This window comes from Lepidochelys olivacea (assembly GCF_965140295.1).
Source record: "Lepidochelys olivacea isolate rLepOli2 genome assembly, chromosome: 1".
Lineage (NCBI taxonomy): Eukaryota > Metazoa > Chordata > Testudines > Cheloniidae > Lepidochelys > Lepidochelys olivacea.
In genome coordinates this window covers 226,441,275-226,497,988 of record NC_140411.1, presented here as the reverse complement: position 1 = coordinate 226,497,988, position 56,714 = coordinate 226,441,275, and the positions used below count along the sequence as shown (strand labels likewise).

General features: G+C 44.7%; 1 protein-coding gene and 1 pseudogene across 3 annotated transcripts; one reads left to right on the top strand and one right to left on the bottom strand.

Moving 5' to 3' along the window:
* Positions 1-6,891: 6,891 nt before the first annotated feature.
* Positions 6,892-52,544, bottom strand: LOC311515038 (protein mono-ADP-ribosyltransferase PARP12-like). Of its 2 annotated transcripts, none has more exons than XM_084617873.1 (13): positions 52,139-52,544; positions 37,335-37,467; positions 31,383-31,644; positions 31,129-31,260; positions 28,964-29,062; positions 26,843-26,966; positions 24,023-24,194; positions 20,366-20,486; positions 17,980-18,076; positions 17,263-17,341; positions 11,638-11,768; positions 10,231-10,382; positions 6,892-9,476 (listed from the first exon to the last, which is right to left on the bottom strand). In XM_084617873.1, the coding sequence occupies exons 1-13, from the start codon at positions 52,423-52,425 to the stop codon at positions 9,193-9,195; spliced, it is 2,073 nt and encodes a 690-aa protein (XP_084473999.1). In that variant the 5' UTR covers positions 52,426-52,544; the 3' UTR covers positions 6,892-9,192. The 2 variants fall into 2 exon arrangements, with proteins under 2 accessions (XP_084473999.1, XP_084474000.1); XM_084617874.1 differs by having other exon boundaries at positions 6,892-9,074.
* A 553-nt stretch (positions 52,545-53,097) lies between these two features.
* LOC311521538 (large ribosomal subunit protein eL38 pseudogene) lies at positions 53,098-56,391 on the top strand (annotated as a pseudogene). Its single transcript has 3 exons — positions 53,098-53,156; positions 55,214-55,375; positions 56,286-56,391. The product of its transcript is annotated as a large ribosomal subunit protein eL38 pseudogene (transcript).
* Positions 56,392-56,714: the final 323 nt, after the last annotated feature.

Genomic DNA, 56,714 nt, shown 5'->3' with positions numbered 1-56,714 from the left:
TATTTTGGTGCTGAAGTCCACCATTTAAACACTACTGAAATTTCCCAAATGCTGTAGGCACCTAACTCGGTACCAACTGGCATTTTCTAAACCACCCAAGCCCTGACATCATCCCACAGCTAATGTGCAGCTCAGAGGGCCTAGCTCAAGCCCAGGCCTGAAGCAGGATTCTCAAAACTAGACAGGAGAATGCCTGTTCTGCCAGTGTGGCCTTATCCTGGTGGCATATTATGACCACACCTAAGACCTGTCAGTCCCTGCAGCAGGGCTGGATGCAGGCCATAGATTGGCTGGGAGGGACACGGCAGCTGCACAAAAGACAGCCTGGGGCACACAGGGAAAAGGGGCAAGCTTGAGAGAGGTATCTAGCATGAGCAGGAGACAGAAAGAGATTATTTTGGCTAATAGTGTAATGGCTACCTAACTGGCTGACGACTCTTCAGTGCCTAACTGCAGGAAATGGCTCATGGCTGAGGATCCCAAGCATAGAGAGCTGCCTCTCTCTGGCCCATAAGCCAAGTGCATCAAGTCAGCCATTCAGGTGCCTGCACCCCTCTCCCTGGCATTTCACCCCTGGCTCTGCACTCCACTTGCTGGCTTCTGAGGATCTCCTTCCTAGGTTTGTAACTCTCCCCATGCACATATTATGTAGGGAGCCTAGGTACATAGCTCAGAGCTGAGGATTCCCCTAGAGAGCAAGCCAGATGGCTTAGGCATTGCAACACTGAGCAGAGCAATGCCTCAGTACCTTTGAGGCCTGGTCTACACTACAGAGTTAGGTTGATGTAAGGCAGCTTACAGTGACTTAACTCTGTAAGCGTCTAGTCTCTAAGGTGCCATAAGTACTCCTCATTTTTTTACACTACAACATATCCCCCACCAATGTAAGTCGCCCACTTAACTCCGCCTCCACAAGAGGCATAGGGCTTAGATGGAGGTAGTTAGGGCAATGCAGTGAACCTGTAGACACTGCGTTACTTACCTTGCTTGTTGGCTCTCACCCCACGCTTCACAGGTGGAGCCCCTGATGCCCCAGGGTAAGTCCATTGTTTAGAAGCTTTTGAAAATCCCACTCTTAATGTAGTTGATTTTCTTAAGTGAATATTTTGAGCCACATTTTGAATGCCTAGGGTAGGCGGCATTCCTGAAAGCCATGGTTATGCCAAGTCTTAAAAAAATAAAAAAAAATCTAAAGCAGCATATCCACAGGCAGATCTCTTGAAGTGTAAAAGAAGAGGGGAAGGAGCTGACTGTGGAGACCATAGCTGGAACACTATGTTCCCTTCTGAGCACCTCATCAGTTGGATATAAATTGGAGAGTTCAGAGAAAAATCATACAAAGTGATTTAAGGGGCTAGCAGGATAAACATTTAGTTATCCCAATAAATTGCTTGACTGTAGTTACTTTTGTAATGTCTGTTAAAAGATTTAGAAAGGTCTCTTCACTCTAAAGGGAAAAAAACCCATGATTTATTCCTAAACAATTTTCTGTTTAGCTTCCTAGCAACATATTGCTTAATCGTTCCCTTAGTTTGTCCAAGGGAAATTCCAGGCAGAAACATGCGGGACCATGTTTTCACAGAAGCATTTAATACATGGAAGGGAAATGCATGCACAGTTCTTATTTACTCCAACAAGGAGTCACAGAGGATGGACTTGAACTGTATGCTATTCAGCAATAACTCACCCTGAGAAGTAGGTTACTATATACTCCAACGCCTTTGTTCTTTACAGAAGGTGTTCCTTTACAGATAGGTACTGAGCATATAAAATAGTTTGCTACAGTGTTCGATGAAATATTCCATCTGATTTTAGAGTATTGCCAAGAAGCGACTATTCTTACTCTCACTTTAAAGCTGGGAAAACTGAAAAAGAGAGAAGGTAAAGTGACTTGCCAAATATCAGAGTGCATCAATGTCAGAGACAATGACAGAAGCCATTCATGCACTCTAGGGCAGAATCTGGCCCATATATTCTCCAAAAAAATTAAAATGATAATTTCCTGTATTTATGTACTTTAGCTTTCTATGAATAAATGCTTACCCTTCTCTGAGCAGGTAAAATAAACTATTAAGAAGCTTGCTCTTCTAGCCACCATCAGAGGAGAGAAGTTCTGGAACAGCCTTCCAAGGGGAGCAGTGGGGGCAAGAGACATATCTGGCTTCAAGACCAAACTTGATAGGGTTATAGAGGGGATGGTATGATGGGATACCCTAATTTTGGCAATTAATAGATCTTTGACAATTAGCAGTAAATTTCCCCAATGGCCTATGACGGGGTGGGATCTGAGTTACTACAGAGAATTCTTTCCTGGGTGTCTGGCTGGACTTGCCCACATGCTCAGGGTTTAGCTGATTGCCATATTTGGGGTCGGGAAGGAATTTTCTTTCAGGGCAGATTGGAAGAGGCCCTGGGGGGTTTTCGCCTTCCTTTGTAGCCTGGGGCTACACGGGTCACTTGCTGGAGGATTCTCTGCACCTTGACGTCTTTAAACCATCATTTGAGGACTTCTGTAGCTCAGACATAGGGGTTTGTTACAGGAGCGGGTGGGTGAGATTCTGTGGCCTGCATTGTGCAGGAGGTCAGACTAGACAATCGTAATGGTCCCTTCTGAGCTTAAAGTCTAGGAGTCTAATCTAGGACAGAAAGATTTCAGTAATTTTTAATCTTTCTTCTGTAAGATATACAGCTGTAAAAACAGAGGTGCCAGTGTATCCACCATGCTATTGCTAAGCATGGGTAGTGCTGAAGAGGGAAAGTGACACCTGGTGACCAAAGGAGGTAATCACTCATTAATACTTGGTAAAATAGCTCAGCCTAAACGATAAGGGCCTACAAACGGATACCTAAAATGAGGCACCTAAATAAAAGTGCCTGCAATGTCAGGGGTGCTGAGGAAATGTAGTCCCCACTGAAGGCAATGGCAGTCAGTCACTTCTGAAGTATGCCGTATAAACTGCCACTTACAGTACCTTGCAATTTTGAATCCTTGCTTTTCTCTGAGTTCTCACTGGACGGGCGGTACCTGCTGTGTGGGCGCTGCCATAGGTCACATTCACAGAAAGTCACTTTTGGCCAACATGGAATAAAGCGAACCGTATTATCCTTAATAGGACTGCCACTCAGCTTTACTGCAGAGGTTCTGCCTTGACCCATTCCCTCCCACCTTGTTTCCATGAAACCGTATACATAGCCTTACTGTTTGGCGGGTGTTGGATGTCAAGTGCTAGGGAACAAGGGTGGGGGCCAGGAAGGGCGTTAGGATGTGGAGCATCACAGTGCCTAGAAAAGTCACAGGCACAACAGTGGGATCCACCCAGCCTGCGTTGGGTGTCTAGGTTCCCTGTACAATGAAGGGAGAGAAGAGCGAGGTGCCTGAGAATGTGACCCACAAAGCCAGCATGATAGGTGGCACCTTGCCTATGTGAACCAATGGGAAATGCTGAGGATAGGGTTGTGTCCCAGGCCCTGGCTCTCTTAGGTGGCCAGGGCTACATCTACACTGCAAAAGGAAAAGATGACTGAGTCAACTGAGTTGGGATTGCGGGGCTCACACTACGAGGCGAACACAGCAGCGCTCCTGGGGTCCAGGCCCCACCCCGAACAGCAACCACCATCCTATCAGTTTTAGCCCCCTCAGCATGTACCTCGCTAGTCACTTGACCCAGGTTCTGAAACTTGCTTCTGGGAGGCCTTTGCATTGTAGAGCTCCCTAGTCTGGGCTGCTGTGAGGCACTTAGGGCTGCTAGCAAGCCCTGATCTGGGAGACATTAGGTGCTCCTCCACCTAAGTCACGTGCATAGGGCTGAAATAAAACAGCTGTGGGGAGTGGGACTGCTTATAACCTTACCTGAGTAGTGGACAGGGTACGTATCCAAGATGCGGGTGACCCTGTCCCAGTTCCAGCCGCCTCCTGAGCATGCCTAAGGGATCAGCTCCACCCCCACCCCCCACTCAACTTAGGTGGAAGAACACCTCTCTTCCCCAGTTTATGAAATGCTCTGGGGGGCTAGGTGTCTAGATGCCTAATGCAAGGCAGCAGCATGCACACCCAGAGGCAGAAACATTGGTGCTCAAGCAATTTAACTGCAAAACCTTAGGGTGAGTTGAGACACCTACGGGGTAAGGTGGCAGCCAAGCAGTATTGTTATAGCTTGCAGGGGCACCTAAAAAATGGGACTTCATGCTGAAGGACTTGAGTGGGTGGCACCCTAACTTTTTTTTTGGGGGGGGGGGATTACAGTTTTCTATCACTGCATGTTTCCTTTAAGGGAGGAGGGAGGGGCTCTAGTTGCAGCTAATGTTGTAGGATTGAGCCTGGGAATAGTTGGACTAAAAGGCTATATGTATATTCAGTTAAATGAAGAAAGTTAATTCCAGATTCCTTGCCCTATGGCATAAGCCTGTTCTACAACCCAGCCTCTGAAAGCAAGCCAATTAGCCCGAGAACCAATCCAGCTGGGTTTCATAGCATGCCATAAGCCAAATTGAATTACTGAGCTGTAATGATCTCTCTTCTCTTTCTTTCTTCGTGTTCTGGCTTAGCTACAGCCACTCATTTTGGAAGCAGAAGTCCGAGTAGTAGCCCTAACAAACCAACGTTTGGATTTCTGTTGCATGCAGAAGCGATGCTGGGGTTTCTCCTGTGCCTAATGCATGCTAGGTGGCAGTATAATTCCATAGAAGGGGAATGCAGGGCTCTCTCCATGCTGCCAAAGAATTCTTTTCACTCCTCCTCTTTGCCTGTGGCTGGAGTGCAGAGAACACACCTCCAAGACTCCAGCTGCCGGATCTTATCCCCATTTAAGCTGATGTCACAATCAGCAGCTATTGAGTTCTGTGGCTAGATGAACCCTTCAAGAATTTGTCCTTGTCAGCCTTCCCACTTGCTATTTATTATAGACTTTCAAGGGGGAATGGGATAGTATGAGCCTCTGTTGCTCATGGTATTCTTTTCTTGTAAAGAAGCCCACTTATCTTAGCCTTTTGGTTAACACATTGCCAGTAGATGGGAGGTCAGATTTTTCTTCCTCATTCTTTGTAAGACCAAGGCCCCATGCAGCAAGATACTGGTTTACGGTTGATGTGTTCAGGTTATCCAGAGGTACCAGGAGGTTGATGTGATTTCTTTCCTCTTCCTCACACCAGTTGGCTGTGGATGATTTTTGTTTTTTTAATTCCCCAGGATGATTTCTCTAGATTTTGAAATCCCCTGCTAATCTATAGTCAATACTATGTGAATTTAGCAGCAGAAAGCGCCTGAAATATGTGGCAACCCCCTGCTTAAATTATGCATCAGTGTTAATTCTTGGCTGCCTGCTTTTTTATCCCCCCCCCCCCCAGCATCCTACATTGGTCTTTGTTTAGTCTTAACCTCATTCCAGCCCACAGCCAAGCCCATTTAAAGAGAATTTTATTGAATCTCTAAGGTGGGGGGAGAGGAGAGAGGAAGACCTTAATCAACCTTTAGCCTAGCTAGTGGTTAGAGTACTATCTAGGATGTGGGAGAGCCCTGGTTCAATTCCCTCCCTCCCCATCTCTTCCCAAGGGGGAGAAAGGCTTTGAAGAGGGGTCTCAGGTGAGTGCCCTAGCCACTACAGGATATTTCTGATGTGATGTTCCCTAAATCGCTCTTGTTGAAGTTGTTCCACTGTGGCTAAATAATTAGGAGTCACTGGAGTAGGGATCCTGGTTCTCCTACCTCCCAAGTAATCACATTAAGCCCCAGGCTACCATGTCATTCCCATGCATACTGTCTCTCTCTGGCCCAATGATTCTTTCATCATTTAGCCACAATGGAATAGCTGCAACAAGAGAGACTGAGACGGGTCCTCCCTCGCAGCAGAATATCCCATGGTTCAGTGGTTAGAACATTCCCCTGGGGGGGGTGTCAGAGATCCCTATTCAAATCCTTTCTCCCCCTCAGGTGAGACTTGAAACAGAAGGTCTTCTGCAATCCAGGTGAGTCTCTGCCCAGAGGTTAGAGGGGTCTCCCCTCCCCCCGATTTCTTGCTAAAACAGAATAGGGGCCTAACACCAAGAAAGTATTTGCAGCTGAGACTCCCAAGCAGAGGGAGACACCTCCCTCCAGCTCAGACTGAGGTCTAGTCTACACTACAGATCTATATCCGTATAACTACATCACCCAGGCGTATGAAAAATCCACCTTTCAGGGAGCCCGTGGATTAACTATGCCGACGGGAGAGCTCCCTCCCATCGGTTTACAGCATCTTCATTGAAGTGCTACAGTGGTGCAGCTGTGTGAATGCAATATTTTAAGTGTTGGCCTGCCCTTAGGCACCAAACTCTGAAGGGGTGGGGCTTAGAACAAACCCATCACTTTGGCACCTCCCACTAGCTAACTTAGGCAGGGAAATGCCTAGTGTGCTAGCTTTTGTGAATCCAATTCTGAGGCACCTATCTCCCTATCCATTCATTGTGCAGGAAGCTGAAGCACCAAACTCAGGCTTTGTGAACCCCAGTGATTTTTCAAGGTGCCTTAAAGTGAGGCACAGTGATGCTCAGCATCACCACACCTAAGTTCCTTTCTGAATCCAGCGCATATGCAGCTACAACTCATTGATAGTCAATGAGACTCAGGCGCCTAAATAAAATCACTTAGGCACTTTTGCATCTTACAAAATGCACCTAGACTGCACTGTATTGATGACAATAAAAATCAGTATTGTCGGTGTGTGTGTGTGTGTAAAATCCATAGCAAAATAGTTACTTATTGACCAGCCATTGCCAGAACATTTTCCCCCTTCTGAACAATGGTACCACAGTTGCTTCCTCTCAATCTTTTGCTTCTTCCATGACTGTCTAAAGCAATTGCTCATAGAAGACAGTGTCCCCACTGCCACATAATTAAACATAAAAGATACTGGACAATCATAATTTGATATTCAGTTTATTAAGAGACATTTTGTGATTGCAAAGCTCAGTCACACACAGCTTCTGTACACAAGCTGTTCTGTTTGATGCAGCCCTTCATACTTAGCTGTGTATGTAGAATTACCTGAGGTCTCACTACAGTTGCCAAGGTCAAATCGAAGTCCAGAAACACAAAAGTAAAAAGCCTGGAATAGCAGTATTAATTGACCTGTCTGCTTGATTATGGCATAAGCTTACATTACATTACACATTTAAGTCTAGCGACATTAGTTCATTACTAGAGACAAAAGCTGAGTAATAGAACTGACTTTTATACTCTATTAAATAGGAGTCTAAAAATATAAAACTCCAGAGCCTAGTGAACATGTGGGAGAAACAAGTGTTTCAGAATCAACCTACACCTCTTCACCCTTCAGCTGAGGTGTCAAAGCACTCAAACATATTTTGGAATGCCTCCAACAAGTCCTCCACCACCATGGATAACCAGATTCTATATTTCTGATTTTTGTTTTTAAAAGGTGAAAAATATTCTTTGATTGTATAAAGGCTTGACACATTTACTGTATTTACATTTCCTAGTCTCACACCCTTCTTCCTCAGTGAGTTTGTCAGTTCCCAGCATCTCACATGAGCATCTCCAGCCTGGAATGTGTCTAACTCCTATGCCCAGGATGTTGTTACAACTTGGCTAAATTCAAAACCAGATTCTCTCCCCCTCCCCCCCGCCGAAGCCTAGAAAAATGCAATAGTTTTCAAACATGCCACATTATAAAAACTTCAGTAGTTCTTGCTGTAGCAGTGTTCCCCTCCCACCAGCCAAGGGAGTTTGCTCACTCTTGCCAAAATGATTCACCTTTGAGCAGAGGCATTTCAGCCCAAAAGGTGCGCTCGTAGAAAGTTAGTAGGGGGATAATGGAAATGCGATCTTCATTACCCAAAAAACCCCTTGAATGAGAGCTCAACAGACTGCAGATCTGTTAATAAAACATGCTTGGTCACTATTAGTAAAGTTACCCATTGCTGACATGGGGTAATGTTAAACATGGTTTATATGAAAATGTAGACCCAAACCATTTCAGAAACAATAGTTAGAACACTTATGACTATGCTTGGCTCATCATTGTCAGCAGTGGGTAATTTTTCTAGCGTAGAACTGGCCATAGAAAATGAATATGACAGTTAACGAGGAACTAACAAGTTCTTGACAAGTGAGCACGTTCTACTGCACCAGAGTGATGAAGAACATCTTTAAAGATGTTCACCCCACGCAAGTCACGTGATTCCCTGGCACAACGAAAGTTACTGTCCATCCTGCATGACAGAAAAACATCAAAGCACCCCAAGACATTACTTCTGTCCTACAGCATTTGTTGGACAACTATCCACATGTGGAAAACGTAATACACTAAAGGCCAAGTTTTCAAGTGAATCTCAACCAAGCCTTTAAATTTATGCATGTAATCATTAGCAACTGAAACAACTAATTCTGGGGCATGCCTTTTCCCAGACTGTCAATTGTAATAGTCTACCTCCAGATCAAGTTGCACAGTGAGTCTGCTATAGAGTTGGAAACAGACCCATGGCTGACCATATTCTGCTCTAACCACTAGGTTGACATTGCTTGTGCAGTAGGAGGAATTCCTCCTTTTGAGACCTTATTCATTACACCAGTTTACAAAAAAACAGACTTTTTATTTGTCTAGTTACTGATTTTGATCTAAAATATTGACATCAACATATCGTACTTCAAGAACACCACCCTGTCAAATCCACAGTAAACTAATTCACAAGTCCCTTGGAAATGATAGGGCAGGCAAGGGAAAGAGCCACCTCAGAGTTGAATGACTCATCATTTGGAGCATTACAAAATCAACTTGTCAACTATATTAAACTAGAATTGACAATTTTTCTCTCGGTTGAACGTATTTCTGAAGAGAAATGCTTTCTAGACCGTATTTCCAAAGTTTGCTGTTGCTGCACAAAGAAGAATCACAAAATTCCACTCCCACATCCCCAATTCTGACCCCTCCTGTGTGGGGCTACCCTAAGGTTTACATATTATGAACAAGTGAAAGTCAACAGTTAGATGAAAAAGAGTAATTGCCTAGTGTGCAGGATGCTCCTCCTGCCAACCTCCTTCATCCAAAGAATTTGCTCCTTGTAGTATTTGGAAAGGTGCTCTATTAAAAATGAAATATGAGTATTAGACAATCTAATCCAGGATAAGAAACCCTTAAAAACCATGTAAAATTAGGTCTGAATGCTACAGTGAGAGATACAAACTGCTCTCTCCCTTATTTAAGATACAAAACATTTTTTTTCCTCTTCAGTATAGTCTATTATATACTCTGGGTAAATCTGATGCTTCTCAAAGATGACAAAAATGGAGGGAACCAGCACATTGTCCACACAGCTGTCGTAAAAGGTGAGCATATTAGCAGCTCTTTGTGGGGGACGAACGTAGGTTGGGTTTCCTTTAACAAAGTCTCCAATGAGAACTCGAGCCACAAACATGGTGTTCCCTTTTGCAGCAGATTGACTATAAGAGTGGGCATACTTAGCATCTCTGGCAAAGTAACTTCCTAGGAATGACAAAAAAAGGGCACTGTAAGGATACTGGAGGTGTCTGCTGTACTGTATACATCAGGCACAAAAGAGTTAGCATAGCACAATAATTAAGATGTATCTGACTCAAATTTCAATAAATGAACTTTATGCTTATTGGCACCCCAGTATGCTTAGTGGAGATTTCACACCAGACAGCTAAAGGATTTTGCCGTAAAACTCCCATTAATTTAAAGAGGAGGGAAAGAGCAAGCTGGGTTATGAAGGAGTGAGATAGAAAGGGAGAGTAAAGAAAAATAGCATAGGCAGGGTAAGACATTAGATCAACAGGTATAGCACAAGGGGAAAAATAATGTTAAGAGCGGAAGGAAAAAAGACAGCATCATGGGGGCATAAGGGAGAAAGAGACCTCGTCTCCATCCAACAGAGAATTACCATCTTCAACTCCCCTCCTGCTGAGGTGAAGGAGGTAATGGACTGGCAAGTTTCCCTCTACTTCCTAGGAATCAAAACATGCCCCTGCCTCCCAATATAACAATTCTTTTTCAGCCCCCAAATTAAATTCTCTCAACCTCATATCAAATTCTCCACTCACGCAAACCAATTCCTTTTCAACCTGAAAGAATACTGGAGCTTCCCCCACATCGCTTCCCCCCAGGCATGAACAAACAAATCACTGCAACTTATAAAGACCAATTACCACTGTAACATCATCATTGGGTACTTTAAAGAAAGTCTGTGATCTCATATACACAGTCACGTCCTCCTCACCTTTTCCATAGTTTGTTCCATGGACCCCACAGATTCTCCAGTCAAAATTTTGATTGCAGATGGCTTCCAAATAGGAATTGTTGGTTCCATGGAACAGGAGCTTCTCATCTACATCTTTCCCTCCATTTTTCTTCTTCATCTGCTCTTTTTGCCTGATGTGAAAAATATTTTTAAAAGACACACACTATAATATGGATGAGATTTTCCAGCCACCTACTGTATTCCACTGGCAGTCAAATTAGAGCTGCTAGTCTGGGAACGGCAGTAAAAACTACTAGGAAGATGGAAGAGAGACAGTAATTTTTAAAGAGCATGAACATTTATGTTGTCAAAACCTCATCTGGATTTTCAGAAATCATTTTACTGTGCAAGTCAGCAACATTGTCTCCTTCAGAAAGGGCTCAAAGTTAAGGGGAACAGAGAGACCATGTTCTTGTCTCCCTACATTTGATAAAAATCTGAAAGGGAATGTGGAAAAAGATACAAGGCAAATGGATTAAGATTAGTTCTCAGGTTGTGGTAAAAGCTGTCAGTTATTTTCAAGGTCTGTTCTGTTAAAACAAGCCATTTCTAGCAAACTCCTTTTTGCTGCTTAGCAATTGTTATTGCTTGGTTAGACTATTAGCTCCACCATTGCCAAACCCAAACTGTTTGAGGGGAAAATGTTCTGTCTATCTAGGTAGGGTCTTATATGCTCTCCCCACCCCCTAATTGCCACTGCATCAAAGCACTCTTCTTAAATGTTTCTGCTGCTGTTCTTAATTGGCCAACTATGCTGCAGACATTTAAAACACAAAAGGAACTAGAGCACATCAGTAACAAATAACCCAAGCCTTGGGCATTGTACTCAATGTAGTTGGGCTGTTTTACACCAGAAGCCCCGAATATGCCTTCAGGGACCTTGCCCCGAGAGAGGAGTGCGACACATTTGTAAAATACCCATTAAAAGAGAGACTCTAGATCCACTGCAGCAGACTTATTCAGGGATACAGTCTCCTTTTGAACTTGTGCAGACAGTGAAGACACCGATATCGGGGCAATTCAATATTCAGGAAACACAGACGTACTTGCATCCCAATTCTGTGTGCTAGTCCCATCTGTTAAGTTTCGTGGATTAGCTACTCCACGCAGAGTCAGCAGCTTTGCCGTAGAGAGAATGTGACCTTTTCCAAGAGGGGGCGCTAAAGCTCAGCGGCAGCAGCACATCAACAATGAATAGCTAATTATCCCAGAAAGGTCTGAGGGGTATTTCTGAGAGTTCCTTTAAGTAACCACATCACACCGGGCAACCTCCAGAGTTAATGCCAGTCACCAGCATGTATGCCCAGGAGACAGCCTTGGAAGTTATGAGACTCACACCCCTTGTTATTGCCACGACTAGGGTAACGTAATAAAATAGATACAAACCACTGAAAGACTTGCCAAAGGGATGGGTTCTGAATCCTCCTTATTCTCTGGATAACATAATTGTTCATTGTCCTTTTAAATAGGGTCTCAATTTCAGTGAATTCAGAGGATGGATTAGTGATCTCCACTGCCTATAAAAATACCAAGCCACAGCCAAAGATTACAGAAAGTTTCAACTGGGTGTAAGGGGTGACCACACTTTCATAGGTAGAGCCAGTGAGACCAAAGGTGGATCTTTTGAGTGTATGTAGGGCTTGAAATCCTACTCACTAACAGAACAGAACAGCCCAGATAGTTGCTAAGTGAGCTCCCACATTCTGTTCTGTGCAGTGTACCTCTCTTTGAGAAGGACCTCTCAGGTGGAGGAGAGATGAATTCAAGTGTTTGTATAGGTTTCATACTTTGTCTGTTGAGATGGTGACCTGTCAACTATAAACTAGGCTGAGACTACCAACTCCTGTAACACAGGGCTACCAGACAGACCTCAGTTGGTAACAATTTTTCAGTCACTGCTGCCTAGGGCAAATATGAAATCAAAACTTGAAGTGAAAGGCCCCAATTCCAATGTCTCAACGGTGCATCTTAAAACAGGGAGCAGTGGCTGCTCTGGAAGGCATGGTGAAAGCAACAGCTTTGTCAGCTCAGTCATAATCAAAAATGAAAATTCAAGCACATCAGTGATTTTGTAAGTTAAGTAGGATTTAGATGTGGCACAATGAGATCTGTATCCAGTTTACTTTTGTTTACTAGATATTTATATATTAGACAACCTCTGAATGGACAAATCTTAAATCGGTTAATGGGATTTTAGAATGATCCAAGCTGCAGTGGCAAGAATTATTTCTTTAGATTTTATTAAAAAGCCTACCAGTGTGAAAATTGCAACTCGCATTTCTTTTATGCAAAAAAACACTTTACGAAGCCACTTCACAATAAAAATCAAGATCATGCAAAACTCACTTAACAAATTAGAACTTCCCCTCGGCTGAGCCCAGTGTATTTCACATCACAGTAGATCCATATTTTGTGACAGGAGAACTGCTGGACTGTGCAGCAATGTGAATTGTGTCACTGTATTCTGGCACCAGGCAACCGTAATTATTCATTTTGTTCATGTAGGAGAATAAAAGCATTTTTGTGGTCATCCAAACTAACAGCATCTTCCATACTGCTCATTCCATGAAGGAATTCCCACCCCTTCCTTAGCCTCAATATCACCCAGAAAGCCTCTTTCCCCCGCCATCATGCTACCATCCCAAGCTTTCCTGGCATCTCCCCAATCCATGTACCACTTGCTGCTTTGGGTGGTTCACTTGTCCAGTGCTCTCTGCCTTAGAAGTAAGAGAATGAAACTCTCAGCTGGGTCTGGGTAACAGCAGAGACCAGGGATACCCGGGAGAGAAACAGCTAAAGCACATGGAGTGGGGTCTGCACAGCCTGGACCTGAGCAACGGAGCTGCTGAAGCTGCTACAAGTTCCCCACTTCCTGGGCACACGTGGCTGGAGGTGGGGAGGGGTGGTCTGAGCCCAACTGGCCCTGAACAACACTGGCACAGCTTGGCCGAGGAGCTCCTGGCACTGCCTGCAAGCTATGTACCTGCTTCCCCTGCCTCCTTCCCTCTCTCACCCACACACACACCACTTGCCAGAGAGCAGGGTGAGTGCTGTCAGGAAAGGGTTATGATCTTACAGAAAATATCTGAGTGGCAAATCCTAACTCGCCTATATCCAGAAAAAACAATTACATTGATTGCCAAGCAGCAAACACACTGACTCTCATTTCTCCTGGATTTTATAGAATCATTCCCGTTTCACTGGAGTGGTTCAAACAAAAATAAAACCAAATCTCAGGCTGGCAGAATACCACCACATCTAAAATTATAGGCTGACGTGTTCTGTGGTATAACAGTAGCTTTGCACTTGTAAGCATTACTATCCCCATATTAGAGATGGGAGTAACTGAGGCAGAGAGGTTAAGCGACTTGTCCAAAGTCACAAGATCAGTGGCAAAACTAGATCTTCTGACTTCCAGAAACGCTTTCATCTCAGCTCAGTGACTTCTCTCTGGCATGACAAGAGTCCACAGACCTAACAGAGACACAGAATGGAGAGGAGAGAGACCAAAGACCTCTTGATGCCAACTGGCAGAGGTCACAGCAGTACATCAGGTTACAGGGATCCCCTAAGTTCACCAAAAGGTGTCATGTTATGTTATCTTCTTCAGGCTTTGCAGTTAAAGGCCGAGGTAGCGTGCAATGGAGACAGATTTCTCCAAACAGGAAGTGGGAGACATTTATCTCCCTGGTTGACCACTGTGTATTGTGTATCTTACAATGGAAGCCTATTTGCATATGGAGCCAAATGCTAACGAACAGATTGCAAGTGCTGCAGGAAAAAAGCAAAGACAGCAGGGATTATCCTGTTTAAAAGTAAAAAAGACAGTGAACTTTTGGGAATATCACTGCGGGTACGGATGTATACCTGGCATCCTTCAATCTGGAAAGACAAGCTGTCAGTGGGCTTGATCTTATGAAAGGAAGATCTGAACCGTCCTGGTTGAAAATGCTACAAAAAGGATTTGGGGAAGCTATGCTATAGGAAACAGGGGAAAAGTTTAGGCTTTAGCAAGCATGTTATTTTGTTTTATACGTAAACCATTTCTTTCCATTATTCTTTCTTATTATCATTTGAATCTCTGTTATTTGATAATAAACTTATTCTTGTTTTCACTTTCAGTATCTCTGACTGCTGTGTGATAAGCAGAGTGATAATCCTGAGTTAAAGCTTGTCAGATGTGTGTGTTGTTCCTTTAGAATCCGATAGTTCTGCGAGTGTTGAGTGGGTCAGGGCCTGGGCACTCAAGAGAGGGGTGCTTGGAGGACTCGAGAGGTTGGTGTGGGCTCATCGCTAACCTGTGGGGTGCGGGGGAGATGGGGAGACTTGGAAGGCCTCATGTTGCCAGAAGCTGGTGGATTCAAGGAGCTGATTCACAGCAGGCATGGACAAGGCTGCCTTATGCCAAGGGCAGGTGGTATTAAGGTGCCTCACAACCCTGGGAAGCGTCACTAAATGCTCTGACCCTAACATATATTTCCATATGTTAAAAGGATAGCATACTAGAATATAGACTACGAAGTGTTGAGATATGTAAGGGTTAAACAGAGACCTGGGAAACCGCTGGTGTGCAGACATGGTATTAGGGAGTAGAAGCACGGGTCGGCACCGCTTCTGTGCTTGATACATAGAGTGCTACCCCTCTCCCTTCCCGTCTCCTGGTTAAGGATTAATAGGCGTTGCAGCTGCATAAGGAATATGGGGATCTAAAGGATACTCTTTGTGTAAAGCAGTGTTCTCTCCCCTTCCCTTCCTTTCCCAGCTACATAAATGAGCTCAGGGTCATGGCCTCTTCCTCCCTTCCCTGCAAACTGCTAATCAAGGGAATCTGTGGCTGCAATTACTGCAAAGAAATGTATCTTCAAGGTAAAATTATTTGTAAGATATGCTAATGTTGTAAACAGTACAGGGGCGGGGATAATTATATTCAGTATATAGCTATTAATATTCATTGTATGGACATTAATATTACTCAGTAAGGGTTTTGGGGGTATTGTAGTAAATGTAAATATTTACATACTAACAAATAAAAAAAAGAGTGCTGTAACTAATTCAGGGCTTCCTCAACAATTGGGTCGAGGGGAACAAGTACCACAATAAAGAAACCCCTCTACTCAATCCGCTTCTGGGTCAGCCTGCTCATTCTCCAACACAAATATTATATTCATACATTTTACGACAACATCACAACTCATTTTTTGCCATTTCTCTCTCTTCAGCTACCAATTCCATTTTGTCACCATTACACAAAGTTTAAAAAAAAGGAGGGGGATTCACAACACCTGATTTACTAATCCTAACAAGCTATCAATATCTAACAATATAGATTATAGACATATAAACTGCTACTTTGCATAGGATCTTTCATGTCTCAAAATGCTTTACAGAATAAATACTGCAATCTCCAATATTATGTGTAGGGAAGGAGGAAGAAAATAGAAGATTTTACACTAAACAGGGAAGACTTTTTTTTGGGGGGGTGGGGGAGGAGGAGGGGTGAAGAGTCTCTCATAAGTGATCCTTTCCAGTGTAGCAAGATTTTCCAGAACAGTTTGCAAGGCCAATGTCTGAAGTGTAGGAAATTCATCAAGGCTGAGGTGTCAGATGTTGTGAAGGCCACCACAGAGGCATGTAGATTCCCAGCCAGCCATGAAACAGTGAAAGAGGAGGATTACTACTGTGAAAGAAAAACCTTATGGTCAGAGAGGTAATGATCAATCTCAGATCAATTATGCTTCTACCTGGTCTACACTTTAAGATGGAAGATGTTAAATCTTAAAGTGTCAACTGAGACGAGGTACTTGACTGAAACGAAAGCTGGATTCTTTTAATCTCTCACCTCACTAACCACCAATAATAACAGGTTTCCTAGATGTCCAACAGCTCTTCTCTTACTGGTTAGCTTCATTTCTTTCAGAGTAACAGCCGTGTTAGTCTGTATTCGCAAAAAGAAAAGGAGTACTTGTGGCACCTTAGAGACTAACCAATTTATTTGAGCATGAGCTTTCGTGAGCTGCAGCTCACTTCATCGGAGAAGCGAGCTGTAGCTCACGAAAGCTCATGCTCAAATGAATTGGTTAGTCTCTAAGGTGCCACAAGTACTCCTTTTCTTTTTGCTTCATTTCTTTGTGTCTGTATTATATATTTAACACTGTATGTGTTTGATTAGATATGAAAACAGAGGGGCAAAGATTTTACAAGCTCACGTGAGGCGAGCCAGAAGTTTCACTATATGAGAGCTATTTTCAATTACCATTTATAATTAGCAACAACCATTAATCTCTCCCATTCACAGGGGACCTTGACCTATGCTCAGATCTTAAAAAGGAACATTTGGTGGTGTCGGATGTGGTTAATGGTATATGGAGATTTTTCACTTTTAAGTCACTAGTCCAAACTTGACCTAGTAATGACCATATCATGATCATCATCTATGATGGTTCTTTGGTGGCCTATGTGGCAAGAGTTGGTAATCTCAGTCCAGTTCCTATTGAATAGACATGAACTTCAGGATACATCTACACTACAATTAAAAACCCATGTTTAACTGCAATGCCAATGTTCCGGCTCTGGGACCCTTCCACCGCACGGGGTCCTAGAACCTGGGCTCCAGCCCAAGCCCAAACATTTACACTGCAATTAAACAGTCCCTGAGCCTGAGCCCCATGAGCCCAAGTCAGATGGCATGGACCAGCCGTAGGGGTCTAACTGCCATGTAAACATACTTTGGTGGGTTTTCAAGCTCACCTGGCACACATCTTAGTCTCAGGACACTTTGGGCCAGATTTTTAGTACAGTGTCTAGTGGGGTTTTCAGAGGTGCCTGGACACCAATCTGCAACCTAAATACCTTTTAAAATCTGTCCCTTTGTAACTATATTTCCAAATGGCAAATGTTTCACTAGACCTGGACACTTTATCATGTCACTTTGGGCTCAGTGCCTTTCCATCAAAAGAACCTGTATAGGAACAACCCAATCTCACTGGAGCAAAAAGGAGAACACACAAGTACCTTGTACCCCACGTCAGGCAGCGCTGATTTGTCCCAGTTTCTAGGATAGTTTTGATCTGGAGCATCAGTCACTCTTTGGCTGTTTGCAAACAAAAAGAAAACCAGGAATGAGTCTATGGTACTTCCACTCCTGTCCTGAACCTTCTTCCAAACGGACAGGGTCCCCTTGGAATCAGTCTTTTTTGGTCACTTCCCTTGTAAGAATTGACAACACTGTTACATACTGCAGATTGCCAATTAAGTATCGTCATGTAACGAGGGGGTTCCCAACAGGAATTAGTCCCCTGTTTCTGGTGGGCAGCATTTCTTAGGCCTGGTGTATACTAGTGATCTAGTCGATCTAGCGTGTAGTGTAGACGAGGCCTTGGCCCCTTACTATGCTTTTGTAAGAGACAAGTTCCTCCTCCTCAACACCCCCATCTCCTCTTACCCGGTGTACCACAGGAACAGGCAGATTCCTGCTCATGCAGCAGAGAACTGCAACGTTGCACACCGATTGTGGCACTGCTGCAACTTTCTGCAAACCAGCAGTTTGTTATAGGATTCCACCAAAAGCAAGAACAGTTGCACTGCAGTACAACCAACCGCTATGGAAGAATTGTTGAAGAGAATCAAGAAACTTCCCCATATGCAGCCACCATTCCATACAGGGGCATTTCATTTTACAGTGAAAAAACAAACAAACAAACAAACAAAAATGAACGCATTGTTGAGTACCCTTTCTTCATCTTTTTCACATCTTCTGAGGACACAAACTTTGGTCGCCTGCGGACTTCTCTTTGAGTTTGATAGCGGACATTTTTCTGGACCATTTCTTGAAAGAGAAAATTTATTTTGTATGTTTTTACACACACACACAGAGCATGAGAGGAAATAAACATTCATTTGTTGATGGAATGTGGCCAGCTGAACTTTGTGTCTGTTTAGCAACAGCTATCTCTACAGCCCCACTACTTTGTCTCAATCTTCTCTGTCTCTTTCCTATGACTCTCTTACTCGAGCTTTCCTATCTTTCCGGAACTCACTTGCTCCCTCCATCTCACTTATACTCTTTCTTCATAGCATGGAAAACGTTCAAATCTACCAGACAATTCATTTAAATACATAGTAAAGCCATAAGAGCTCACTCCCTCATCTCCTGTCTTCTGCTCCCATTTAAGGCTGCAGTGAAGTTGACAATTCTGGAGTGGAGCGCTGAAGGAGCTTGACAGATTTTGTGCCCCCTGTGAGCCTCAGTAACCCTTCTGCAAAATGGGTATTATAATAATAGGCCAAAGGAAAGTTGTGAGAATTCATAAATAACTTTGTAGACCATGGAGATCCCCAGAAAGAGCTACAGATGTGTGATGGGTTACAGCTGATACACCTCACTCCTTGTCAACTGCTGGAAATGGCCCACCTTGATCATCATTACAAAAGGTCCCCCCCACCGCTGGTAATAGCTCACCTTACCTGATCACTCTTGTTACAGTGTGTATGGTAACCCCCATTGTTTCATGTTCTCTGTGTATATAAAATCTCCCCACTGTATTTTCCACTACATGCATCCGATGAAGTGAGCTATAGCTCACGAAAGCTTATGCTCAAATAAATTTGTTAGTCTCTAAGGTGCCACAAGTCCTCCTTTTCTTTTTGCAGATACAGACTAACACAGCTGCTACTCTGAAAGCTGTGATATTAGAAGTATTCCCATCGTAGACTTGTCAGAAGCTCAGAATTAAGGCTGCAGGATCTGGCAGAAGAAAAAGCTGCACATGATGCTCTCAGGGAAACAGAGCCATCTTAAACAAAATCATAAGTAATAATCATAGCAAAAAAACCAACCAGCGGCTGGTCAAGTATCATTTCGTTTTTGGTTAGATGAAGCCTTCCACAAGTTTACTCTAAAAGGAAAAGCGTTCTTTAAAACCTCTTCCCCCCGCTCCCTCCCCTTACCTCATGCACCTTACCCTGCCCTCTTTGTCCAATTTCTGCCTTGTTTTGTTCGGTCATTCATTTGTCCACATACTTATGTTGGATCATATTAAAGAAGTTTTGTATTAAAATCACAAATGAGTTTGACTCCCCAAAGTTTAAATTCCAGGGTATTACTAATTAAGAGGTCTCTTGTTTTTACGGTTTCTCTCCCTCTGTGTGAAACTTGCAAGCTGCTAATTGTGTTAGTCTGTTCTCAAATCAATACTTTGTAACAACAACAACTACTCACACAGAGACTCCCCGCCCTTTTGTTCTATTTATCTTGCTTTGTTAACTGTGATTAAAATAGAGATAGAGGATGTATGCTTGGTGTGGATAATAAATGAATGATCAGGGAGGTGCCAGCCTAAAAATCCAGTGTCGATCAGCCTAAGAAGGCATCAAGTGGAAACAACCAGAGGACCCCCGGAGGGCAGACTAGAATCCACCCAACAGGCTCAAGGATGGGAGAACTGAAAATCAAGATAACGTCTGGCAGCACGGAGCCGTCAGGAATGTGCCATCTGCTGATTGATTCAGCAATAGCATGATGAATCAATTTCCATAGACTGGCATAGGAATAAATTCCTATAGAAATGAACCTCTAGAAACTGAGAACTTTGGGGTCTGATTCTGCAAACCAAGTTCCAGGAGCATCAGACAAGGCCCTGCTCCCTCCTCGTGTCCAGGCCACCTGGCCAGTGGCTTGGCACGAGCAACTCTAAGGCTGATAACTATGATAACAACCTTGCAGAACCTGTGTGAGTGTGAGAATAAATATGAAATTGAATGGAATGTTATAGCTATAACTAACTGCTTACTATAATTCTTTCTGTATTCACAATAAATGTGGCATTTTGCCTTTTTCCCCCTTTAAGAAGATCCTACTGGTTTTTATTTTATTGGTATAACACTTATTTACACATTCCCCACTTTACAGATTGCAGATTTCTCTCCTCTTACTACATTCCACCCTGCATATGTAGACTATTTCCCCTTCGTATAACTATCCAGCCAGCCCTATTTGCAGCATTCTCCCTCTGTACACTTCTCCCAGAAAAGCACTGCAACGTGGCATATCAAGGCTACCAGACTAACTATAAACTATAATGCATTGTGTTCAATTGGAATTAAAGGGTTACAGTACCTTTAAAATTGATCTCATATTGTTGGGAACCAGCCTGAAATTGTAGGATGTCATTTGGATTCGCCAGAAATAAATTCTCCAAATCATCAGAAGTTAGCGCAGAGGCTCCCTGCAGTCCATCCTATAGAATGGAAACGTAGGGAAAAAGTAATGGTTAAACCCATCTGGAAGGACAAAAGATTGTACAACTGCCTTTTTCATTCACTGATAAACGTGAGCCATGAATTCTGACCTCTGCTAGTAAAAAAAAACTGCATTGCTTATACGTCATTAGTGGGCCTGGGCCTACACAGGTAAATAAAGTGACAGCTCCCTAGCCACATCTATATCAGGTATAACACAGGATTGAGAGTGGAAAAATATAGTGGGAGGAGTGGAGGTCAACTTTGGTCAACTAACTGAGGAAGCAACTTTGAAAGAGGCACACGGGGTCAGGAAGTTTGCTCCAGGCACAGAGGAAGTTACAGAGTTGTTTGTGGGAGAATGAGACTGAGGAAAAATAAATAAATGATAGTAATACTTAGCACTTACAGTGCCTACCATCCATAGAACTCAAAAGTGCTGCATAAGGAAAGGATGTCATCACCCTCCCGTGCCCCTCCAAAAATCTATACAATGAAGAAACCCACCCGGAATAGTTCTGGACATGAGAAATGCCACATTCATCTTCATGGGGCATTATCTTTGAAATGTAATGATGCCAAGCTTGATGTAAAACTGAACCATTTCACCGCTGATCACTAGCACCCCTCCCATGCCATCAGAGGTTCCAAAAGCCCCACCTGTTCTCTAACCTGCAGCTCCCATTGACTTCAATTGGAAATGTGCTCTGGAAATGATACTGGGCCCTTACAAGTTACCCGGTGGAATTCAAGCTGCTACTGGTTGGAACAAGCTATGAGAACATTTCTATTCCTGTGCGAGGCTATAGCTGCTCGTGCAGAGATCTCTTTATTATGGATGGAGTTGGCTGGGACACCATAGTTTAGGTTGCCTGAACACTCCTCCATTATAGACCCTTTTATTTCAGTTGCTTATAACTTTACTAAACTTTAACTGTTCGAGCTGAACTTTCCCATGCTAACGGAGGCTGAACTATTCAAGTTTTAGCGAAAACAGCTCAGCCATTCTGGAAAATTAGATTGGGGGGTGGGGGGGAGACACTTTGCCATTATTAAAAAATTCTTAAAATCATTTTGTTGAGAAGCTCTACAGCCCTCATTCTTTGGGAGCAGAGATTTGAAATTTGGCAAGGTGGGGGACTGCCCTGGGTCAGAGACTTGCCTTTTGTTGTCCTTGTGACAATCCACCTGAATTTGGCCAAGTTTATCAGCTTCCAAATACTGCCATTTTTACAAGCTCATGTGAGCCACAGACGTTTGTAACAAGTTTGGCATCTAATTTCTTCAAACATTCTGTCTGAACAGAGCATGCTCCAATTGAGGACTATAGGGGCTCAGAGGGCTTTTCCTGCCAGCCTTCCTCCTAGACGTCAGGGTCAACTTTGGTGCCAGGCACTTGAACAGAGACCAGAGAGACTTTCTCCTGCACACTCAAGGCTCCACTGCTGGTGCCCAGGTAGCATGGAGGAAGAGGAAGCAGCCTGAATCACATGCAAATGGGAAGCAGGGACAGGCTATGGTGAAGAGGAGCAGAGGGGGTGGGGACAGGTGTGGGAAATATACTAGGGGACGGGCTGAGAGTGACAAGGCAAGAGAGTCTAAAACCACTAGGATACACTTCTGTCCAGAACCTGGAAGAGAACTCAGGACTCCTGAATCACAATGTTCCTCTGCTGTCTAGAAAATGCACGTGTAATCTGCTGGCAAAGTAGATCTTTCATTGCCTTATATAGGATGGTCCATTTATAAGGATAACAGCCTACTACTGCTGCCAATTGCTCCATTAGCTCAAGCGGTAGAGGTCTGTGCTGTTCCAACCCTGTTGATGACCCACAGGCTAATCTGTAATATGGGTGTGTGTCAGCACCCCCTTGTGGCAGGACTGGGAACTATACCCACTTGACTCCCTCCCCGTTACGCTGCCAAACCCAACTCTGCATTTGTCAAGTCCTTATTAAGGCTCAATCCCTCCTGGCCAGGTCCTCAATAGTCTTTGCCCCCATTAGGATAATGGGACGGCAGAAGTTCCATGGCTCCAATAGGGGCTAATCAGTCTAGGTCTCCTGGGATTGGGAACTTCTTCTCTAAAAATCCCTGGCCGAGATAGGTAGTGGAACCTAGACCCGCCTAATCCACTGGGTTCCAGCTCAGGGCCCTTGTTTGGAACAGCGAGAATCCTTCTCAGTCCCATGCTGTTCTCTCAGCCGCTTCCTACCTTTGTAATCTTGCCAGCCTCCAGCCCTGTTTATCCCTCTTTGGAGCACTGGTTTGTCTGGCAGCTTCTCACCAGTCTGCTGGAGGGATCATCTCTCTTGCAGCTGCCCCACCCACTTACCTTGCAGCCCTTTTATCCAGCTGCTGTGGGACTGCCATTAAGCTCTGGCTAAGCAGGCAGGCAGTTGCTTTTTTAATCCTTTAGCTAATGAACCAGCATGAGGTGTATAGACCCTATGACAGGCTCAATATGGTTTCATTTGGTGAATGTTTTCTTTTGTCAATTTGCTTTTATATATACACACACACACACACACTTTTTTTAAAAGGAAATTACATACTGAAGATTACTTAAAGAGAATGTTAAAGTTACAAAGTCATATGTGAAAATAAATTAGGAAATGCCAGTATAAAGATCAGTGGACACTTGACAATTTTAGTTTTAAACTCTGCTCCTCAGCTGCCCACCTGTAAATTGTGGATAACATCCCTTCATCTCACAGGGGTCTTGTGAAGATTAATTCATTAATGCTGTGAAGCATTCACCTACTATAGTCATGATTGCCACAGAAAATTTAGAATTCTTTATTAAGTGCTGGGTTTGGACCACGTAAAGTAAATAAAGCCCAGTCCCACAGACTGAATGAAGAGAATATAAATAAATAAATACTGAACAACTACCCCTTCATTGATCACCATCCATCCTGACTGCTCTGAGGCTGAAGTCCTATGGGAAAAAATAGTACGTGATCATGTTGTTAAAGACTGTATCAGTGCGCACGTACAAGAGAGCCAAATTACGATTGCACAGGCTACTTTCATTCTGGCCTCTCTCAATTTTGGAGTGCTTGACTTTGCAACCTTAATAATGTTCTCTTTACATAGTTTTCTTGAGTAGAATACAAAAAAAAGGGGGAAAAGCCTGCTACTGGAAGGGCATTCTTCATGAATGTTGCATATATCCTGTTTATGATTCCCCATCACTAAGCCTGCTACTGCTTAGATCTCTGCTTCTTGGATATGATGAAAGTCTCAGCTTTTCTCATGATATTTTGGGAAGGGGTAGAGAAATTGGTACAAGATTTTAATCAGATGCCTTTTTGAGGGGGCTTATAAAAGCTTATAGTGCTTGCTTTGCCAGAAATAAATACCCACACAGTGTCAATCATCTGGTTTTATTAATTGCTAACTACGCCATGGGAAGGGGCCCATTGTTTTATAAAATCAAAAAAACAAACAATATCTACAGGTTACAATATAGAGGAGACTATTTGTGACATCCTTCCAGAGGTGGCTAAGAGGGACATTACAAGGTGCTCACCTGTTTCCCATATTCAATCCACTGGCCGAGATCATTTTTCCAATACCAAATCCATTTTGTCGTCATTATGAATTTGGGGGGTTTTGTAACCGATGATGGTGTGGAGAGGCGTCGAAGCAGAGCAGAAGAAGAGGTAATTAACTTGAAATTGATGTTTTGATCTGCTGCTAAGCTAGAGAGAAATTCAGAATTACACTAGTGCTAACTGCATAAATTATCCTCTCTGATCACCAGCTGAAAGGGCTTTCACATTATAGGTAGAACTGGTAGCACTACCTCTAGTTAAGGTTGCTTAAGAAAAGTAGATCAGAAAATTGCCCCACGCAGGCATGCTCTGATTCAGGAGCTTCAGATCCTTGTGACCAGACACCCTCCTGCAAAAAAAGAGCTAACACTGTCTATATCTAACACAGAGCATGCAAACTACATGATGCTAGAGGCATCATTGCTGACTTTCTAGAAAGTCTGGGGCTACACCTAATTTATTGATACATGTTTTTTGTAATGAATGCTGATGATGCTAGTATTTGCTTGTGTTTGTATCCTCCTTGCCAGAAGAGTATAAGTCGTGTAGTGTTGGAGTTCACCAGCAATAAAAACCTGCAGTTGATCAGCATTCTTCTCATGCGGCAGTTATGGAGGGAATGGCCATATTTGAGGACTCTGTAGGCTTCATCTGTCCCTCAAGCTGCACTTGGACATGCCGGATTTTAATCCTTGAGAAGCTTTGGAATTTGACTTAAAATAAGTCTGGCTGGCTCAGGCAAAGTGCCTCGAAGTGAGCCTTGCCTGACAAAGATGGATAAAAGCCTGCTGTTCTGGGCTGCCTGAGAACAGGCTTTGTAAAAACAGAACAGAAATCTTTTGTTCCTGGATAGGCAAGGGCCAGAACTCTCAAGCAATCACATCTGGCCACCCTTGAGCTTCAGAGATCACCAGTGCTCTATGATCAGAGTGACATGTCAGTGGAATGTGGGGCTTTGAGAGAACAAATAGGAAAGTGGGTGAATCTAGAGAACACTCCTATTGCATTCTATATCTATGAATAAGGTCTACCAGGCGGGCCCATCCTTCACAATGGAGAACTTCATAAAAGATTCGTCATGCCAAGTTCCAAATAATGGCTGTATAGAGGACTGACAGCCATAAAAACAGTCTGGGACAGGGGTTCCCAAACTTGGTTTGCGGCTTGTTCAGGGTAAGTCCCTGGCAGGCCGCGAGACACTTTGTTTACTTGAGTGTCCGCAGGTAATGGCCGCGGTTCGCTGTTCCCAGCCAATGGGAGCTGCAGGAAGTGGTGGCCCGGCCTGCGACGCTTCCCACAGCTCCCACTGACCAGGAACGGTGAACTGCGGCCACTGGTAGCTACCAGCAGACACTCAGGTAGACAAAGTGTCTCGCGGCCCACCAAGGGCTTAACCTGAACAAGCCACAAACCAAGTTTGGGAACCCCCGGTCTAGGAGAAGCTTTCATTCAGTTATTGGTAATAACTTCAATATGAACTCTATGTTATTATACACCCAGTCTGTGCATCAAATGCTACATGTTTCATTTGCCTATATAATCTTAATAACAGGGCAGAACTCCTCTACAGGCTATTTCACTTACCACAAGAACAGGTAAACATTTTCATAAAGCTATCTACTGTCTAACTTCTCTCTCTTCTCCTGAAAAGAAAAGGAGTACTTGTGGCACCTTAGAGACTAACCAATTTATTTGAGCATGAGCTTTCGTGAGCCACAGCTCACTTCATCGGATGCATACCGTGGAAACTGCAGCAGACTTTATATACATACAGAGATCATAAAACAATACCTCCTCCCACCCCACTGTCCTGCTGGTAATAGCTTATCTAAAGTGATCATCAAGTTGGGCCATTTCCAGCACAAATCCAGGTTCTCACCCTCCACCCCCCCCCCCCCACACAAACTCACTCTCCTGCTGGTAATAGCCCATCCAAAGTGACAACTCTCTACACAATGTGCATGATAATCAAGGTGGGCCATTTCCTGCACAAATCTAGGTTCTCTCACCCCCTCACCCCCCTCCAAAAACACACACACAAACTCACTCTCCTGCTGGTAATAGCTCATCCAAAGTGACCACTCTCCAAGTTTAAATCCAAGTTTAACCAGAACGTCCAGGGGCGGGGGGGGGGGGAACAAGGGGAAATAGGCTACCTTGCATAATGACTTAGCCACTCCCAGTCTCTATTTAAGCCTAAATTAATAGTATCCAATTTGCAAATGAATTCCAATTCCGCAGTTTCTCGCTGGAGTCTGGATTTGAAGTTTTTTTGTTTTACGATAGCGACCTTCATGTCTGTGATTGCGTGACCAGAGAGATTGAAGTGTTCTCCGACTGGTTTATGAATGTTATAATTCTTGAATTATAATTATAATTGCATCCGATGAAGTGAGCTGTAGCTCACGAAAGCTCATGCTCAAATAAATTGGTTAGTCTCTAAGGTGCCACAAGTCCTCCTTTTCTTTTTGCGAATACAGACTAACACGGCTGTTACTCTGAAACCTCTCTTCTCCTGTGCACCCTCAAACTGTCTCTCTGTATAGTCTCAGAGATCCTGTTCAGCAACGATTTATGTTACTGAGAAGTCTCTAGCAGAAGCTTATGAGGTCAACAGACAGCTTTCAGGTGAAGTCTTGGGCATGAAGCATTCGATGGGCATCAAGCATTCATGCTCTAAATTCTCTTGAGGAAAGGAGTTAACCAGAAACAAGAGCTGGACTATCCTCGTGCTGCCCCAAAGCTATGTAGCTCCTTTACAGAGCTTAGCAAAGAGGTTTTAAGCATTATTATACCTGTCGTTTTGGGGGTCACAATAGGCCTTTTCGACTACCTCCATTCTGGGAACATCAAGCCAATTGACTCCATCAAACCTCTGCCATCGATAAGGCAGATGATAATGAATCATCCTGCAGTCATCTGCAAAGAGAACAAACATGCTAAGGAGCTCATATAACCTTAGAGCAGACTGATGGCAGGACACTGAAATGAACCAAGGGAGGAGGAATAAGCAGCAAACCCTGCAATGCATTATCATCATGATCTCTTTGGCCTTCTCCCCTTCCATTTGATTCTGCTCTCATGTACACTGGGGTAAATCAAAAGTTAGTCCACTGAAGTCAGAGCTAGATTGGAGTAAAACTGAAGGAAGAGTTGAAACATGCCCTTTCTAACTAGCGAAGCAGCGTAAGCTCTTTACATTATTGATTTTAAGTCGGAGTCCACACACCTTTCTTTGCTTAGATATCGCCCTGACAACTGACACTGGCATGTGTGAGAGCAGTGTTGTTTATCACTGTGACACGTAGGTATGACCCAGCATTTATCAGCTCAGCCCCAAACACGCAAGGGGAGTAAGCGCAATTCCTCTCAAGGTTAAGCAAGCAGGTTACACCAGGGAAACCCTGGTGCTATTTTGGTTTGTTTCTCCCTCAGTTTCTTAAAGAGAGTTTCAGGACCAGAAAGGTGAACACACTGAAGGCTTGACTGTGCCTTTTAGGCCCAGCCCAAAGCACAGGGGAGTATGAACCGCAACACTTGAGAGGAAAGCGCCAACAAGAGCGCAGACTACTCATTCACAGGCAGCCAGCTTGCTCGGCAGGCAAAAGTGTTGGGGCTGGATGGAGCCATAGGCCTTGCCTCTTCCCTGCTCTCTTTGGGCCACCATGTGCCCTCAGTGGAGTAAGAAAGAAGTCGTCCCTGAGTGCAGGATGGGCAATACTGCCACGTCCATTATGCAGCCAGAGCAGGACTGAGGAAAGGTTTATTATTATTTGTATCATTGTAGCGCCTAGGAGCCCCAGTCATGGATTAGGCCCCTTCTGTGGTAGGTGCTGTACAAACACAAAAGAAAAAGATGTTCCCTGTCCCAAAGAGCCATTATGCCCATAATCGGAGCCCTAGCAAGGGGCAACTCCCATTCAGCTCTGTCTCCTCTGCATTTACATCAGACTACTACATATATCTCACTCCTCAGTCTCACAGAGAGAGTGAAAGTCAAGTTCCTTCCTTTAGCTAGCACTTGCATTGGCCTGGAGACACTCCAGAGGGAGTCATGGCTAGTCATTCTTGGCCAGAGCTAATTTCTTGCTGTATGTAGGAAAGCTTAGAAGGGGGTCAATTCTTTAAAAGCACAATATTTTAAAAACAAATGCTAGAATCCTATTACCAAGACAGGACGAGGATTGTCTGACTCTTACACTGCATACCAGACAAAGAGCCTTAGTAGAACAATCTTTCCTGGAGTATGAGTCTGGCACAAACAAACAAAAAAAACATACCTCCCAGGCAACTCACTTCAGTATTTTCAAATTTAATCAGCAACATCAGTAATTGAAGCAGCTTGACATAACTCAGCTGGTTCACATAAAAAGAACTAGACGATGTGCTACTGCAGGCCATATAGTAAAGGGCTTAACGGGAAATGAACATGGCTATAATCAGACCCAGGTACTGGTCTGCAAGGACTTCTGCTTCAAGTCTGACAACAGCAGCTTTCTCCGATTTTTAACTTTTAAAAAATTAACCCACCAAAACTATTAGGTTTAACAGCCCTGGAGACTGACTTACTCTAGCCACAGAAACATGCAAGCAATGACACTGCAAGCTTCCCCCATCTAGCCCCACCAGCATGACTCACCCCTGATTGGGAGGGCCCACCTCTCACATCAGTATTTGTCTAGTCAGCCTTTGACTTTTCCTCTGAATCTCTTCACAACTGCGACAGCTTTTAGTCCCTGTTTTAGACCAACTCACCTTGAAGGCATCAGATATGGGATGGAGAATCATTACTACCAACACTGAGCCAGTGATCCAGATATGAAAGTTTCCATATCCCATTACTAGTCAGAGATATGAAGTCTGCACAGGGCAGTTCCTGTTGACATTCGATAGATAACATCATTAGTCAGACTTACCTTTATGCTTGCAGTACCTCCAGATATAGTACAGGCATATCTCATCACATTTAATTTCACTGCTCCCAGAAGCGTTAGAAGGAGGAACAGCTTTGACACCTGTGGGAAAGAACAGTCTAGAGCACATCAAACATATCTCCTCATGCCAAACAACAAAACACCCTGCAACAGAGAAAAAAAATAGATGAGCTGGATTCTCGGTTCTGTCCGAGAGGCAGCAAGGAGCTGGTTGCAGCTGCTGGATTCGGAGCCTGGTGCAAGTGAGGGCTGCCCACACAACACTAACTGACACCACTTACATTAACATCAGGAACCTGGAAGGGAGGTTTAGTAGTGTTACTATCTATAGGAGAAAGAGAGAGAGCACGCATGCGTGTGCCTGGAGCACAGTGCCTGGCGTAAGACCTGAGGCCTGAACCATAGTCAGCAAAGTCAGGCCATGCTGTGAACCAAAGTCAGGCCACACAAAGCAGATGCTTACTGTCTGTTACATGAACTTCGCAGTGGTATGAGTAGTGTTTCTAAACCACAGGCACTCCTAAATAGTATTAAACACTGGGTATTCATGCAAACACATTCCAGAAGGTTAGCACAGGCCTGCCTCAACATAGAGTTACGGCATAAACACACTCCTTGAAGATGGTACAGGAACACATCAAACCCTCCTAAAATAAGGATGACAAGATAATGGATGGAGATGTTTTGTTCGAACCTACAGGTACAAGGTGCAGGCTGGTAACTAACCACGTCAGCAGTTTAACATGTAACTTGTTTGTATCAATGTACAAAAGAGAAACCGCATTGGGGTTGCCAGTGTTGGGGCCCGTGTGTGCACGTGCGTCTTCTCTCCTTATTCTGTCCCGGCCCTGTCTGTAGTCGGTTTAGCAGACCTCAGCAGTACCCCCCCGAAAGACCACAGACTCGGTTCAGTGGCGAAGGCGCTCGGCCACGTTTATTGTCGATGAAGGACAGTCCTAGTCCCCTGTAGGAGCTACAGGTACACTAACACACGTATGCCCATGACAATGGTACCAGGTCAGTCAGCAGCAGGAGTCTCTGCTGTCCCCTAGGTTGGGCAAAGATGCCCCTCCTAGGATTTCTCTTTTATACATCGACACAAACAAGTTGCGGATGAATACCCAGCGCCTAGTACTTCTTAAGAGTGCCTGTGCTCTAGCAACGCTAGCTATACCATTGCCAAGCACTGGTCAGTGACCTTGTAAGCATCTGCTTTGATACATGGCCTGACTTTGCTGCCTGTTCAGGCCGCACGTCTTGCACCAGGTCCCGTGCTCCAGGCTCTCTCTCTACTACATTATTCATATTCCAGAGTGGGCTTCAACACCACCTCTCAGCTAATAAAGATGTATAACTATATTTTATATTCTACTTGTTGGGGACAAGAGATGGGAAGAACCGAGATCCAAGCCACGATGTGGGATGATTTAACGGGCATACTAACAAGCTGCCAAACCACCAACAGATGGGCTATAATGGAAATTAAAAACGAAGAAGTCTTCAGCCTCAAGGGTGAGGGAAAAAAGGTGGGAAGGGAGAGAGCAGGACTCTGCAATAGCCTCTCCTAGCAGTTCACAGGCAAAAAAGATCTGTGCCTTTATCTTTGCTTCAATCACTTCTCAGCTCCGGGGGTTGCTCTAGCACTCTTCCACCTTACGTGACCCACATCATAACCCAACGAAAAGCAGCCACTAGATTAGATCCTCCCTGGTTGACATCAGTGGAATCATACTGGTTTACACGAGCACATGACCTGGCCTTAACGTTCAAGGCAAACAAACTGTATTTTTCCCCACCACCATTCTACTACTTATATAATCTATTATTAGTAATTCTTACAAATGAACGTGGTCATTCCAGCTAGTGAAATTGAAATTCGACTACTAGTCCCCAGTAGCAGCTTCCTGTACAACAATCACTGGCCAGGGATCTATTGTGTATGAAAAGATACAGATACATATTGCCTAGAAGTGCTCTCCAATGCACGGTCTGTGATAGGGTCTAGCACTGTTTGATCCATTCTTGTGAGCACGAAGGCAGAGGAGGAGTGAATGTCAATACGCAGGCCTACACTCAAGAATTAAGGAAATGGGAAAGCAGAAAAGATGGTTCAACATACAAATTAACTGGCACATCTATAGTTTTACCTTGTGAGGTAGACTCATGTGATGTAGAGGCTGGTGTAGTGGAAGTGGGCCTAGGTCCAATTTCTTCTGGATTCCCAGCACTTGCTTTCTTTTTATCTCCAACTGGTGTAGCTCTGTTGTGTGGGGGAGGCACTGAAAGCAGAAAAGGATGGTGAAATCCCACAAAGATGTAGGTAAAAAGACTAGCCTCCAACAGTCCAAGGGAGGGGGAACATCATTCATGCTACAATTTACACCTGTTCGTTAACACTTACTTTTCCACTGGCCCACCTCCTTGCTGAACTCAGTATGCTTGTGATCACAGATGACCTGGATGTTCTTTGCTGTGATAATATTTAATCCTTCTGCTATCAGCAACCTCAGCACATTGCTGTCCAGAATCCTGTGGGATCTGTTGCACTTAGAAAACCTACACTCTCCTCGGAGGAAATGTCGGCAAACATGAAGTTTGTTGCAATTGTCTTGCTGGCTGCAAGTCCCATGTGGTCCTCTACCTTTGTTATAGAATTGGCAGACCTGGAGGGAGGGAGAAATGACTAAAAGAGAGAAACACTCCTCTCCTCCCCTCCCTCCCCCCTTCCAGTCATTACGCTTTTCTTAACCCAACCTGCATATGGATTCTGTAATGGAAAAGTTGGGAATAAAACAAAACCCATAATCACTGGGCATATTTCTGGAGTGGAAGTTCACCAGGAACAGACATTTTAAAGCATTTTCATGGATTTCAAAGTCATGTGAGGTTTCCAGAGGGCATGCCAACCTTTCTAACAAATGGCACTTTTGGCCACACCAAGTTGTTTTTATATGGTATTTATTATTTGTGTTGAAGGAGGGCCTAGAAGCACCAGTCATGGACCAGGCGCCCATTGTGTTAGATGCTGTACAAACACAGAACAAAAGATGGCCCCTGCCTCACTCAGCTTACAATAGGTTGCAAAAGTGTATTATTTCTTGAGGCAGGGTCTGCCTTTTTCTCTGTTTGTGCAGCGCCTAGCAGAATGGGGTCCTTTGATCCATGACTAAGGCTCTTAGCTGTTACAGTAATTAAAAACATGAAATTCTAAACTGCAAAAGCCAGGCTTCCTTTTTGCTTGGATGATTGTATTTTTAACAGGTTTGTTCTACACTTTTTCTAGGTCTTTCTTACGTTGGACTGAGAAGTAAGTGAGCCACACCTTACAATTCATACACAAATGATGTTGTCTCCCGACTTAACACAGACTACTATTCGGTCTCTTACCAAGATTTCGTTATCAAGATCCTTGGATGGGAAAAGTGCTAGAAAATGCCAAGTATGACTAGAGTATGTTACTGTAAAGAGTTAAATAGTACATCAACTTAGAGAGAAAACTAATATTGCCAAAATAAACTATGAGTACATTTTGAGATGCATTATCCTTGTTTTCTGTCTGCTCACTGAACAGAGGGAGCACTCAATGACTTGGGCCCAGGATACCCACAACCGCAGCTGAAAGCTCTGCTCCTCTGGCAGAAGGGAACTTTCCACTCTAAAGGTGAGTCTAGTGGTGGGATCACTTGATGATTACCTGTTCTGTTCATTCCCTCTGAAGCACCTGGCATTGACCGCTATCAGAAGACAGGATTCTGGGCTAGATGGACCATCGGTTTGACCCACTATGGCCATCCTTATGTTCTAGCCTGTGCAGGAGACAACGCTTTCTTGGAGACCACTCCATGACTAAACAATAAAATCCCACAGGATCTTGGAACCATCTTCTGCTCCAAGGGCAAGACATTTCTACAAAACTGCCTTTGTGTACAGACTTCCTAAAAAAATCCCCACACAATTTATCCTAAAAGTGGAAGAGGGGGAAAAAACAAAAATAAACAAAAAACACAACAAGTGACAGAGGCTACTCTTATTTAATGGCAGAAAGGCCTAATGCAGTGGTGTGCAAACTTTTCCAGTCACCCCACCCCCCGTTACCATTCACAGAATTTGTCGCCCCCTTCCCCCTCCATTGCTTGTAATCTGAAGTAATCCCTTATTTCTGCACTGCTGCTAGTGGCGGAGCTGCCTTGAGAGCTGGCAGGAGGGAGAGTAGCAGCTGCTGGCCAGGGCATACGTGGTGTTTGCGGCGCAGGACGACTTTTTTTAATCCTGCTCCCATCCCACCCTGCAATACCTACTCGATTTGTATCCTGCTCCTGCTATTACAGCAGCAGACCCTGCAGGATCCCAGTTTCTTCACACTCCCCAGAGAATCTCTTGTTTCCCTCACCCCAAGGGGGGTGCACTCTCCAATTTGCATACCACTGGCCTAATGGATAGAGCACTGGACTGGGACTCAGGAGACATTCCAGCTCTGCCACTGGCCTGCTGGGTGATACTGGGCAAGTCACTTCCCCACTCGGTACCTCAGTTTTTCCATCTGTAAAGTGCGAGTAATGATACTTGTACTCCTTTGTAAAGTACTCTGAGCTCTAGATGAAGAGCTCTGTAATAAATTGTCTAACTCTTATAATTATTAATACACTTTTAGAAGATGCTCACTGATGTGGGCTGTATACAAACCAGAAAAGCTGGAATGATTCACAGATTTTTGGAAGCCTGACCCAGGCCTGCTCAGTATGGAGAAAGCTGTTAGGCTTGGAGTGGTACATGTCTGATTTGACTGCCTACGTACAGCGCTAGAAGACCCTCAGTATTTTCTGTGTAGAATGCTCGCTGCTACTTGTTTTTCCCCTCTCCAGATAGGGGAATCTCTCTTCCCCACCTTCCCCTGCTAGGCACAAGACATTTTAGTGTTTCTGTCACTTTCCCATCTCAGACTCACTTTCCCCTTCTCACTCCATCACCTTATTTACTCACAAAACTGCTTCTCTTACATGTCAACCAACCTTTCACAGTGCTTTAAAATGACTCCGGCACCAGAACAACAGACATTCATGCCTCGACACACATTTATGGAAGCCTCCCATTTTGAAAGAAGTATCCCTAGCAGAAGTTTCAGGGGAAAAAATCCTAACAGTTTTCAGCTGACAACTAGATTTTGGAATGGATCAACCAGTCAATCACTGCATAGGGATTCTGGGGACTAGTGTCCTCCAGCAGAAACTGACAGACCAGTAGAAGAGTCATGAATTCCAATGCCAACTAGGAATGTCCTTACACAATGTTGGATTTTATTTTTGCTTTGGCAGATGTGTATGCGCCTCTATAGGCCAGGACTGGAATTGTTGGAGAGGCTACAAGTCATGACTATATACTGGAGAAGCTGTGGCTGTATGCAGAGGGGAAACCAGACATCATGCTAGCCTACAGTCTATCCTTCACAAGTTGTGATTACACAAAATTTGTACAAAATAAATTAATGGCACCAGTTACCACACAAGAGGAAAATTGCAGGCAAATCATCTGACTTAGTTGCCACAGCAAATGCAAATACAGCATCAAGGAGATAAAGTAACCAGGAAATACAATGGTACATCTCTCACCCAGATAAGAAACAAAGCACACAAGTCTCTGGGGACAAATTAAGGTAAAAAAAAAGGATAAAGAGCGTTAAATCCATGAGACTCACAATTATTCTAGGATTTCAAGCTCATTAATAGTAAATAGACTAGGTGCTGGTATCTTAGCTCATTCATAAATGTGTTTGTTGAAAGGGGGGTGTGTGGTTTGTCTTCATGTTTCTGTCCCGGTCTTGGTTGCTGCTTGTTTAAGAGATTCCAAGGCCAGTAGGGACCATTAGATAATCTAGTCTGACTTGCTGCATAGCACAAAACAAATTTTGGCTCAGAAACCCCAATGACTAATTAGACCAACGCATTTCAGTCCTCAGGAAACTGAACTCCTGTGGGCCCCATACCCAAGGCCTTCGCAGTGGCAGGGAATTGATTGAAGACACTGCATCAGGCTTGTTCCAGCCTTTATTTCTATGGTCACAGTAAGAATTAAAATGTGGTGGGGAGGATGTGTGAAAGCAGATATTACTCCTGGGGACATTATGCGCCAAAACATTAAAAATCCTGCACACAATATTTTAAAATTCTGCAAATTTTATTTGTCAAAACAACATTATATAATCAAGCCAGTTTCAATTATCTGGGTAATGTATTTCAAAACACCGGTCAGCAAGTATGTCTGTAAGAATACTGACAATGCAAAAATCCCCCCAGAAGTAGAGAATTAAAGAAACTATAACAACCCAGTTCCTGTTTCTCTGTCCCCTTCCCCCTGCCCAGAGCCAGCCAGGGGGCCAGATACCTGCACCCCCTCTTCCCTAGAGTGAAGCTGTGGCTCCCCCAGCACAGACACCCACTCCCTCCTCTGAATCCCTGGGCTCTGGGGGAGGGAATAAACAGCCTGATGCTCAGTCCCAGGAGTTTCCCGTGTGCGGGAGTTTCCCGTGTTGCCGCCCACTGCTTCCCTCAGGGCATGCTGTGAACTGCAGCTGCCAGGAACCCTTTAACTCCCTTTCCCTCCCCACAGCAGTGTCTTCTAAGTGCAAGCTGGGCTCTTCCAAGTTGTGGCCCCTAGTGGCGGCGAGCAGCACTGCAGCCCATTTCTGTGGGGGAAAGGAAATTCTGCGCACACATTAACTTCTGCAAAATTCTGCATTGTGCAAGTGGTGCAGAATTCCCCCAAGAGTAAGATATTTGTATGCAAATATTGATATTCTTTCCAAGGAGCTAAAAAAATTCAAATATGTTTCTAACTCTGGTGAGTGCATATTCACTGTCCATTGCATCTTCAGCACAACCCCTTTTCGTTTTGCAAGATGACTGAATTTATGGAGACGGCTACCCAGGAAAAGTGTTCATGATCTGGTTTGTATGAGTTGAATGCTAACTGTAAAATTTGGACTAAAGAGGTGGAAATGCTTGGGCTTTTGTTGTTGTTGTTAGGGTGTTGGACAGCCCTAAAATGGACCCTTTCTATTCTAGGAGGGGCACAATAATTTTAAAAATAGACACTTTTCTGTCATTTCCTTGCATAACTTCAATACTGAATAAGATGTAAGCAAACTCCCTGCCCCACCACCACCTTTCCCCTCTAATTCAAACCTACTGTAAGCTTTCAGAAAGCAATAATACTTAATATTTTTACAGAACCATCTTTGGATTTCAAAGTATTGTTGGCCTTTTTGTCCCAAACAGTTAGTCAATATTTGGAGCTTGCAGATTGTTTCCATTAGGAGGAGAAATTGATGATGGGAGTCAGATGAGTCTTATAGGGTGCAACCCTGTTTATTTACACAGAATGTGCCCAACATCCTGTTTCTCTGAACACAGCAGGAACAAACAGCAGGCAGTTTCCTTACTCACAATTCCAAGCCGCTTTCTAGCCAGCAGGCTGCCCAAAAGACGCTCTCTTGGCTTCCTCCCAGGGCCACCTACCAGTGCTTCCTTGGCTGTCTCCTACCTTTTTCTTGTCTTGTCTGCTTCAGACATACATAGGCCCTGTGTTTGCAATCAGCTCCTAAGGGAAACCCTACCATCCACAAAGCTCAGCTTCTGATCAGCCTTGCATGTAGCTGAGTCCCTTGAATGGTTGCATCCACTGTCCCCAGCTCTCTTACTCCATAAAAGGAGTTTAATTGCTTCTTCCATTTACCTTGAATGAAGGGTAGCTAATGTGCCCAGCCGCCTCAGTGCTCACCTATAGTTCAAAGACATGCCTGCTCGTAGCCACCAAACACCCTCCAGCAAAACAGTATTTTACAAAACATCAGTAAGCCTGGGTCTATACTACAAAGTTTCGTTGGCACAGCTGTGTTAGTCAGGGGTGTGAAAAGACACGCTCCCCCCCCCCCCCCCGCCAGCCAACATAACTAGGCTGCCAAAACCCCACCACAGGCACAGCTATGCCAACAGAGGAGGGCTTCTGTCAGCCTAGTTAAGGTCATTCAGAGAAGTTGTGTTACTATGCTGACAAACAAACTCCTGTTGGCATACAGCCAGTCTACACGCTGGTACAGCTATCCTGGCAATGCACTAGTAATGTAGACAAGGCCTCCCAACAGCCCTTCACGCTAGGTATTTTATCTCCAATTTACATAGCCATAAAAACTAAGTCAGAGAGTAGATGATTTAGTCATACAGTGAATCAGTTGCAAAGGAAAAAAAAAAAATCTAGGTTCCCTGATATCCAATTCCATGTTTCAGCTTCAACATCATATCTCACCTCTTCCATCCCTATTCAGCAAAGAGCCTTTCCTTAAGAAATCAGTATGACTCACATCAGGCAGGAGGAAAGGGTCATTCTGGAGGAGCAGGACCCGCAGCTCATTCTCGTTGAGGCCACTGACTTCATGGGTCTTCAGCACTTTTCGGTTTTCATCCGTGAAGATATCATGGGAGTATTTACATGCCCTGGAAAGGAACACACAAAATTCAGATCAAATATGTTGATCTTCAACCAGGGTGGCTTATGAAAGCAACCACACCTAAAGAACAGCAAGGAAGGTGAGAGTGGGAGAAGGAAACAGATGAGACTAGAAAGGAAGCTTGGCAGAAGCATAGAGAACAAGGGAAGCCTAGCAAGAAATCTATCTTAGTTATATATATAATGGCCTCCATTAGCATAGACTGTGAGGTGCTCAGGTTCTTTAATAGATTTATCCTCACAACACCCCTGTGTGCTAGGGAAGTGCTATTATCCCTGTTTTGTTTTTAAAACAGATGGGGAATTGTGGCTCAGAGAGGCTAAGTGACTTCTGTGGCAGAAGGAAGTCTGGCAGAATCAGGTTCCCCAAGTCCTAGGCTAATGCCTTAAGCAGGGTGGATAAAAACAAAAACAATGAATTTTCAAAAATTGATTTTTTTATTTAAATATCTGATTTAAATTAAATTAGTTTTATTTTAAAAAATAAACCTATTTAAAACTTAATTTTAAATTATGACAACCTATGTTAAGACCTAAATTTACTATAATCTATTAAAATCATTTAAATTAAAATTTAAAAATTAAGTAGTAAGTTTCCTATCAAATCACTGAGCTGATTAAAGTCACTCACTAAGCACCTGCAACCAGCATTTGTTGAACTGCTAAACCAGCTTTTGACACCAGTAGCCTCTTGTAGGTGCAGAGAGAATTCTCTTTCTTTCAGTTTATTCAACTAGTTCAGTTCAATAACTACTTCATTCAAAGCTAAGAAACTAATCTGGAATTGAAAATGCAGGGATGCTTGTTTTCTTCTTACAATCTATGCATAAGAACTAGGCCCTGGTCTACACGGGGGGCGGGGCGGTCAACCTAAAATACGCAACTTCGTGTCTAGACGAGACACAATAAATCGATCCCCGATAGAGCGATCACTACTCGCCGATCCAGCAGGTAGTGAAGGCCTGCCCTAGGTGTGAGAGGATAAGATCTACTAAAAACTTGAAGGGCGTGATGACCACAGAAACAATTTGTTCAATTCACTAACAGCAGATACTACTGCTTTTCTTTAATAAATCAGTTAGTTTTAAAAGCAAAACTTGTTTTGATATTTTTTTCTTATGTACCCAGCCCACTGAAAGTAGTTTCTTGGGTGCCTCCATCTGGCTGTGTCACATGTGCCAGCTGGGCACATCTTGGGGGGAAAACTCTGCCCCTTCGGTCTTTTAATTGATTCTTGTTTTTCCACCTTGTTCCCCTAGGATTACCATACAGAGATCCCCAAATAGAGGACACTCCTGGGGGAGGGGAGAGGAGGTACAGTTTGGAGGAGGGGGGCCACTGGATGGGTGTGTTGTACTGGGAGGGGGAGTTAGGGTTAGGCTGCTCCAGCTCTGGCAGCTGCTCTGGCCCTGGTGGCTCACCCAGCCCGCACAGGTGCTGGAACTAGGGGTGCTACTGCACCCCCTGGCTCGAAGTGGTTTCCATCACTTACAGGATTTACAGTTTGGTTCTATGGCTCTCAGCGCCCCCACTATAAAAAACTGTTCCAGCCCCCCTGCCAGCTCCTGTTCCAGCACCAGCCCTGGCCACTGCTTCTGCCCCAGTCTGGCCGCAGCCACTGCTCCAACCCTGATTGCTGCTCCTGCAGCGGGGGCAGACAGCTGCTCCAGTCCCGCCATTGCAGCAGGGCTGAAGCTAAAGAAGTCACGGTGTCCGGTAACCTCTGTGACAATATTGTATCCTTACTAATAAGAAACAAAATGAACTTCTGCATAGCTTAGTCAAGGACAAGGAGCTCGAAAATGACATGGATGGTGAGAGGAAGCTTGTGAAGTGTGTCAGAGTGACGTGGTCAGAAAAGCAGATGGGGAAGATTACTTTATCACAAAAAAATAAAATTGGATAGAGACGGTGGTGGTTACAGATTACAGAGAAGGACATGGCAAAAATGGTTGCAGTGGTTGCACAGAAAGCAGCAACAGTTTGTCAAGCGCTCAAAGGTGCACTCAGAATAGAGAAAGGAGTTGAATAGGACAAGGACGTGGTTCACCTTGTTGACAAGGAAGGTAGAGGAAAGATTTAGAAAAGTTTAAAGAAATATGGAACCCAATCTTATGGGTTGTGTACAAAGAAGGGAGGGGAGAAATCAGGACAATAAAGTATTAAAAGGGATCGGTTTATCTCAGAGCAACAATAAGCCATTTGCAGTGAGAATGAAGGACAACATAAGATAATCAGGAATGCTGAGGGAACTAGGATAGATCCAGAAACAATGCTAACTGTTAGTCTGGCTAGTCTGAAATGTGACTCAGTAAAGCCCTGTAACTATGCGTACTAAAATAAAATATATAAAATAAAACTTCTCCTGTCACTGTTCAATGTAACTACTGTTTAGTGCTTACCCTCTGAAGGTCTCCGACTTTTGAACCTTCTGTTCACATGCTGCTATTGATCTGCCCCTTGTCCTGTACAAGACTTGATTCCTGTAGTTTTTTCCCCTCCCAGTATCATTATATAACACTACAGGTTTGCCTTGTGTTTTATTAACAAATTGACCTTATTTTCCGTCTTAAGGAGTTTATGATCCAAGACCCCTAATTCCGCATTAGGACCTGAAAGTATAGGCTCCTAGGCCTGTATGGAATCCTACTTGTACTGAATAAACTGAAAACAGTAAAGTCAACAGGGCGACGAGGGGGAGGTGGGGAGAAATCAAGAGCAGGATAGGTTCAAAGGGTGATACTCCTGCATATTTAAGTGTAGATTTGATCCCTAGAGTCAAATTCTCTTCTGGGTTATTCCAGCATAAACTCAAAGTAACCTACAACACTACTTGTCCAATAGAATTTGGATAATTTATTGTAGAATAAATCCCTGTTAAAAATTCCTATGTTAAGAAAAAACTTTGCACTGCCTAAGAAAAGGGGAACTATTTACCCAGGAATGCATTTTATCTACATTTTATCAAAATGTTGTCTCCTTCTTTATGAGCCTAAAGGAAATTAATAGATTTGAATATCTCCCTATATATGTAAAACAACAACGTTATAAAATGCAGATTGTGGGGCTGAGGAGTGAAAAGCCTCATTAAAAATAATGCAAAGCACAGCATATTCTCTTTGGAAGGAATCAGAACAATTGTTCTTCCAATTCTGTCTCTTTCTAACTAACTTATTTTAACAGGTTATATCTTGCTTATATGTTGGATTTTCCTACACATGGAATATGCTTGAGAGGGGTCAGCCCAGGGTGGGTTAGGACAAATTACACCACCACCATAATCTTTGGATAACACATCAGTCATTAGTGAGGACACACTGGTCATATCCAGAGCTAAATCCCACCTAGGCCACTTTCAACTGAGCAAGTTTCCTATAGGGCCTTTTATCTGCAAGCGGGAGCGAGGAGTACCACTTTCCAGTCACATAATGCTTCCTGGAGGACAGGAATATTTTTCATGACTCCCCATCCAGCAATTCAAGGCATCAGATCAGCATTTCTGCTCAGTGGTTTGAACATTGAGCTACTAAACCCAGGGTTGTGAGTTCAATCATTGAGGGGCCATTTAGGGATCTGGGGCAAAAATTAGGGATTGGCCCTGCTTTGAGCAAGGGGTTTGGACTAGATGACCTCCTGAGGTCCCTTCCAACCCTGATATTCTATGATTTCTCAAATGTGGTCACATGCGGCTACCTGGGAATTTTTCTGTGGCCACAACAGCCTCCTGTGTGGAGAATGGGGGAAAAGGCAAAGCAGCAGCCCCTCCTTCCAATGTTCAGCTGTTGTCCTGGAGGTGCTGCCTTGGTGTTTGCTGGCACCGCCAGCTGCGGATTGGTGCCCTGCACTGCGCAGCCTCCTTAGGAGTCCAGGCAGTGCCTCTGCAGATGTTTGGGGATGGTGTGCAGGATGCTGGAGGAACCTTGGATTCCACAGGTGGCTGGTGAGTTCCCTGACCCACCTTCCTGGGAGTGGTGGGGGCTCAGGCTTCAGCCCCCATGCTCCAGTGGTGGGATTCACACCTGAGCTCCCATTCCCAGGCTCTGGCTCCCACCCCTAGGGTTCCTGCCTCCAGGGCTCTGGGCTTCCGCCCCCAGCGCTCCCACTCCGGGCTTCTGGCGGCGGGACTCTGGGCTTCAGCCCCCGGGGCTCTGGCAGGGCTTCAGCAGCTGACAGCACAGTGTGCCATGGTCAAGAGGCAAGGACTAGGATGGGCCTGGGGTGTGAGACTGTGGAAGGGAGATGGGGGAAATGGAGGGAGGAAGGCAGCAGGGCCCTAGGGGGGATGGGTTGTGGGAGGTAGTTGGGGCAAATAAAGAATATCATACATATGTTTTTACACATATAGGGTGTTATTTTTGTTATTGAGTCTGCAAAACAAAAACAAACAAACTCTACATAAATTACAATGATTTGGACACATATTTAATTTGTTTTTCCTAAAATTAAGTATCTTAGCACAATTTGTCAGAATGGCCAGCAGCAAGAGTTGGTGGCTACACTGAGGTCACCAAAAAAAGTGGTTGTGAAAACCCCTGCATTAGATCACACTTGTGCCCACATCCTAGTTAACTCCTGTAAGCCCTTGATTAAGCTTTCAATGCTTCCTTCAATGCCTGGAAAAGCACCAGTGTGGGAACATCACATGGTTACCATTTCCAGTACCAAGAAAGAGGGGTATTTCAGTGTTTAACAGACTCAAGTTGTGAGCACAGGTCCCAGCCACTTTAAACGGTATGCTAATCTGTCTTCTCCACCTCCTCCACCCACTACTATGATCCAGAGTGAAAGTTTGTGCCAGCACAATCAGAAAGACTGATTTGAGACTGTCCTTTTACAACTCCCAAACCACTGGCTGTCAGTCCCCTTTATCTCTTAGTTTCTCTTTGCCCATTGGTACCAGTCCCCTTCTTGCATTTAAAACACACACTTTGCTTCTCTACAAAAGAAAAAGGATACTAAACTTTCTAAACTACTACATGCCACAAGGGGCCACAGCAACGGTTCCTTCAACCCACCCAGCAATATTGTTAATCTATCCAACTATACTCTTAACCCAGCAGAAGCAGCTGTCCTATCTCGGGGCCTCTCCTTCTGCCCCTCCACCCCCACGAACATGATACAGTTCTGTGGTGACCTAGAATCCTATTTTTGATGTCTCCGACTCAAGGAATATTTCCAACACACCTCTGAACAACATACTAAACCACAGAGACCTCCCTACCAACACTACAAAAAGAAGGATTCTAGGTGGACTCTTCCTGAAGGTCGAGACAGCAGACTGGACTTCTACATAGAGAGCTTCCGCCGACATGCACGGGCTGAAATTGTGGAAAAGCAGCATCACTTGCCCCACAACCTCAGCCATGCAGAACACAATGCTATCCACAGCATCATAATCAAAAAGGCTGACAAAGGAGGTGCTGTTGTCATCATGAATAGGTCGGAATATGAACAAGAGGCTGCTCGGCAGCTCTCCAACACTACTTTCTACAAGCCATTACCCTCTGATCCCACTGAGAGTTACCAAAAGAAACTACAGCATTTGCTCAAGAAACTCCCTGAAAAGGCACAAGATCAAATTCGCACAGACACACCCCTGGAACCTCGACCTGGGATATTCTATCTACTATCCAAGATCCATAAACCTGGAAATCCTGGGCGCCCCATCATCTCAGGCTTTGGCACCCTGACAGCAGGATTGTCTGGCTATGTAGACTCCCTCCTCAGGCCCTACGCTACCAGCACTCCCAGCTACCTTTGAGACACCACTGACTTCCTGAGGAAACTACAATCCATCGGTGATCTTCCTGATAACACCATCCTGGCCACTATGGATGTAGAAGCCCTCTACACCAACATTCCACACAAAGATGGACTACAAGCCGTCAAGAACACTATCCCCGATAATGTCACGGCTAACCTGGTGGCTGAACTTTGTGACTTTGTCCTTACCCATAACTATTTTACATTTGGGGACAATGTATACCTTCAAATCAGCGGCACTGCTATGGGTACCCGCATGGCCCCACAGTCTCCCAACATTTTTATGGCTGACTTAGAACAACGCTTCTTCAGCTCTCGTCCCCTAACGCCCCTACTCTACTTGCGCTATATTGATGACATCATCATCTGGACCCATGGAAAAGACGCCCTTGAGGAATTCCACCATGATTTCAACAATTTCCATCCCACCATCAACCTCAGCCTGGTCCAGTCCACACAAGAGATCCACTTCCTGGACACCACAGTGCTAATAAACGATAGTCACATAAACACCACCCTATACAGGAAACCTACTGACCACTATTCCTACCTACATGCCTCCAGCTTTCACCCTGACCACACCACACGATCCATTGTCTACAGCCAAGCTCTGCGATACAACCGCATTTGCTCCAACCCCTCAGACAGAGACAAACACCTACAAGATCTCTATCAAGCATTCTTACAACTACAATACCCACCTGCGGAAGTGAAGAAACAGATTGATAGAGCCAGAAGAGTTCCCAGAAGTCACCTATTACAGGACAGGCCTAACAAAAACAACAGAACACCACTAGCCGTCACCTTCAGCCCCCAACTAAAACCCCTCCAACGCATTATTAGGGATCTACAACCTACCCTGAGGAATGACCCAACACTCTCACAAATCTTGGGAGACAGGCCAGTCCTTGCCTACAGACAGCCCCCCAACCTGAAGCAAATACTCACCAGCAACCACATACCACATAACAGAACCACTAACCCAGGAACCTATCCTTGCAACAAAGCCTGTTGCCAACTGTGCCCACGTATCTATTCAGGGGACACCATCATAGGGCCTAATAACATCAGCCACACTATCGGAGGCTCGTTCATCTGCACATCCACCAATGTGATATATGCCATCATGTGCCAGCAATGCCCCTCTGCCATGTACATTGGTCAAACTGGACAGTCTCTACGTAAAAGAATAAATGGACACAAATCAGATGTCAATAATTATAACAGTCATAAACCAGTCGGAGAACACTTCAATCTCTCTGGTCACACGATTACAGACATGACAGTTGCGATATTACAACAGAAAAACTTCAAAACCAGACTCCAGGGAGAAACTGTTGAATTGGAATTCATTTGCAAATTGGATACTATTAACTTAGGCTTGAATAGAGACTGGGAGTGGCTAAGTCATTATGCAAAGTAACTTACTTCCCCTTGTTTTTTCCTACCCCCCTCCCCCCATATGTTCTTGTTAAACTCTGGATTTGTGCTGGAGATGGCCTACCTTGATCATCATACACATTGTAAGGAGATAAGCTATTACCAGCAGGAGAGTGGGGTGGGGGGAGAGAAAACCTTTTGTAGTGGTAAACACCCATTTTTTTCCATGGTTTGTGTGTATAAAAAGATCTTCTGTGCTTTCCACAGTATGCTCACTTCATCGGATGCTGTAGCTCACGAAAGCTTATGCTCAAATAAATTGGTTAGTCTCTAAGGTGCCACAAGTACTCCTTTTCTTTTTGCGAATACAGACTAACACGGCTGTTACTCTGAAACGATTCTTGCATTGCTTTACACTTCATACCACTGGTCTGTCTACAACACTGCACTTGCCCACGCACACTTCTTGTGAAAGCGGAGTAGGGTGACCAGGTGTCCAGTTGCTGACCAGAACACCTGGTCGAAAAGGGACCGTGGTCATCACTGCCGACCGGGCCATTAAAAGTCTGGTCAGTGGTGCTGCAGTGCTAAGGCAGGCTAGTCCCGGCTCCTTGCTGCACCCCAGAAGCAGCCAGCAGGTCCGGCTCCTAGGTGGGGGGCTCCCCCAATGCGGCTCCACGCATTGCCCAGGCACCAGCTCTGTACTCCCATTGGCCAGTTCCTAGCCAATGGGAGCTGGGGGGCGGTGAGGAGTGCCTGCAAGTGAGAGTGGTGGGTGGAGCCTCCGGGCCCCCAGCCTAGGACCCGGACCTGCTGGCTGCTTCCTGGGCATGCGCAGTGCCACTATCAAGACAGGCAGCCAGCCTGCTTTAGCCTCAGACTGTGAACCGCCCGAGGTAAGCCCATGCCCCAACCACGAGCCCCAACCCCCTACCCCAGCCCTGACCGCCCCAAACCCAGAGCTTCTTCCTGCACCCCAAACCCCTCATCCCCAGCACCTGCCCAGAGCCTGCACCCCCAGGCCAGAACCCTCACCCCCCCTGCACTCCAACCCCCTGCCCCAACCCAGAGTCCCCTCCCACACCCTGAATCCCTCACCCCCGGCCCCACCCCACAGCCAGCACCCCCAGCCCAGAGCCCTCACCCCCTCCCACATCCCAACTTCCTGCCTCAACCCACAGCCGGCTCCTGCACCCTGAACCCCTCATTTCTGGCCCCACCCTGGAGCCCACATCCTCAGTTAGAGCTCTCATCTGCTCCTGCACCCCAACCCCCTGCCCCAGCCCAGTGAAAGTGAGGGTGGGGGAAAGCGAGCCACTGGGGGAGGGGGAATGTAGTGAGCGGGGGCGGGGTCTTGGGGAAGGGACTGGGCTAGGGTGTTCAGTTTTGTGTGACTAGAAAGTTGGCAACCCTAAAGCAGAGTCATATCAGGGACACAGCGAGCACATAGCAGGAGCCCCCTTACTTATGCACCTGTGCCTGGGGTGGGAAAACTACAGCAGAGTGGAGCTGTGGTGGGCCGCCTGGAGCAAGGAGGCTGCCCTGAGGGGGCTGCTGTCCCAGAGAGGAGGCAGAGCTGGTCAGAAGTGGGAAGCTGCCAGAGGTCCCTGAGCAGGATGAAACTTGAAAGTGAGGACTGAGTTGAAAGATTATCTGTTTACTTAAGAAACTGAACCTCCCTGAAAGGCACTGCATGGGGCGGTGTATTTTGGAACTGGGGAGAAGCTGTGCTGGTGACACCCTCATCTAGAGTACTGTGTGCAGTAGAGGTCACCACATACGGAGGGTTCAGAGAAGGTCCTTGAGACTAACTCTGGAGTACAGAAAAACTATCATGAGGAAGGACTGAAAGGAATGTGTTTGTATTAGAAAGGAGACATGATAAAGTTATATCACATGATGAATGATCTGAATGCGTGGGTCAGGAAAGTCTGTTGGCCCTGCCTCAGAACACCAGCACAAGGGACATTCAATTAAATTGAAAGATGGTGCTAAGCTAGCCTTATGGGCTACAGTGGCAAATTCAACATTAATAAAAGAAAAAACTTTCACACAATGTGTGATTCATGCCCACAGGATGTAATTTAGGCCAAGAATTTAGCAAAATTCAAGGAGAGATTGGATATTTATATGAACAACAAGAATATCCAGAGTTGTTAGAGCTAATGCTAAAAACAGTATGGGGAGAGAGAGATTCATGCAGCAAGGATGCAACCAAATTTAACTATGGGTACGTCTACACTACCCACTGGATCTGCACGCAGCGATCGATCCATTTATCGTGTCTAGACAAATCGATCCCCGAGCACTCTCCTGTCAACTCATGTACTCCAGTGCCGTGAGAGGCACAGGCAGAGTCAACAGGGGAGTGGCAGCAGTTGACTCACCGCAGTGGAGACACCACGGTAAGTCGATCTAAGTATGTTGACTTCAGCTAAGTTATTCACTTACCTGAAGTTGTGTAACTTAGATGGATCCCCCACCCAGTGTAGATCAGGGCTATGAGAGATAAGAATGAGACCTAATGGGGGGCAGATTGTTCCATCTCTGCCTACTGCAGGCTTCTAACTCTTCTCAAACATCCAGTTCTGGCCACTGTCAGAGACAGGATACTGGACTAGATGGGTCTGTTCTAGTACGGCAATTCCTGACTATGTAAAGCAACCTTTCCATCCTCTAAGTTTTGGGCCCTCCGTGTCTTATTGTAGAAAGTGGAATGATTTTAAATCATTCATTTTGAATCTTGTTTTGCCCCCCCCCTTTTTTTTTAAGTCTCCCCCTCCCCAAAGATAAAAGTGATTCTCATTAGTTGGTGTAATCTGATATTTCTTTTTGCTAAGAAGGAGGGTACACTACACCTATACACATTTAAGACATTATATAGCTTAACATACTTTTTTTCAAATCTATAACATACATTTTGTTGATATAAAATGGTGAATAGTTCATATTTACCAGACTATAATTGTTACTTATGATTTGTATCAAGTTGCAGTTAGATGAAAACTGAAATTCAATTAAATGCACAAAGCCAGCATTTTAAATTTGCTTAAGTAAATATAACTACCTTACATATGCTGGATTCAGAAGAAAAAAGTAAGTTTATCAAAACAGGCTGTGTGTTTAACACTGATTTATTAAACAAAGGAAGGTTTCAGAGTAGCAGCCGTGTTCGTCTGTATTCGCAAAAAGAAAAGGAGTACTTGTGGCACCATAACCACTGAATGCATCCGATGCAGTGAGCTGTAGCTCACGAAAGCTCATGCTCAAATAAATTGGTTAGTCTCTAAGGTGCCACAAGTCCTCCTTTTCTTTTTGTGAACTCTCAATATGTTTCTCAGCTTTGAATTAACTAGCTGGATAAACTGAAATGAAGAAAATACCCTCATCTGCACCTGCAGATGAGGCTACGACTATCAACAGGTCATCAACAGACACTGGCTACAGTTTAGCTAGCAACTCCCACCCATTCAATGGCAAGGGCACCAATTAGCGAGTTTCATATACAGGACTAGAGGTAGGCTCTCAGGCAGAATGCTTAACTGTACAGCATTAGTGTGGAATGTGAGTTCTGCAGAGAGGTGCTTCTCCCAGCTTGTGCCCCTGGGGCAGGGAGTCAGAGTGATTGGTCGTCCAGCTTTCATCCAGATCACACCACGCGATCCATTGTCTACAGCCAAGCTCTAGGATACAACCACATTTGCTCCAACCCCTCAGACAGAGACAAACACCTATCAAGCATTCTTACAACTACAATACCCACCTGCTGAAGTGAAGAAACAGATTGACAGAGCCAAAAGAGTACCCAGAAGTCACCTACTACAGGACAGGCCAACAAAGAAAATAACAGGACGCCACTAGCCATCACCTTCAGCCCTCAACTAAAACCCCTCCAACGCATCATCAAGGATCTACAACCCATCCTGAAGGACGACCCATCACTCTCACGGATCTTGGGAGACAGGCCAGTCCTTGCTTACAGACAGCCCCCCAACCTGAAGCAAAATACTCACCAGCAACCACACACCACAAAACAGAACCACTAATCCAGGAACCGATCATTGCAACAAAGCCCGTTGCCAACTGTGTCCACATATCTATTCAGGGGACACCACCATAGGACCTAATCACATCAGCCACACTATCAGAGGCTCGTTCACCTGCACATCTACCTATGTGATATATGCCATCATGTGCCAACAATGCCCCTCTGCCATACACATTGGTCAAACTGGACAGTCTCTACATAAAAGAATAAATGGACACAAATCAGACGTCAAGAATTATAACATTCAAAAACCAGTTGGAGAACACTTCAGTCTATTTGGTCACTCAATTACAGACCTAAAAGTTGCAATTCTTTAACAAAAAACTTCAAAAACAGACTCCAATGAGAGACTGCTGAACTGGAATTAATTTGCAAACTGGATACAATTAACTTAGGCTTAAATAAAGACTGGGAGTGGATGGGTCATTACACAAAGTAAAACCATTTCCCCATGTCTATTTCCACCCCCCCACCCACTGTTCCTCAGACATTCTTGTCAACTGCTGGTAATGGCCCACCTTGATTATCACTACAAAAGGTCCCCCCACCTCCAACCCCCGCTGGTAATAGCTCACCTTAAGTGATCACTCTGGTTACAGTGTGTATGGTAACACCCATTGTTTCACGTTCTCTATGTATATAAATCTCCCCACTGTAGTTTCCACTGAATGCATCCGATGAAGTGAGCTGTAGCTCACGAAAGCTTATGCTCAAATAAATTGGTTAGTCTCTAAGGTGCCACAAGTACTCCTTTTCTTTTTGTAAAAACCAGGAATCCCTGGGGGAGGAGGGAGGTATTGAAGAGACAACGCAGGGGACTCAGAAGACATACAGCTAAGCCCTCTGAGCCAAGTTTATATTCAGAAAAGAGGGAGATGAGGGAGCAGGAGTGAAAAGAAGGAGCCAAAACCCAGGGGAGGGATAGCAGTAGTAGAGTGGGAACTTCTCTATACCTGTGGTACCCCATCACCGTAGTCTGAGTACCTTAGATCACAGCCCCACGGTGAGGTAGAGCAGTGCTGTTATCCTCATTGTATAGATGGGGCACTGATGGGGACACAGGCTAAAGGACAGATTTTCAGGCACCTAGTGGGATTTTCAGAAGTGCCTAGAAGGTTAGGTGCTTTGTAAACCTCCACTAGATGCCTCTTTGGGTGCCTAAAAACCTTTGAAACTCTGTCTAAGGCATTGACCTGAGGTCATATAGAACGAAGAACAGAAGTTGTATACACAGAGTCCATAAAGTGAACAAATTATTGTTATGATTTGTATTATTCACTGGGCACTATCTGTGTGCTCAGCACTGTTCAGAATATGCCAGTAAATGTAGTTCCGGAGCCAATGCATACAAGATGTGTAACTCTGGATAAGATGGCTCAGATATATAAATATTAAGTGTATAGTTATTGACCACATATTATTACAGTGAACATGTGATAACATATCTATGAGTGAAGGCGCTGATGGCGATAAAAGTTTTACTTGATTAAGGACTAGAAGATTTGACCCTCCAACTTTCTTTCAAGAGGAAAAGCTGCCCAGAGCTCTTGTGCCTGTTTATTTTCCTTTCCTGCCTGCAGTGGCCCTGATATACCTCAGAACTCTCAATTTTTCCCCATTCAACTTTAAAACATGAAATTTTGTAGGTGTTTGGTTTAAAATATTCTCCTGTGAAAACTGCAGCTCAATCACTGTAGTGTTATGTTTAAGGCCCTTCTGGAAAGGGACTAGCCTTTAAACAGAAGTGAAAATAGTGTTACTAACTCTCATGATTTTGTCATGAGTCTCATGATTTTTGTGTTTTGCTTAAAGCCCCAACTCCTGGAGTCAAGTGGCTGTGTGATGATTTCAGCCCTCATTCTTAAAGAAAAATGAAGTTTCTAGTCCTTGTGGCTGTGGAGAAAGCATCAAAATGTGACCCCAGGGCACCCTAAAGGCTTAAAAAGCAGAACGTAAATAAAAACATTATTTTTACATAATCTCATTATTTTAAAGCCAATCTCATGATTTTTGGTGAGCCTGATTCATAGTATTGCCAACCCCAAATATTCAAAAATCATGAAAGACTACGTGTGAGTTTCACTCCTGTTTAAAGTCTGTTTCTAGTCTATTTGTAGTGAGGTAAAACCCCTACAGTCCCAGGCAGGTGCAGTATAAACTCATGGGAACATGCCCTAGCAGGATGTTTCCAGAAGTTAAATGAGCTATTCCAAGCTTGATGAACTGCAAAAAGAGTCATACAAAGTAACCTAGATTTTTCTACAATTGTTACATTCAAGAGTTAGTAACAAAGTAAGAATATACATTACATTTTTAAACCTAACCAGTGTCCCTTAAGTGAATGGACAGAATATTATTAGAGCTGAGTGGATCTAATATTTATTTATTTAATTTTCTATTTCTTTCTTTATATAGGAATTAGAAATTATCTGACAGGAGCACTGTATCTAAGTTATCTGCAAAAAAACGAGTTTTCAGGTGCCCAAGTAGCCTCTGGAATCATAGTTAAAGTTGTGCACTCTCCCCCACCAAAATCTGAAATGGTGCCCCTGTTCAAGGATTTCACAGAATCTCAGAAATGTAGGGCTGGAAGGCTCGTGAGGGCATCAGTCCAGTGTTTCTCAACCAGGGTCTCGGGCCCTGTGGGGAGTAGGTTTCAGGGAGTCCACCAAGCAGGACCAGCGTTAGACTACCTAGGGCCCAGGGCAGAGAGCCTAAGCCCTGCCATGCCCTGGGCCCCTGCCACCTGTGGCTGAAGCAAGAAGCCTGAGCAACTTAGCTTTGTGGGGGCACCCTGTGGTTTGGGGGCCCAGGCAATTGCTCTGGTTGCTACTCCTTAACCCCAGGCCTGGCTTTTATATGCAAAAAACAGTTGTTGTGGCACAGGTGGGTGGTGGAGTTTTTAATAGCATGGGGGAAGGGGGGAGGGAGCACCTCAGAAAGAAAGGCTGAGAACCCCTGGTCTAGTCCATCTGACTTTCTTTAAAACTTCGGCGGCAAACATGCACTGCTTACCATTATTTGTTACTTAACTTTAAATCAACAGATTATACTTGGGCCTTAATATAGGATCATAATTTCAAATATTTGTATTTTAAAAAAGAAATATATTTGAACAAAAAAAAAAGACCTGATTTTTATGTATATAAATAATCGATTTTTATCCACCCTTGTTCAGTGCAACCACAGGGGTTCATTAGTTACATGCCCCACCAGCCTAGAGTACAGTATCAGGAGTGCAAGGCACAAACCACCAGGCCCTCTGCCTGTGTTGCCAGAGATCCTCTGCCCCCCGGTCACTTTGCACCCTGGTGCCTAACCGACCCCGTCCCTCCACTATTGCTCCTGGTACCAGCCCCCTGCTTCTTTCCCCTCCCCCTCCTTGCACCTTAGTGCCTGTCCCCCTACTCCCTCCCCCAGTGTTGCCCCCGGTGCCAGCCTCCTCCCTTCCCCTCCTTTTCACTCACCGGACTCCAAAGTTGCACTTGCCCATGAGGTTGAGCTTGCAGAAGTGGAGGCGCTCGCAGCCCTCACACTCCTTGCGGACGCAGAGCCGCAGCGGGGACACAGCCAGCACCCAGCGGCAGCCCCCCTCCTCGTGCACCAGAAACCTCTCGTGCCCCACATCCTGCAGGATCTCCTCCAGCTGCTGCTCGGAGAGCTCAACGTGCTGGGGGATCTTGCTGCGCTCCAGCCGCCCCCCGTTAGAACACAGGACCTTGGTAATGAAGCTGCAGACCGCGGGGTCAGACATGTTGGCTCTCGAGCCCAGGGGGTTACTGGCTAGGCAGCCTAACACGGCTGCCACTCTAAAACCGGACTAGGCAGCCTCTCCGTCCGCTCGCTCGGTTTCGTGGGCGGATCAGGCTCCTCCTCCCCTCCAGCTGGAAAGAAGAATCGAAACTGAAGGCAGAAAAAGCATGCCTTTGGGTGACGGGCGGCAGGGCAGTGGTTTAAGGCAGCAAATTAAAAAGTGATAGCATGCAAAATATGTAGGAAGAGTGAAGGGCATTTTTATACCCAGTCTATTTCCTTTTGAAATGTGGGTGCCTTTGCCCTTTTCTGTGACGTGCGTTTATTCATTCCCACTTGTAGAATTGCAGTCGAGAAGGGGAAAAGACAGCTTCTCCTTTACAGAATAAAGTTATCCTGGATCTAAAGCTAAGGGATACAAGTTGCAAACTAGAAAGATGTTATTATCTTGACCATACAGTGTAGGAGGAGCAGCAGGAGGCCATTTAAACTGGGAGGGTCAGTTTTGCCCTTTCTGCCTGACCCTCCTCTTCCCCTCTCTGGCACCAACCACCACCAGCAGCAGCCTGACCCTCCTGGCCCATGCACCCTTACACCCATCCCTTCTGAATGTTAATGAGTGGCATTGCAACCGTGGGGGCATGGCCAGAAAATAATCATCGCCACGCCCGGGATGGACCCTGGCCGTACAGCCTCTGCAGTGAAGATTAGGATAAACATGTTTATATGCAGGTAATGGGTGTGGTAAGAGGAGGCCCTGAAACATAAGCCCTTGTATCAGAGGTCTGGTATGAGACCCAAGCCCTGAACTAAAGTAATGGTCAAGACTTTGCTAGCATAAATCAAAGTTAAGCTGTGCGCCAGAGGGAGGCCCTGCTCACAGAAGCTGGCAAGGCGACTGACATTGCAGTTATACACATACCCAAAAACAGGTACTACGCACTAGTAATATAAACATGTGCCAGGAATGGTACCGGAACATTATGTTACAAGCACATTCCACATAGATAACAAGGAACAGACTGACCCATCCTAAAGTTTGCAGCAGGAGGGTAATATGAGAGAGTTGTTTTGTTTGAACCAACATGTACAAGGTGAGAGGTGGTACCCTAACATGTAGAGGGGTTGCATCTCTATAGGTCAGGAGCAACGTGTAACTTGGTTGTACAGGTGTATAAAAGCGTACCCTTGAAGAGTGGTCTTTGACTGGCCTAGGGGGCAGTGGTAAGTCCTGCCAATGACTGAGCTGGTCCATTGTCAGGGAGCACATATGTACTAGCAGAACTGTAGTTATCTGATCTGGGGAGCTAGAGACTGTTTTGCTTGGCAGTAAGCCTGGCCGGGTGCCTTCGTACCTTATCAGAGTCTGTGTTCATTGGGGATTCTCTCGGGGTCTGCTGTGTCAGTGATCTGCAGAGCTGGGGCAGCATATAGATGGAACACACACATGCAGCCGATTGTTATCAACATACAACAGAGCTGAGCACAACACTGGTGACATTTGATGACAATAGGTGAAAGCTCAAAATAAATGTAAAAGCTATTAGTCCTGAGATGGTTTTTTGAGCCAGTATAATATAACCGGCAAGAGCTATAGCACACATGACTTGTGGGCTGCATGTATAAGAGTAAAACCAAAAAAAAATTTAAAAAACCCAAAAAACCAACCCCCCCCCCAAGCTTCAAATGCATCACTGAAGTCAATGGTGTTACATTAGATGAATATATCTTTCCAAATCCACAATCCCCAGCTAGACAAATGATTGTGATGGACTCTCAGTGGACACTAAGAGTCAGAAATTTTCCCCAGGTTGTGTGCACACATGTGCGTTTCAAAGCTATAACTTAAATAAGAAGGAAGAAAAGAGTGCTACCATTCTGAAATATTGTTTATGTAGGACCTACACATTGTGTCCTTGCCATTCCTTCTGCTAGCCATGAAAGCAGCAGCTAATTAATACAATCTATGTGCGAAGCTGTGCTGATATAATAAACGATTGCGCAGAACCAAGCAAGTAAATAAGTTTTGTTAATTTCCAATGAGGTTTGTTTGTGGGGGGAAAAAAGAGAGGTGGGAAGGTAAACACACATTGAGGAGAAAAGTCAGTTGTGGTTAAACTGAAAATTTAGAGTAAATCCATAAGGAAGAAATTTAAATGTTAAACATTTAAACAATGCAGAGTTAGAAGATTAAACTAATGAAGTTAACTTGTCGTTTAGTATTAGGAAGTTACACACAAATACTGAGGGCATGTCTTCACTGCAGCAGCGCTTTAATGTGGCTGTGTAGTCACGGCACCGGTGCTGGGAGCTATAGAAGCTCCCACCTCCATGAGGGGAGTAGCTCCCAGCACTGGTGCATTGTCTACACTGCCACTTTACAGTGCTGAAACTTGCAGCGCTCGGGGGGGGGGGGGTGTTTTTTCACACCCCTGAGCGAGAAAGTTGAAGCGCTGTAAAGTGGCAGTGACAAGGCCTAAGCCACTTGTACTATTTGATGAAAACCAATTAACTTATGTGGCATGTGAACCTGCTCTAATCTCCTTTTCTTTGTAAACCATTACAACGCAAATCACAGTAACTAAAGTTTGTTTTTGTTTGTTTGTTCATATTACAGCTGAAAGTTAAACAGGGACTTCATTGCATGCATTTCTGGAATGTAACCCAACCCTGAACATATGTTTTCAGGGTGATCCATAATTCACCACTGCTGCAGTTTCAACTCACTCAGTGGTCCAGTGAGAACACTAATATTTTGCAATGTCTTCACACCACTCCTCTTCTTACAGGTTACCATCATGTCTGTGGCTGCTTGAGCAGCAAATGCCTAGAGCTTGGCCCATTGCCGTGCCACACAAAACTGAAGAAATTAAAGACTTCCTGCTCACAGCCAGGAGGAAGGATCCAAAATCTGTTAAGATCAAGAATCAAAAGACCATGAAATTCAAGGTGTGCTGAAGCCAGTACCTACCTATACCAGGGGTCAGCAACCTTTCAGAAGTGGTGTGCTGAGTCTTCATTTATTCACTCTAATTTAAGGTTTCATGTGCCAGTAATACATTTTAACGTTTTTAGAAGGTCTCTCTCTAAGTCTATATTATATAACTAAACTATTGTATGTAAAGTAAACAAGGTTTTTAAAATGTTTAAGAAGCTTCATTTAAAATTAGATTAAAATGCAGATCCTGGGGTGCACACACCCCTGGGGGGTGCAAAATGCCCCTTCTGGGGGTGAGACGTGAGACTTTAAGAAGGTAAATCATCAAACACGCCAAAATTAAGCACAGGCACATAAGTACAACTACTTTCATCAAACCTATGTATTTATTAACATTATATACATTATTACTGTAATATACAAAGTTTTTAAGCTAATTGTAGTGTGATTTTTGATAAGGGCTGTAGAGCACTGGGCTGGCTGCCAGTACCCCAAGCTGGCAAGAGGCTGACCAGAGCCGGAGGCCCAGACCCTGGCTGGCATGGGGACTGGCAGCTGGAACCCCAGACTAGCAGCGAGGTGAGTGGAGCCCATGCTGGTCCCAGGCCAGCAGCAGGCTGAGCGGGGCTGATGGCCCGGACCCCAGCTGGCAAGGGGCTGACGGCTGGAACCCCAGACCATCAGCAGGCTGAGCGGGGTGGCAGACAGAACCCCAGACCGGCAGCAGCTCACCCGCTGCTGGTGTGGGGTTCCGCCGGCTCCTGCCAGCTGGTGTCCCAGCTGCCAGCCCTGCTCAGCCCCCTGGGGGTTCTATTTACCCAGGCAGGCAGCTGGCTGAGCAGGACTGGCAGCCAGGACCCCGGCTGGCAGCAGCATGCCAGTAAAAGTCTGCTCACGTGCTGCTTTTGGCACACGTGCTGCAGGTTGCTGATCGCTGACCTATACACTCTGCTCATCACAGATAAGGAGAAGGCTGAGAAACTGAAGGCATCCCAGCCACCTGGTTTGACTGTGGAAGAACTGAAATGAACCAGTCATGCACAGAGCTTTTTTCATGTATTATAATAAAAAAAGAGGGAACTCTTTTTTTGTTTTTTAAAAAAACACCAAACAGAAGCTTCAATGTAGACAGAGCACTGGAGATTGTACCATAGCAATATTGCCAAGCCAAGAGATGACCTGTACCTGCCAATAGTGGGATGGGGGGGGGAGAGGAGGGATGCAGAGTGAGGGAAGCCAACTTCAGCAGTGTTACTGAGCATGCTCGTTGACCCTCCATGCAACACCTCTGGCCAAGCCCAAATGTTAACACACAAAAAAAACACACCATGAGAGACAAGGTTGATGAGGTA

Excerpts from the sequence above, each read along its gene's own strand:
- LOC311515038 (XM_084617873.1), bottom strand. The coding sequence starts at position 52,425 with ATGTCTGACCCCGCGGTCTGCAGCTTCATTACCAAGGTCCTGTGTTCT. Across the intron at positions 37,468-52,138 it reads AAGTGCAACTTTGGAGTCCG|GGCATGTAAATACTCCCATG; the intron begins GTGAGTGAAAAG and ends GTTCCTTTCCAG. Across the intron at positions 24,195-26,842 it reads TGTGACCCCCAAAACGACAG|CTTAGCAGCAGATCAAAACA; the intron begins GTATAATAATGC and ends ATTTCTCTCTAG.